Genomic DNA, 72,089 nt, shown 5'->3' with positions numbered 1-72,089 from the left:
TGTCAGAGAGGATATGGAGGGAGAGGAGCGCGCAGGCTTTGTGTACACAGGTGATTACCTAATCAGCATGTCCTCTCTAAGAGGGGCCAACGAGGGTTCATGTCACTCAGCCGCCACGGCTGAACCTCCCAAAGCCAAATACGGCCTCATTGCTATGATACTGACACAATAACACACGAGAGAGACACGAGGAGAGCTTTATTTCCAACAAATGTGCATCCTTCTTTACACTGGAAGCAACACATTAGGCTGCGTTCACTCTCATTACTGTGACTGAGTTGCTTTTTGTGCAAAATTTTCTCAAGGTAATTTGCTCTAACCACTCATAGACTATGAAAAGTGATAGCTCTATTTTGCAATGTAATTTTGAAATTGTTTTCTGATTGACTAAGAACAAAAGATAATTGCCCAGTTGTGAAACAAGTAATGGGATCCTTTACTCAAGAGAAAGTAGTAATACCACAATGTAAAAATACTGTGTTGTAAATAAAAGCATTACATTCAAAATGTACTCAACAGAAGTATTTTCTGAAAAATCATATGAATGAATGCATTACTATTTTGATGCATGAACAAGTTAGTAGCATTGTAAGATTAAAGTTTTTTTAACTACTGTACGACTGAGTCATTTCTTCTCTAAGAAAATTAGCATATTTTAGAAATTGATATGATTTATATGAAAAATTGTAACACAGAAATTTGCAATTGGCAAATAAATATAGCAAAGTTAGAATTACATTCTGTAATGTAATAGAGTAGAAGTATAGTATATTGTAGCATAAAATACTTAAGTAAACAATAAGTAGCTACGTGAGTAAAAGTATGTCCACCACTGGCCACAGCACACCTTCCTGTTTCTTCAGTTTTGTATTATCTTTGTCAGGTAACAATAATGTTACAATATGTTGTTAAGGTAAACATTACCATATATTTGATCATGGTCCTATTTTTTTTCAACCCCGGTCTCAAAGAAATGCGTGAACTGGACAAGTTTTGGTGTGCACAAAATGTGTTAAAATTACGTGCTGGCAACACAAGGACAGTGCCAATGCACTGAAGATCTTTTGTCATACTGACCACACAAATTCAGTATTAAGAGTAAGAAAGTCCTCATAGGGATGCTGGAAGTGGTGGTGGATGGGTCAAACAAACATGGGCTTTCACTCAGAAGATTTATGTTTGTGTCCTATGTGGAAACAATAGTTGAGTAGTTACGTGATTTTGCACATTTTATGTAATGACACAAAGTATTTTCTGTAGGTACTTTATGAAACTTCACAAACTTTACAGGTTTACCCCACTTGCATCCCGTGTGTAATCATTTTAACCAAAACCACTGCTGAACTTAAGAATTTTTTTGTTCTCTTACCCTAACCAAACTGTGACTGTTTCAAAACGTTATCCACGTTAACAATGTGTTTGAAACAGTGACTGTTCATCAGAAACTGCATTGGTATTGTGTTCGTGTCGCCGGCATGTAATTTCAACACATTTTGTGCCCACCGTCATGTAATGCCTTGTGTCCATTTCACATACCTCTGTGAGACTGTGCTGTTATTTTATTGTAACCACCCTGGTTGAGTCTCAAAGGGCACACTATATCAGAAATTGTGACATTTATTTTTGTCCCATGAGATCAGGGTGTTTCTAAACTACACATAGAATATTTTTTTTTATTACGTAATTGAACCACTTTTCACCTGTTGACGCATTTTGTATTTTAGCTTTTCCTGTTCAGAGGCAAAGGTGTAAACTAACATGAGCAGCCAAATTACAAACTTTTATCTTTTAAATATGTACAAGTGAGAAAATAATCAGCTATAGCTAGCTATGTCAGCTTGGATAACTCCCACTACTGGCTCATCTTGGAACCCATCCACTGTACATCTGACAGCCATAAAGCCTCTGGGGGCAACGGACAATATTTCGGGGGTTTCAGTGAAGCCAGCGAATGGGCCTATCTGGGCCAAGACTTCTTCTTCTGTGTGTCAGTCATTTCTCTTTGAACAATCATCTGCATATGAATACAGACGCATTTATAAAAGTTAATAGAAAGCTAAACAATTGCATCCCACCTCTTCATACGGAATTTACCTGCCACTCAAATGTGATTGGTCAATATTACTCATACTTTTAACGGAAACCAGAACACGTATGACACATACATACATAGATATTTGTTTAGAGAGATTAGCTCAAATGCAGCCTGAAGTGTAGGTAGACATAGCCTCCTTAGCTGTTAGCTACTTGCAAAAAAAATTACAAAATGAAAACTTTGTTTAAGATTTGAAAGCATTTTCTGTTTTGTTATGTCAAAGAATGAATAATGGCATATTTCAAAATAATATTTTGTTATAGCCATATTATACATTCCTCCTACTCAACCTCAGGGTCATGGGACACAACATTGTTTTTTAATTGCACTTTTTTCAGCATAAGCTTTTTTTATTTTATTTTTTTGTGATTTCTCAGTAGGATGTTATATAAGCTCTTTTACTTTTATGGCCACACACCAATAATTACATTCTTCAATCAGAAAAAAATGTGAGCAGAAATTAACTTCAGAGCTCCTGACCCATGTAGAAACACTTAGAAGTGCCAGTCTATTTATCTAGGTTGTCAATTCTGACTTCAAACCTTATGAGGCACATTCAAGTGAGTCACTGAGACGTGATAATAAAATGATCCCTTTTGCTGTAATCACTGCGTGTCACGACAGAACACATTCCTACTTATGTATTCAGGCTCAACTGGCGTGCCATGACATCAGCTAACAGTGCACATTAAGACAGGCCATTAACAAAGCTGGTGAGTTACAAACTGCTGCTGCTATCATCCCAGAGCTCTTAATGGATTGCATTTTGATTGTGTCAGCCAACACTTGAGCTCCCTTTTACATGGCGGTTGAAGCTTTGCTGTACACTTCCAGCAGCTGTTTCTTCCACAGTGTCTGTCAAAACAACATGGTTGAGTCAGGCGGAGGTGGGTGTTAGGATGGAGAAGCGGGGGGGATAAATTGTTGTGACTACCACAGGTGGGGACATGGAGAAGGAGAGGCGTGACAGGTCGAGCTGTCACTGAGGAATGCTACAGTATCTGTGTTCACAGCACAGGTGTACTGGACGCTCAGTTGGATTAATACAGTGTTAATGAAACAAAAACATGTCAAAATTAGCCCGCGCTCAATATACTGTTTTAACACCTGCGGTTTTCTCCGCTGTTTGCACTTGTATGTCAATTTATGCTGCTTTTCACAGGCCGAGGGCAGACCAGAGGAATTAGGCTATCATAACAGCACTGTGAAATATTACATTTCGTTCCTGATGACTGCAGAGCACACAATTACAATTGCAAAGAGATCACAGTGGTGATTAGTATGGAAGACAAAACACAAAGTATGCATCAGATCTGTGTGTGGCCTTTGGTTATTATAGCCTGGTGTTTATTCCATTACCTAAATCCCATTGTGATGAACATAATGACATTCTGCAGAAAATACTAAAGCATGAACACTGCTGTGATTACATCAAACTAAATTTAGAATCTTAAAGGAACAGTTCACCCCCAAATCAAAAGGACATATTTTTCCTCTTATCTGTAGTGCTGTTTATCACGGTAGATTGTTTCAGTGTGAGTTGCCGAGTGTCGGAGATATCGACCGTAGGGATGTCTGCCTTCTCTCCAATATAATGGAACTAACTGGAGCTAACTAAAATCACAGCTCAGCCAAGGAGGACGCCATTAGCTATGTTTCCATTCAAAAGTTATTTGAATCATTGGGAAATGCGTATTAAAAGAAATAGGAATCCTGTGTGTTTCCATTAAATGTACGGACTCTGGTGAAAACTACGAACTTGCGCAAGTTTTCCGCAGAACCAGAAACAAAACAAGTCTCGCTTTCTTCTTCTTCTATGTTTTCTGGCGGTGGGCAACCAGCTTGTAAATGCATTACCACCTTCCAGACCCAGAGTGTGGATATCACCATGGAGAGAGGTGCGCTACGTCAGACTTAATTTGAACATAACTGTTTCCATCCCCCGTTTTGCGAATCAACATTTTTTCGAATCAACCAAAACCCGGCTAAAGCGAGCGTATTTTAGTTTGTGCAAATCTGGGGATTTTAATTCAAATTTTGGCGTTTCCATCATAATTTTCAGATGCAATACTTCTAGATGCGTATCTAAACAGGCTTATGGAAACATGGCTAGTAATGTTTACATCTCAGGCTGTCACAAGCGTGAGCTTCTCATCTATGAGTAGATGCACACTTCCTTCTGTGCAGTGATACAGTTTGCAGGAGTAGTTCGATAGCAAGAAAATAGTTCCTACATGAAACTGCTTACAAAAAGGTCTGTGGGTTATCTTGAGTAACTGGGTCATGCTTTGTGGAGAGAGACATTGCTGTTAAGGTTTTCAAATGTATTTATTTATTTATTTATTTATTTATTTACTTATTTATTGCGCTTTGAGCACCACGAGCTGAGTGCCATATAGTTACATTATTTTTTTGAGAAGGCAGACATCTCTACCGCTGATATCTCCAACACTCGGCAACTCACACTAAAACCATCCAGATTGATGAATAGCACTACAGGTAAGAGGAAAAATAAGTATTTTTAATTTGGGGTTGAATTATCCCTTTAACACATACAGCAAGCATGCTTTCTTCCACAGTGCAATCAATTTAGTTTTTGAATTATTTTTACTTTAAAAATACAGTGTCATACTTGCAATGAAAAACTACAGTATTATTATATTATTATAAAAATCAGTGGTGAAGGAAGTATTTATGTACATACATAATGGTAATGTGTGATTACAACTGATGCATAACTCTCTGAGCAGCAAATGTCATGTTGTAGCTGGACTACATGACCATGTAACTACAGCTTTCAGATGAATGTAGTGGATTAGTAAATACAAGCACAGTACTTGAGTAGATAAACTAAGTTACATTCAGTCAATGTAATTAATTACATTTGACATATTGTTGAATACCCTCCTTTATTGGAGTGCAGTCGCTGTGATGCTAATCCCTCTGGTGATCAAGCTGAAGACGGAAAATGTCTCAGTTTATGACTTTGACAGATGGCGACAATGTCTTATTGAAAGGTATGAACTTCTGATGAATTACGTCCAAGATTCATTCAGTGAAACTTGATGACGCAGAGCCAAACCTGACTGGATTTATTACATGGAAATGCTGCTTTGCCATCTTGAATGACCATTAACAACTTTTAGCATTGTAGCAGGAATGGCCTCGTCTCTGGAAACATTAACAGGGTTAATGAAAAGTAAAAAATAGTGACACTAATGTCTCCTATTTTCCTTTCCACAACCTTTCGGTGAATTCCTTAACAGGATGCAATCTGTCACACTTTTGTGTGCTGTTTGGCAAAAATATGAACTTCAACTGTATCAGCAGGCCGTTACTCATGACAGCCAACCTGAACCGCTCTGTCTGATGTAATTGAGAAGCAACAGAGCATTACATACAAATCAGCGCTTATTAATTCCAGTACAACAGGAGGAAGTGGTTGCTTTGAGAGCCGTTACATTATGCTGATACTTTTTATTCCAAATCCAAACTGCTCTTTAAATGGCAATTGAAAATATAAAATTTGATCTGTGACGATCTGTTCAAATTTTGCATATCCATGCCCCTCCACGATGAGCGATGCTGAGCAGATAATCATGAAACCATCTGAGAGGTATGTGTGGAGGCAATTTAGCTCCAACAGCACACATGGAAAAATCAAGCATTTATGTAAAGCTGATGTAAAATGCTAATGTCTGTTTACGTTAGCTTGTCACTCAGTGAGACAGGAAAGGCACTGTGAATGAACAAAACAATTTCTGTTACGTCTGTGAACTTCTGTTAGGGTTGTAGTTGTAGATGGGGCTGCATGGGTTGCATTAATTTGCAAAAGTCGCGTGTGGGTTTGAATTTGCTCGAACTAGAGAAACCCTCAGAGAGGAGTTGCTCTGTACTATGCAGAAGAGTATTGGGGCCATGATTAAAGTTAGGTGCAGCCACCTCTACCAGATTTATGTAGTATGTCCCTCTGAACAGAAGCCAATTCCAGCACAATCTCTTGAAAGTCCCAATACTTATTACCACACTGTTTATGCACCAAAAGATAAATATTTAAGTGTTACTAAAACAGATTCTGTAATACAATATCATCTATACAAGGCATTTTGTGGAGGCAGCCATATAGTATGTGCTAGTAGTTTGATTTATTCTCAAAAGTTCGACTTTCATCTTGCATTGTCAAGTGTGTTCTGAAGATTTTGGCTTTATTCTCGAAATGCAAAAAAAAAAAAAAAAAAAAGGAAGAAAGAAAGAAAGAATATTATACATATATATATATATATTACTATACTATAATAGTAGTAATAGTATATACTATATTATTATTTTTTCTTACACTTGGACACATATGAAAAGTTTGACTTTATTCTCAACATTTCAACTACATTTTAAACACTTTGACATTATTGTCAACATTTTGACTTTATTTTCGACATTTCAGGGGTTTTTTTTCCCAAGAAACTGAACTTTATTTTTGACATTTCAACTTTAATATTTTGACTTTATTCTTGACATGTCAGCTTTATACTTAACATTTGGACTTTATTCTCAACTTTTCTAAACATTTCAATTTTATTTTCAACATTTCAACTTTATTTCTGACATTTCTACCTTTTTCTCAACATTTCGATTTTAGTCTCTACGTTTCAACTTTATTTTTGACATTTCAGCTTAATTGTCAACACCAACTTTTTTTGGACATTTCATCTGTATTTTCGACATTTTGACTTTATTGTTGTCATTTCTGCTTCATATTTGACACTGACTTTACTCTCAACATTTTCACTTTGTTCTTGTGATGCAAAATTTAAAAAAAAAATTCCTCCTTTCTTTTTCCCCCCCTTATGCCTGGCCCTAATACTCTTCCTTGGTAGTAAGAAGGCGAGAAGCAGCTGGGAAATTCTTACATACAAACATGCCACTAGAGCAATCTTCAGCCGCCATCCATCAGAGGCTTCCTTTGTAGGTGCAGGTAGTTTGGCAGGAGGGTCATCGGTCAGCGTCTGGTTTACACCTCTCTCTCTGTTCCAGGCCGGAGTAGGCTGACTGAGGGGGGGTCATGGTATTGATCGGGGCCTTGGATGGGAGCCCTTGACCTGCGCCTCCATTTAAAAGCTATAAAGGAAGCCCTGCTCCAATCTAATGCTTTCCACCGAGGTGCCAGGGGAGGCAGTGGACACCTGCACTATGTCATTGTGTTTAGATTGGGAGCTGAGGCTGATAGGGCCAGCTGGGCCTCTCTATCATTAGATCCAACAGCGCTTACAATAACAAAGAAGAAGGCAACACAGAAACACATTAGATTTTGCCTTATTTATGGCATTTGATGACAAGAGTACAGCTCACAATCCAACTTGGACATTAGCTGGCTAAATTGATGCAGAGCACTTACGGAGCTCATCCACCGGTCTAGTGTCTAGTGCGAAGATGCTTGTCTGCTGTAAATATTAGGTTTGAGGAACATTTTTAGCTTGTCAAAACAAAGCCCCGCAATGGCTTTTAACGTCCTTAATCTTTGGATGATTGTTCAAAACAGATTCTTGACTCACTCCGCCTTACATGTGTTCAAACACTTTCCTAAAACTGCACGGCTGTAGAGGACAACACTTGGGAAGTTCAGTTCAACTTTCTCTGGCTCAATTTATGGTATTTTTTTAATAGAAATAGAAAATATATTCTACACAGAGGAACTTACAGAAGCTATAAGATTCCTAGATACATTGGCAAGTTTATTAAAAAAAAGTATGAATACACTTTTCCATAAATGCATCTTAAAAATTTCACATACAAAGTATTAGTGAAGTCCAAGTGAGATTTCTCAAAGTGACAGGAACATTTTTCCTTCTTGTTATTTCCTTTAATACTTGGCCTAAAATAAATTAATTTGTGAAACTCATAAGCCTGATGAGTGATCCTAATGATGAACCTAATCATAGAGCTTTATATTCATGTTTCAGCTCATTAACAAACCTTGGAGCAGGGAATTTGTAGGCAATTATCTGTAAAGTCTACCACCATTTTGGCTCTAACATTAACGAGGGATATAATGTTCAAAGTAATGTATCAGTGATGAAGGGTCCAGAGTTTAACCAAACAATGCAGTCCTGAACGACCTGAACAACCATACCAGGGTTTTGCATGAACTATAAATCATGTAGATATTTTGAAATTGACTATTTTTTAAATGCAGCTTGTACAATTATAGATGCTTTTATGTTTTTTTGTACTGTCTCAAGCCTCCATTGATTTCCATTCTTTTTTGTGTGTGTGGTAAGAGGAATCAAATAGCAGACTGTTGAAATTTGCTGATGATGAGAATGGCTTTATTGTATATTTTTGTCATTATTAACAAATCCCATGAAAAGATCAAAACCAGCAATTAATTAGCTCATCTCTAAATTCTTTCTGACCTCTCTTCGATGTCTATGGTCTTCATTGGGCCATTGGTTCAAACTTCAGACATACATTTTCAATAATGGGTGACAAATTTGTAGTTAAGAATACCTTAAAAAATACAGTTATTCCCAAAAGCAGCCAGGCTGTGTCTTTTTAGTAAAAGTCACTCAAACAGGAGGAATTAAAGATACATGTCAGTCAGTGCAGCTGATATAATGACATCGAGTTAAATATGGAGAAATCACTGGACTTTTCCCTGAAGATGTATAGTCCAATACAGTGAACATGACGTCTGAATTAATTTCTGTAAATATTACTATTATTATTACTGTTGTGAGGTAAAGCAGTGGAGACATTTCAGATCAATCAGTGCTTAGATAGCATTACCATACAACAATGAATTTTCAATAACAAGAAACAATGAACTTGATATTAATTTTGCTGAATTAAGAAAGTCTCTTAATTGAGTTCTAGATTTAGATTCAGATATCATTATTATGCTCCATATACTAACAAAATAGTGTCTCACACATGTCACCAATCGATAAATATGCTTAGGTGCAATATATAAATATAAATAAAAGCAACAAATTGAATACATAAAAGCAATAATGATTGTATCGAAATTAAAGAAAATCATAGAAATTAATTATAAATGATAGGAAAAAGACATCCACATTTCTAAAACACAATAGTAAGGTTTGCTAAAATAGTGAACAATGTTGTAGAAGTGGTTAACTGGCAAAACTGACACAGTATGGTCCTTTGAGTAAAGGGCCAATTTTTTGTCTTTGTATTTTTTAGGCATGAATAAAACCTTTTGAGAAGTTTCCCTAATGCAGGCGAGGAAAGGAGCGCATATGATTGAGCTGCTGTATTTCACTCAGTGTGTGTGTGTGTGTGTGTGTGTGTGTGTGTGTGTGGTGGGTCCCATTACTAAATCTAAATTACAGTTAATTACTGGGTTGTTTTCTGTCAAAGTTTTCCTTCGCTGTTTCCATAAACATTAACACCTACGTGACTTTATAATAGGACGTCTGTGCTCGACAATTCTGCTGCTCGTAACTGTTATGTTGTCGCTTGCCCGCAGTTATCATGAGCGACATGCACCTTTTTTCATAGCCGGCACACGCTTTCATTTAAAAGGAAATTAGAGTCATGATAGTCAGTTTTTGACAGTGCTGGGGTTGCAGGAGGGAAACAGAAGGAGAGGTACAGGGGAAAGAGGAGAAAGATAGGGGGAAAGAAAGAAGTGCAGTGTGGCTGCGCAGCCTTGGGCAAGGTTAGCAGAAAGGCACCCATCTGGCAGTGGGAATTTTGACTGGCACATATTTAAACAGTGATGCAGTTTGACAAATTTCAAACAGAGCTTATGAAAAGATAACATAAACACAATAGTGAGTCCAGGCTCAGCGTCCACCTGTGTGTGTCACCCCGGAGTGTGAGCTAAAGGCCACTGCTAATGAGCAGAGCCGCTCCACACTCTTGGATTAAGGTCTTTGTAAAGTAAATCACTGTCAGATAAAGGCACAGTGTTTATAACGTACCATTAATATTTTGATCGGTATGTTTAAGAGAGCCAGCTCCTTAATGCACACTGTCCTGGGCTTTAATGGGATGCACTGGCATGTCTGCTTCTGCCCCCCAGTGTGTTAACAGGTCATGAATCTTTTGCCAATTTAAGCACCATACTGTTAGACAGGTTTTTTTTTTCTTCCTCGGAGAGACATGAGTCCGTGTATGGCTCGTTGAGATATTCTTGGCGGCTGCAGTGTTATTTGGTTAATCTTGTGGGTGGAGATGGGGGAGCAGTGGGTAAAATGGGAGGGATCAGGGACATTATTGGTTGAATACCCATCTTTGATTTGACTGCAGCAAAGTAACCCTAGAATAACATAAAATGTGTCATTGTGGCCTGGGTGGCCTTGGAACAAAACCGTTTTTTTCATGTCAGTGTCATGAGTTGAGAACTTTTGAGATGTGGTTTGGCCGCAGAACATTCAGCTTTCATTTATTCATTTTCTGCAGTATTATGCTCCTGCAGTGCCCCAGAGGTACTACATTAAAGAGCAGTTAGCATTATCACATGTGCTGCACTATAGCAGGAAGGCTTTTCTAAACTTCAAACCTGGCCATTTAATTCTTTGTGTCTATTAGAATAGTTCTGTAGCCATTAAAAAGCTATTAATCACTGACAGTGAGAGCAATACTTCAGTTTTTTTTTAAAACTTATAGTGAGTGGACCTAAAATGTTGCTACAAAGTTAGCCTGCAACTTGAAAATGAAAACTGTGTGCATCCACAACTATGGCAAATGTGCTTCAAAGTTGAATAATGATAATGACTGTTATGTTTATAATGATATTAGGCTATAAATAATCATCAAAAAGAGCTACATGTAGCATTTTAACAGTAGTATATCACAGTACCAAATATGGCTGCTGAATCAATGTATTCAAATCCAGCCAAATTTTGGAAATAACTCAGTACAATTTTTTCGATTTCAAGTTGACCAATGCTAACTGAGCTATAGCAAGCTAACGTAAGCTGTCTTGACAGTGCTGACCAAAGGGAATGGTGAGCTAGTGACTCCACACTGGAGGAAGCTAATGTAGCTTGTAAGTTGTGTTGCAGCAAACAGGTCCCATATTGCAGGGAATGCAAAGGCATAATGACAAAGGAAAAAGATGTGTCCATTGGGAATTTCAGCACTTTACTTATACACATTAATAGATTATGAAGAACAACTCTATACAACTTATATTAACTTACCTTCCACTGAAAAATGTACTTCCATTGCCTCTGCCATTTCTGAAACTGTCAGCCAACAACTAACAGCTAACAACTAACAGCTAGCAAATCGTTAGCTCTAGCTTTCAGAAAATTTCCACTAACTAGGTTTAGAATAACACAAGAGGAGGACATTCAGATGGACGACTTCATATGAAGGCAGAATTATTGTTAACTTATAGTCCCATTAGCAGCAGAGCTAATTCACAGTTAGCATGAGCATTAGTGGCAGGCTAGTGTGTTAGCGATTAGCTTGCCAGTTACAGTTGTTCACTAACTACCTTTACCAGTCGAGTAGCGTCATCAAGCCTCCAGCTCCGGCTGTTTCGCAAGGGTGTGCCACATGAACTGCGTTGGAGCACTTTCAGGTGTGACAGAACATTTTAAACAAGTGCCATGAGATCCAGCCATTACAAACAAGCTACATAAAATCACACAAGAGGAAATGGACATTGTCACTCAGCGTTATTAAGACAGATCTCTGTATGTTTTCTTCTGCAAAAAGAATGTTGCTTAATGTCTGCCAGCTTTACTAAACAGATAAACATGTTGGAAAGTCATTTTTTCATTAGCATCATGAATGCTTCCAGCAGCTGCTGATGACAGAAAGTCAAAGCTTTCTGTTTTGTCACATAAATCAATTACCACAGGCCATTTTCACAGCAGACCTTTTGACTTGTCATAGCATGGAAAGCATGAGTGTTATTGATAACATTAACAATGGCTCTGTTCTATTAAACTATCCCACTAAGTTGTGACAGTGTGACAGCGGGCTAATGCCAGGACCCTGAAACCGCAGCAGCTATATGGAGTCGAGCCATCAGTCATTCCAATGTTCACACCTGTGTTTTCCTAGTGTGACATGTCTGAAGTCGAGCTAAGTATACACACAGTATATGTGTATACAATATATACAATGTGTGTGTGTGTGTGTGTGTGTGTGTATTTTAGTCTGACACTGCTGTTGGCATGACATTGACGTTTCCAAAATAAATCTTTTCCTGATCTTGCACACTACGGTTAATTTTGGTTAGGTTTGTTACAAAAACAATGTGGTTAGAGAAAGATCGTGATTTGGATTAAAATAAGTATTTTGTCAACGTTACAAGACCTGTGTTGTCATGGTTACAATAACAGCAAGTTGGTTAAGGATAGGCGTGTTGGTTAAAAGAGTCGATGTTGGGTAGAAAATGGGAAACAAACAATGGTTATAACGTCAAACTGTTTGTTGACCCAGTCATCCACATCCATCTTCTCCCTATTTGGACTTTGTGGTTCTATAATAACGTCACCTGACTTCTTCCTTTGCTAATGTCATAATCTCAGCAGCCACTAGGTAGAATGGTCACTCGACCGTAAACATGTTATTTCTGTGCACTTGCTGAAACAACTGATGCTGTTGGGATCACAGCCTCACTAAATAAGATGTACTGAAGAATAGATCATAAAGCCTGAACAGATAGAAGGATGTATAGAAGGTTAGGTCCTCCAGTGTAGTCTAAGTCATGTCCAACATGTTTTCCATGCACATCTTTTACATCCATCCTTTTACATCCACATGTTAAGGAATCTCTTCCACATATCTTGCCACTAGTCATGGCTATACAACGGTGATTATAACTGTCACCTCTTGTTACTGTCTCCAAGGCCATCATAGAATTACTTACAGTTCCTGTGCCAGGAGTTTCTGATTGTTTTCACTGAAATCCACATAAGGCCTGTGAGGAAACTTCTCCAGTGATTCCAGAGCCATGTGAGGCACATCTGGGAGATTACTATGACCGTGTCTTTCAGTCGACAAACACCGAAGGCCTTCTGCTATTTTAATCCACACTGAATATTCCAACAGCCTGCAATCAAATCAAATGAGAGAGGATTGGAAATACAACAGAAGGTTGTAAAATTAAAAGCAATTGCCGGAAATTGAGCAGTATAATTGTGTTGTGCATGTCTTGTTCATATAAATATCCAGACAACATGTATCCTGAAACTGCTGTGATGCACATTCTTTGAAGATGTCATTGTCAAGACTTCATAACCCATTAAATCAGAAAACAGTTGTTGTGATATGTTGTAATACAAGAGCTAAAACAAAGCCTGAGAAGCTGTGATTGTGCCTTTTGAAATAGCCAAACCAGTTTTCTTCTTTATACTTTGTCTTTGATATTGGGTTAAAGTATTTAGAATTACTGATAATTGCAATAATATGATGCAGCTGCAGTCAAGCTGTCATAATATCATAAACACTGGAAACATTCCTGGTAATTGGTTGTAATTGGTCTAAGGGGAATGATTTGTCCATTCATGCACATTACTCCAATAATGTATTAATTATTACTGTCTTGCATTGTTAGAAAAAAAAACATAAAAGGGAAAAAAATATGATGTCAAGGGATCAATACAGGAAATAAGAGGCAGTCTTTCTCTGCATGATTCTGTAATGTAAAAAGACATTTAGATAACAAAAAAAACTGAAGAACACAAGGGCATGGGTTCCACTTTTCCGCTTTTCAGAATCTAATATTTTGCCCGGGCTGTGTATGAAATCACTTCCTATTTACTATGCAGTGCATTTTACCATCTGCCTTATTTATTTCTTTTTCTTTTTTTTTTTTATTTTGAGTGTCCCTTTTCTAAGCGTGAAAAGGTTTCCACTTCAGGATCAACATGACCAAGTGAATGAGGGAAGGAAAAGGTTCTTGGGAAAGAAATTACGCAGGGCTGAAAAGAGTTGATGCAGAAATACATCAGACAAGCCAGTCCATCATCCTTAGGTCATCAAATACCGACGCTTTGACGCACATCTCAACATGTGAAATTGCCCTTGGTGTCTGAGATGAGATGCACCGAGCTTTCAAGTCACTTACTGTACACCCATCCATAGCAATAATTGACGCTGAGAACACCTGACGTAAGAGAGGATGTGAAGGGATCAAACAATAGAGGACTTTCACCCAGGAGACCCAAGTTTGTGTCCTGTGTGAAAATAAAAATCAGTGTTGTTTTAACGTAACTTTACGTAATTAAAATGTTTCGCACTGACTTCAAACAGGTGACGTATTTATGTCATATGACAAACATATTTATGCTGACCTAAAACATGATCTTTTTTCTAAACGTAACCAACTAGTTTTGTTGCCTACACTTAACCACAGCATTTTCACAACATTAAGCACATGTTACAGTGTGTTGCAGCTGTGCATCACATGTCAGAGGGTGCCCTGTGGGTCGCTATGAGATGTCAAGGGGTGTGACAATGCATCCATATTTGACAACATAGGAATGAGAATGTGATGGACAGGCCAACAAGTTTAGCACCTAAAATATCATTAATAATTCCTCATTGCACACTGTGTGGCAAGTATGAGAAGCCAATGTCAAACCAGGAAGTCACTCTGTAAACTGTGACAGGCAGTTTTCTCCTCTAATAAATGTGACTAACCTGAGGTGTGTTTTAAATCTGTGTGATTTGTCTGCCTGCTCCTGCTTGTTGCCCGCTTGGACCTATCTCTAGTGATGACACCATGATCCCAGATCTCAACAGTTAATTTGGTGAGACAATATTATCATAACCAATGGAAGTATTGGATACCAAATAAAACCCAAGTTGTAGTTTTTCCTCAGTGATTGAGAGCTGTAACTCCTTCATACATCCAAGGCACGAAGTGTGTGGGATTTAGTGGCATCAAGTGGCGAGGCTGCAAAACTGAAACTTCTCCTGTGTGCTTACTTGCTTGGCACACAGGAGAAAACCCAAATGGCCCGACATGTGTTTTGGTTTGTCCATTCTGGGCTACCGTAGAAACATCATGGCAACTCTGTGGAAAAGGACCACCAGGTGATTGTAAGCTAATGAAAACACAGTTATGAATGTTATATTTCCTGCTAATAGATGGCCCAAAAACCTACACACTGATCCTTTAAGTAACCTGTCTCTTAACATTATGAAGAAAGACAACATCGTAAATCTTCATTTTAAGGACCTCACATGATATTTTGTGTGTTGCATCCAAGGAGTTAGAAATAACCAAAAGGGGCGTCGGTGGCTTAGTGGTAGAGCAGGCGCCCCATATACAAGGCTGTTGCTGCAGTGGCCCGGGTTCGAGTCCAGCCTGTGGCCTCCTGCTGCATGTCATCCCCCTCTCTCTCCCCCTTTCACACTTAGCTGTCCTATCCATTGAAGGCAAAAATGCCCAAAATATGTTAAAAAAGAAATAACCAAACTTAGAGTGTGCTTCCAGCTTTTTATTTTCTTATATCGTTGTACATTTTTTGGACAACAAAACGCAATTTGAAGATGATACTTAGGATCTTGCAGACTAGTTTAATCATTTAATATTCAACAGATGACTAATTAAAATAAGCTGCAGCCCCAACCCAAACTCTAACAGCTTTAATATTCATAATGTCAGAGTGACATAGACCATGACTGATTCTTTAACTACAAAACAACCCTTCAGAGGATCAAGTGGTGCTTCAAAGTAGCTTATTAAAGACCCTCTGCAGATTGTACTGAGCACACCAGCCTCAACTACTAATACTTAAGATAATAACATAACTTCAGATAATAACTTCTGAACTAAACATGTTCTGCTTGGGGAGCCACCTGAAGAGTTATGCTAAATGATAAGAATCAGGAGTCGGTAGCTCCAACGGCTGTTATGTTTTCTCACAGTGTTTCTGTGCTGTTCAAACGAAGTTTCCACTTCTTGGGTTTCATCTGTTTTCATAATCTGTATCACTTAAGACAGAGTGCTTTTGCACGGCTGCTGCGGAGCTGCTTTCAATCGTTTAGCCAGTACAGAAATGCTTAAGACTATCAGCTACATCTAAATAACAAGCACAATATGAACACAGGACACATCCACAACGAGTTAAAGAGGGCTTTAATGAGAAATGAAGTGATAAGATGTCTAGTGAAGGATCTGTCCAAACAGCTCTTGGGAGGCAATGTGAAGACGGCCTGACAAACTGTCATGACTTTGTATTTTGTTTAAAGAGTTGAAAAAAAGGCCTCAGTGTTTTAGGAAATATGTATAAGAGGTAATAGATTTGGCTGTGTTCTGAAGAGTAAACTAAAGAGGAATCTTTCACAAAAACAAATGAACGACTGGGTAAATCCTTTAGCTATGCACTATGGGTAACATAAGTCTTGAAGTTGTTACCAAAGATAGATGGCTGCCTTGTCATGTCTTACTTTTGAAAAGCCCTAGAAAGTGGGATTGACTTTCAAGTTGGATTTTGAAAGGGAAGGGGTTTTGTGCTGTAATTGCTATATAATGAGGGTTTCACTGACCTCCTGCCACATCTTGGCCATGTTTTTTTATTTACTCGTCGAGCTAAAGGCAACGACTCTGTTAAACAGATGGAAAAAATATGTCTCCCCAGCTCCTGCAGGAATTTGATTTCTCCCAACAGCTGTCTTGCTTTATACAAGCATGAAGTCAGGGAATCGGCCATCTCAAATCAATCACGTCGGCTGACGTTTCCTGCAAACTGTGCTCACAGAGCTGACTGGAGGGGCGGTGCACTGAGAGGGGAGCATCATGATGGGCTGATGTGCTCTTGTTTATGTCCTCTAATGCCTTCTCCCATTAGCTGCACGACTGAGAGCCGTGATCTGAGCCACAGGAAATCACCTGACACCTGCAGGAGGAAACTTTACTTTAACACAACTCCATTAGGTCTGAAAATGACTCTGAGAGCGCATTGTGATGATGATGATGATGGACCAGTTTGCTACTATTACAATTTCTTTGACTTGGATTTGGATTTGACTGTGAAAGGCAGCAACACCATAAAAGTAAAAACCCATGATATTGGCATATAAATAGATGTCTTTTTTGCTACTTACTACAGTCCAACCAGCTGAAAGTCGTTACATTACTGCTCATAAACACACTGATAAATAATAACCATCTTTGCAAGTCTTTAATTAACATATTTTTCTTTAACAAGGGAAATTCTGACAGTGCGTGCGCTGAAATGAGATCTTGAAAGACTAAGATTGTTGAAAATGGCAGTCCACTTCAAAATATACTTAAACTGTAAGTAGTTGATTTTTATTGCTTACAAGTGAAAGGGATTTGGAACACAACAATATGCTAAATGACTATAAAATTGGTCTATGTTGCTCTTTCCTGGGAACAATCTATCCAAGGCTTAAAGGAAGCAATGTGTTTGGAAATAACTCTGCATGTAATTATGAGTTGAAACCTTGGATTTCCTTCTTCTGACTAGGAAAATAAAAGAATAACATCCCCTTAATGCCATTATGTGTCGATATTTTAGCATCTTTCACGTGATCCTGATGTTCTTGGAATAAAACTGAAACAAAACTGGTAAAAACTGGAGCAGTCTATGCTTCATCTCAGTGTTCCAGGACAGATTCAGTTTCTTTTTCTGATACCACCACTTGCTGTCTAGTGGGACACCCCATGCAATCTGTGGTGTTTTTATTTGTCCACATCTTGAGTCATCAGTCTTATGGAAATGTTGTGCAAAGAAATGAATACAGAGTCCCCATTATTCTGGATAATCCATGCACTGCTGTGAGCAGTTTTCATTGGAACTACCTTCTCCTGAATGGATAGTTCCCCTAGAGGAACCACAAAATTCAGATGCTATGTGTTGTCTGGACACGGTTCCCAACATGGAGGTGGCTTTCCTGGTGGCTGGCTGTGCTAACTCCATACACAGCGCTAACTGACAATGTTAGCAGAGCTAAGCGGGGGGAGCCAAAGTTTGGGTGCTATGTTTCTGCGACAATGCTGTTAAAATATCAGTGATCAGTGACCACCTAATGAGCAAAGTGCAAAGGGGCGGCGATGAGCAAGCCAGTGGGATCTTACACATGGGGTGACATCCATGTGCAGCCAGACGGGTGAACTACAACAAATCACAGAGGAGTTTGGATAACAACACACACAATTTGAGCGTGACTCTGTTCTTCTCAGGACACCATTGCCACACTATATCTTTACATGGCAAATTGCTGTTTGCTTATCCTTTTAGATAAGTTTTCAGATAGCAAGAGAATAAGGTATCATGTAGCCTACCTATAGAGAATTGTGCACCAGTTACAGGAAACCAAAGGGTCAGAGCATCACTTAATTCTAATTTAGTCCATTGTACGTGGGTGAATATCTCAAAATCAAAACATATTAAACCCAAAAATATATTTTTTAGTAATTTGGTGAACTGACCTTTAATTTCCAAATCTTGTGGTGATCTTGTGATGTGTGTGGTGTATTGAGAAATACACAGTATACACAGTTTGTTCACTGGGCTCGGCCGTGTTTGATGTACCTTTAAAGGTTTGCCATGTGAGTCCCATTGTTGTATTTCCATCAGAAACATATTAAACAATGCTGCTAAGCTGCCCACTGGACTTTTCTTGTAAACAAACAAAAGTTAGGTTTACATTCAGCGTTACTCACCAAAACACAATGTGTGTATCTCAGAGGTTCAACAAACATGTTGAATGCATTTCCATCTGTTGGTGGCAGTGGAAAACTCTGGGCAGATAAAACCCCAAACTAAGTGCATGGCTAAACACATCTAAAGGTAAGTAAGTATATGTTTTTTCTGTAATTTTGGTGAACAGACCATTTAAATGTCATCTTTAGAAATGAAAAATAATGTCATAATACAGTGTGAGACAGAAAAGTGATTTATGGGAAATGTAGTGCTGTGGCCAGCTGAACACGAAATATACAGAAATTTAAAAACCATGAATTTCATAGATCATAGTGGTCACCATGGTGATCATAACAATAATAATATTACCAGTGTCATCACTTTAATATTACTTCTTAGCCAAACTTTGCATATCCAATAGTGTAGATACAACTGTTTGTTGGTTTTTTTTAACGAAAAAAAAAAAAAAACGTAAATAAATTACATCCTGAGAAAAATGATTTTCCTTGGATGGATAGAGCAACTAGAATGTTCATTCTGGTCATTCTGAATTATAAAACATGACTCTGAAGTCTGAGTACACATAGAAAATAGTATTTATTTAAACTGCAGCCCTGGGTGAGTGCCCACTCACTGGCACAAGTTGTTGTAGAGAGTGAAACAGTGAGGACTTTATTCTCCGTCACTTCAAACTGCAAATGTTGCTCTGCGGTTCACTTCATGTCCCCCGTCAGAGTGCTGAGAGTTCAGCCTCATAATGAATGGGAGTCACATGGAGCTATTTATAAAGCCGAGCCTCTGTGAACGTGTCATGTGTTAATGTGACTGCAGCTGATTTGCCAGGATAATTGATTATCATGCAAAATGGAGAATTACTTTGGAAATGAATCATCAAATGATTTTTTACAGTGCATATTTACACCAGAGAAGTGTTGGTAAATCATACCCAGCCGTGACTTATGAAGAATCTAATTGGTTGGCAGCTAGTCCACTATCCTTGATACTTTAAGGGTTTTCTAGTTGAAAAATCTCAGTTCACCCATCGTACAAAAATAGACATTCTGCCTTACCTGTTTTAGCCATGCGCATAGTTGTTTTTTTTTTTTTTTTTAACTTTCCACTGAAGATACAGTCGATGACACTATTCACAGTGAGGCTGGATAATTAAGGAAACTATACTAAAATTCAACAACAGCACAACAAATACTACAGTACAATAGCCTATATATAATATATAGTCTATATATGTGAGGGGTGGCCCAGGGCAAAAAAGAGCTGCTGTGCACCTCTTGACCCCCCATTCCTCATACATTCTTCGTAATAACATATACGTCAAATAAAAATGCAATGATGCAGGACCCACCTCAGTCTCTCTCTCTCTCTCTCTCTCTTTGTCTGCTTGTTAGCAGCAGAAGCTTATAACGTTGTTGTGGAGAACACACAAGGCCTGACAAGTAACTGCCATATCAACCTGGTCTTAGTCCGAACTCGTTAAGTGCCAGCACTCGGGCAGTGAGCTCTGTGTCAGACACTGACGAAAAATACCATCCTTTCATGCATGATACGGGAAAATGTGGATTGATAACAATGTAAGTTAAGGGGAGGAAAAGTTTGAGTAGGGTTGGTGGGAGAGGTGCAGGATGGGTCCAACAATCACGGACTTTCCCTCAGGAGGCTGGTGTTTGCTTCCCGTATGAATGTAAAGCCAAACTAAACATAATCATGTCGCTGATGGGGAAAAAAAGTCACTTCATGGTTTTGTGCTGATATAGTACATTAATGTGAAAGAGACTGTATGTAGACTGTACATTTCCTGTGTAAATGGAAGTGTATTTTGAAAAGACACAATGCATGTAACAGGCTGAAGTTGACCCAATGTCCCAGAGCATCAACAACAGATGAACTCAGGCTACCTTGCACGCCATATGTCGACGTTGAAAGTCCGTGACCAAGTGCCGATAGTTGGCTGGACAAACCACAGAGAAGCTCGGAGACTAACACACACAGAGATGACGTGACTTTATTCTCTGCTCAGGACACCGTTACTCCACTCCCTTTACATAGCAAATAGTGGTTTGCAGCTATATTAATTCTCTGAATGTTGCATACACAACCTTTAAAACAACTTTTGCTGCTGGTTGATAGCTAAAACAGTGAAGTTGTGGCCCATAAAACCAAAACAATGAGCAGATACCAAATAGTTTTGTAGAGCTGGGATTCATTACAACGAGCCAATTAGGCCATTGTTAATATAACAGTATTGTTTAGTGCAGCTTTATAGCCCTCGTCATGTCTTAGACGCTCCAAATTCTCAATAAAGTAGCATAAACCATTTGCCCCTTTTCCCAAATGGTAATCGAACCTTGGCACCACAAAACAGAATCACCTCAAGGTGGAGGCCAATTTTTTTTTTTTTTACAGCCAGATATCTTAACATTTGAATCTATTAAACTAAAAATATCTACATGGCTGAAAGGAAAGTGAGAAAAATATGTTTTTATAATTTGGACAAATTTGAACGTTAATTTTGAGATGATCTGGTGCCCTCAGTAAAACAGTGAGTGTCTGTAATACTGGTAGGCTTGTAATGACACACTCATTTTGTCCAGCAGTTGTCTCATGACTCAGCTGGCTCTATCTTTGTTGTTGTTCTGGCTACTTCAGAAATGTTTCTCCTCAGTTGTTTACCACCAAAGCCCCATGCTTGTGTTTCCATTACATTGAACAATAATAACACTGAATATGAATATCATTCAGTTAGAATTATCTCCTCAAACACAATCTAAGACAGCCCTATAAAACAGGCATGTTGTCAGGGAACGTCCAGTGAAAACAAAGAGAAGAATGGCAGAGCTAATGTGGAGCTGGGCCTGCACAGAGTTGGGTTTCAGTCTAATTGGGATCATACGCCGCATGTGCAGTTTTGGCACATACGTTAGATTAATCAGGGGCTCTTTAATCGTGGAGAAATTCTCCTGTGCGTGGCTGGGCGGACGCTGCCCCCCCCTCCAGACCCCCAGCCTGGGCTCTGTCTAAGCACAGACCTTTTGACTCCATAAACACCCGCTCTCAAAAATTGGGGTCAACCTCTCATTGCTCACACCGGAGCGCTATCATGCCACCACAAAGGGTCCCCTTAATGATTAAATTGCGTCGAGTATGGATGTTCCGAATCTGCAGATTCCTGGCGGCTGACTCTTCCTCCTGATTGTAATTTATGTCGGAAGTCATTGCTGTCCAACACTCGGCCCAGGAGAGAGGATGTGCACGTGGATAAAGCCTTCATCATCCAGCCTGCTGCAGCTTTAATCCGCACTGTGAAGCAAAGGCCACCTCACACACACACACACACACACCTTGTAGCAGTTACAAGCTGACAATAGTGAGAAAGGCATTTCTAAAAATGTGTTTGTCTTCTTTTTAGCTCTCAGCTCTGTTGTTAAGGTTAACTTGTCATTAATCTGCATATGATTAAGCCTTGACATAAATTTGACATTCTGGGCGAGGGATTGATTAGCCAAGATGATGATGATGATGATGATGATGACTGTGTGTGTGTGTGTGTGTGTGTGTGTGTGTGTGTGTGTGTGTGTGTCAGGGACTTGCAGATGTCCATGTGGCTCCTTAGGTGAAACTGAGAACTGTTATACAAGACCACCAAGTAAAAAAAGAGGTGCACTTTGAAAGAAGAGGAAGATGTTTGGGATGATTAGCAGGAATTTTAAGAATCTCCCTAATTTGTAAAGAGCAGCCAGTGAAAATGAATACAGAGAGTTTATTAAGCCTCAGAGGCATCACCACCCTTCAACTGGATGAAACCAATATAAATATTATGAACTCCTAATTTAAACTATAAGGTTATTTCGTCTGTGCAATAATTTGAAATATGCCACTTTTTCATCGTAATGTGAATTCCATACTTAACATTCTAAGCAAGAAAATTGGTTTTGTCTTTATGTAATTACGACACCTTGGTTGCTGGAATAAGTGCTGAACCTTACAGATGAAAGCAGGTCTTTGAAACTTAAGGTGCTGGTAATTTTATATTAAAGGGAGAATCCAAGAAAATGCCTCTGTATGATGGATTTAAGACAAATAAGCACAGTAAAAGTCTTTTAAGTATAGTGTGTGTGGGTGGGTACCTGAAATTCAGACCTTTAAATTCTGTATTTAAGACACATTTGCTTTGAAGTGAATGATCTGAGCACTCTTCTTCTGTTTACAGCACTTTAACACACACTGACATAAGCTGATGTTTGCCACGTTAAGATCCAGCTGCTTATTGATCCCACACACTGCCAGCTTCAAGGACAATATCTTAACCTCAAGGTCATCAGGCCCAAAATAAGACTGGTGGAAACCGCAAGGTCTGAGCAATTCTGTTTCATGTGCTTGTTTTTCACACAGCAGAGACTGTCAAGATTTAACAAAATGTGTTTTCATTCTGTCAAATTGCACTGAATTGTTTTCTGAGGCACATAACACACACACACACACATATATATATATATATATATATATATGTATATATATATATATATATATATATGTGTGTGTATATATATATATATATATATATATATACATATTCCACACTAATGTCATATTTTTTGCTTAAATTAAGCGTTTGGCATCAAGGAAAATTTAATAACATTTTGGAGAACATTTCATGCTATTAAAACAGATGTTTTTCAGATCAGCCATAACTGTCTCATGATTTTGTATAATTTGTGAAAATAGATATCATTATTTTGTTAACAAAAATTATTTTATTTGCAGGTTGATAAGTTTGAGCCCAAAGGGGTGCCCAGTTATTTTTTCTCTGTTTCTACATATTTTTGGCTAATGTGAGAGTGGCTTTAAAAATATAGCCCATATATTTTTGATTATCAATCTTTCTTTTTTTTTTTTTTTTTTTTTTTGGTTTATATTTTATACAAGCTTTAGCACTTGTGTTATGGTAGGTAACATGACCTGAAGGAAGACGGCGTTGCTGTTTTATCCCGTGCGCACTGACGCGTTATTACAACAGTCTTTGACTTTATTGTTTTATTTAAGTGTCGTTGTGAGGCAGATTTGAGAAAGACAGATGTTCACAACTTTTTTTTTATCCCTATGACGCCATAATTCAATTTAAAGAATTGGCTGATAAAGCAGAACCAACTCAAAATGTCTGCTCCGTTTAAATATTATCTGAGTGGTGAGGTGTGTGTCGTCACAGCTGCATCTGCTTTGTTCATTTACACATTCAGTTGGGTGTTTTATAGTTTAATGAAAAGGCGACTGAGCCTATTTAACTAAACGTGACTTTGTATTAACTAGCTTGGATTTCATGTTTTATTGCTCAGGCCTGTTTATACTGTTTTAGTTTGTCGATTTCCCTTTATTAAAAAGCTGAATAACAAACAAGCTATTACCCGTGCTTATCAATAATTACTGAGTTACAGACTGATGAAAAGAAAACAGCTAAACATACCTGTATAACGCGCTTAGAGGACTTTAACTTGCTTCAAGATATGCTGCACACACTGGGGGCTCTGCAGTGATCTCACACGGATTAAATGACTTGGGTTGTTTAGACTGTACTTTTACAAGTATTTGGCCCAGTAGGCTATATATGTTATTAATACATTCCAAGAAAAAAGAAAGTATAATAGTTTGCGTAAATTTGCGTAAAAACACAATTTAGCTTAGAAATGCCATTTTAAAATCACATCTCTGACCGTGATAGACTCATATGGGTTCCCAGTTAACTTAACAGTGATTCCGACACAAATCTTCCGATGGTATAACTTATAACTAATATTAGGCCTGTAATTGTACCGCTGTGTTCTGCCTTTGATCAGCGTCTAGAACTCATTCGGTGACTAAACCTTCAGCGCTTTGAGCTTTACGCACTCTGTTTGTCTCTCTCTCTCTCTCTCTCTCTCTCTCTCCCTCTCTCTCTCTCTCTCTCTCTCTCACACACACACACACACACACACACACACACACACACACACACTGTACCTAGTTGACATAAGAAGGTATGAAAGGTTATGAGAGGAGGCCTCGATGGAGTTCAGTCCACACGGTACGTTTGTGTGGAGTTCGCGGCCTGCGTGCTGTCTGGGGACGTTGCTGTTAGGGTGTTAATAATTCCCATTTGCATTCAAAAGCAGTCCGAGTAAGTTGTTTAAAAATGCAAAATGTTCTCCACTTCATTTGACTAAACCTGCTCAAAACTGATCTCCTGAACTTAATGGAATAACTAAAACCACGCGAAGGCTGCAGGTCAAACTGCACACAGCAACTGATTCACATAATAAATGTCTCTGCCACATGAATTAGACTAAACATTTACACATTCTTTGTAGGTTAAACGTAGATATTAATAAATATTGCTTTCATACCAAAGATAATTTGCCAAGAAATGCTTTTTTGTTTCACACGCGTTTTTACTGAACCTGAACGCCTCACAGCCGTTAAAGCTGTCCTCATTGGCATCTCTGGCATCTAAACTCAACTTAAGGTTTAATGTTAACTCCTAAAAAGAAAATGAAGTCCAAATAAAATTATATATGTCCGGATCAAGGTAAGATCCCACCAATGCTTCAAAAAATGCTGGGAACAAAAAGAAAGAAATGAAATATATAAATAACAAAATAAAAGACAGTTTCATGTCTCTGCTGAAGCACAGTCAGGAATATATTACAAGGCTGGAAATGTGTAAAATAATATTCGAAAACATGTCACGGGCCTTTGATAGAAATTAGAAAAATAAAAGTTTTTAAATCAAATTCAAGCAAAGCTGTGGGCACTGTGCTGTGAGGTCATAATAACACTTAAAAATAAAACTCTCTAAGTAAATAAGCCTAAAATAACCACATCTGGTGTAAATATGTCTCTCTCACCTGCAGCAGAACATTAAGATTTTTAAAAATATTTTAGAAAAAAACAAGTTTCTTTGCTCTGTTTTCCATTAGCCCCTGGGACGAGTCAGCATCTTTCACAATTTCATGAACAACAGCACAATGTGTGAATCCACATGTCTCCTGCTAGATCCTATTATGACAACATTAAACTGGTATCCACTTCTAGAGCTCTGTTCAAGTGGTAACATTTAATAATCCTGGCTGCATTTAGTCTTTCTCTCTCTCACGTTGTTATTTTTTTTAATGTGTGGTCAGCAATCAATGAAACATTTTTCTTGTTGTGAGGATATGTAACCATATTAGGCCCTGAGCTATGTGAAAACAAGTGTGTGAGACTGATGAGCTGTCACCACCACCATCACCATCACCATATTCACTTGTGCCGTACACACTGGATTAATAGTTTATCATGAGCCTGTGTCCCTTATAATAAACAGAAAACAGTATTAGTGAAAATATATTTAATAATTAAACATAGCATAGTTACACAAAGGGAATGCAACAACAGATGAGTGAGAGTGGATCCATAGAATATAAAGTTTAGACCTACTGCAAAGGTTTGAGCTCCCTCTTCAACAGCAGCAAGTTCATCATGAGGGAATGCATGGTAGGGCTACGACAAAAAAACACATGGCTGTTGGAGGATGTCGGCTTCTACAGTTCAGGCTCCTGCGGGGCCTGCAAGTCTTTGGAGTCTGCACAAAGACGGTCCGGCTTCGAGGAGCGTCAGAACATCCTCTCCGCTCCGTTTTACAGTCTGGCACCATCCTGAGCGTCCCAGAGGCTCTGTGTATAGAGTCAGATATCTGCCGGGTCATTCCTCCTGAGTGCTCTCTAAGTGGGAGCTCGAGCCTTCGGACTGGCGGTCAGTGTCGGCGGTGGATCGTTCTTGTTCAGACAGCTGCTCGCTGCTGGGGATGGAGTTCTTCTTTGGGCGGCCTTTTGGTTTCGTGGGTGACTCCAGGCCTCCTCCCTGCAACACCTGCAGGTTAAACATAGGCAGAAAAGTCAGCTCAACTACAGACTGTAATGCAACTTAAGATAAAAAAAGAGGTGACCTGTGTGACCTCTAGTCATCACACCAACACAAATGTTAAATAGCATATTTTCCGTTTATTTATGCTGCATATTCTCCATTATGAACTAAATGCAAAGATATAACACAGGCCTTTACTCTAAACTCATCTAATGTGGCCCTCGTGTATGCAGGGTTGAGTATACATTTCAGTCTGAGTCAGTGTCAACCCGTTCTACTGAGCTACGCTTTCCATCAACATCTGCTGAAATCACACAAAGCAAAACTGTTTCCTGTTCTTTGTTCTTGTTGTTTGCACTGTTGTTGTAGGCCTGACTTCATAAAATAACCACCACCACCACACCACCATCATCATCATCTTGGTTTTTATCATCATAATCATAATCATAATGAAGAATAACTTACAATTTTCTTCCATTTCATCCTTCTGTTCTGGTACCATGTTTTCACTTGCAGCTGACTGAGGCCCAACGACTCCGCCAGGTCTATTCTGTGAGGAACAAATACGATAAAATCAGTTATTCCCGATCAGGTTAAGCTTTTGCAAACATTTTTTTCTGTATGGGCAAATGGTTTTCTAAAAACAAAGCAAAATAAACTGTCATTTTAGTAGTAACTTAAAGGGATGCTATGAGATATTCATGGCTACCTCAAGGGGCATAGGTTTAGTTTCAAAATTGAGGGGAGGGACACTCTGTGCCAGAAAATTATGAGCATTAAACACTTAATTTCCTGTATTCTGGTGATTTTTTATGCACCAATTTGTGCCTTATCTGCATCACTTTATGGTGGAAATGTTTTTAATTTTGTCAAAATAAAAATTCTCTCCTGGTTTTGTATTTTTATCAGGTGGGGGATAAATGCACTTATGCTTTGAAACATAATGTAGCTACCACTGAAAATACTGAGGTCATGTCCTGTGTATTTTTTGTGAAATCGTGAGAATTAGCAACATGGGGAAGTTTCTCCCAGTATTTTTAGACCTCATATATTTACATTTAACCAACAAAATAAAAGTATAGCTATTTTATTAGCAGTGCAAAAAAAGATTTTACACACCACTGTTGGGGAATAGCATCTACAGAAAGTGCAGTTTAAACTGTTAAAGGGGAAAAAGTCCAAGTAATAATGAATATACAAATAAAAATAGCTACATGTTTTTGTCTAGTCAAATGTCGGCCTCAGTAAAACTGTCTGCAGCCCTGCTCAGCACACAGACTGTGGACCCACCTATCAGGCGTAGACAGATACTTCTGCTTCTCGAAGCGCTTCTCCAGCCCCATGAGCTGCAGCTCGGTGAACACAGTGCGGCTCCGGCGGCCCTTCTTGGTCTTGCTGCCTCCGTCGCCTCCGTGCTCCAGCTTCCCGCGGAGGTGCAGGTCCAGCGGCAGGTGGTGAGACGCAGCGCCGAGCTGCAGGCCCGAAGCGGCGGACAGCAGAGGGGAGCCGAGCGGGGAGCCGAGCGGGGAGCCGAGCGAGCAGGACAGCGGGGACATGGGGAACTTGAGGAGGCTGGTCTGGTCGGCTTTGAGGACTGGAGAGACCAGAGGAGGAACAAAGACACACAGACAGAGGGGTTGGTTTCAGAAACTGAACTCAGGTCACGGTTTACAGATAGTTTAGGTTAGTTTACGTTGGAACAGGACACACCAGGGATCAATGGGCATAATTTTACTGAATGTTATGATATGTGACTGTCTCTACAGTCGCCTACTGAAACATCTGAACTTTACAGACTTCTAAGGTCAGAGTTCAGGGCCGTGTTGCTTCCACACAAGAATCAACTCATCTCACAACTACAGCTGATGGATCAGGAGCATTATAACGCACTCATGATCAATATGAATATGAAGTTAGGCGAAACTCTGTAGTGATACGGGGCCTTGTTGTAAACTTGATTGGCCTGAGACGTTAAAATAAGACCTGTGTACTGTCTTGTTATATGTATTTATATATAGGCTGTCATCAGGTTCTATTAAAAACAGATTTGGATATATGATTGTGTCTTTAATTCAAATAAGGCACCTGATTTCATCATTAAACAAATAAAAGCATGTGATGGACAGCGCCACGCCTTTTCCACACAAACGGTAATTGATGTTAAATTATAATTTCAGGTGTTGACATGTAAATTAGATTTATAATCAGAGGGTGTTGTACCTCTGTGACTCCGGACATTTCAATTAAAAAAAGAAAGAAAAGAAAATTACGCACAGTAGGTTGCACTTTGATAGCCTGGACACATTTTGGCCAAATAAAGTATTGCATTTTTTTTCATTATTGTTATTATCTTAAATCATTGTTTCTATTATTTTATTTTTAAAACCAGGAACACGACTAAATATTGCAACATCTCCCCATCATGTTTTTTTCTTCGCTTGGGAAGACACCCGGCTATTATCCACATTTTACGCACGCAACTTAAAACTAATATTATTATCACAAAGGCTATTTATGCTTGCTTTTAACCGTTATGTATTTTTCTAAATACAAATAAAATCAGACATTTCCACTGCTTAACATTCCAATTGAATTTATCCCGGTTATTTCCTGTAACTGCGACATTTGCTCAATAATTTCGGTTATATCTGATTTTTGCTTTATTATTGCAAAACGCTAGTTATTACTGGATTCTTAAAAAACAGTCTTACATGCGTCAAAAGTTATTTGTTCGGAAATGATTTTCCTTGAAAAACACTTTTTAAAAAAATCAGGAATAAAATACGCACTCGCTTTATTTGTTCAGTTAAATATAGGCCTAATCCTAATTTTAAATCTATTTTATCATTAATAATCCCCTCAGAATTCATTCTGTTATTATTTTCTGTTCTTCCAGTTTTCCCAGCATGTAACCACGCTCATTGTCTCGATCTGTTACTCATTCATCCTCTCACAGCCGCGTCTCTTACCCAGTTGGTTATGGAAAGGCCGGGCGGACAGGAGAGCCTGTACACCGAATTTAAGGAGCTCCCCGGCCGGAGCCGACGCTTTGTGCTCCGGATGATCAGTCAGGATCTCCTCTATCATGAAACTCCTGTAGCGATGGGTTCTGTGGTCAGGGTGAACTTCCGGAGGATAGTAATGCGCCCCCATGTCCAAAGGATGCTGCATAATGTGGCCGTGCGGTCACCTCAAGAGACACCAAGCGCGTACACCGATTATCACTCCTTCAGTGGCCAGCTGTCATATTCCCTCTGAGGTGTAGTCCGGAGAGCAACACTGTGGATCAAAGTTATCCTCAGGTCAAGTTCAGGTAGCCGACTTCTCTGCCTCTCTGTCTGTGCGTCCTGTGAGAGTTTTACGCGTAACTTCTGCTCAGAGTTGATTGTTAGTAGAGAAGAAATGTGGAACCGAGAGCAAACCTTTGACCAAAAATTCCCGAGCCCGGCCCGTGTTCATGCCCACACTCGCTGTGTGTGCGCGCCGCGGAGGTCGGATCTATTCGTCAGCTGCTGAGCGCGTCACCTTGGCAGTGAGTTGAGGAATAAGCTTTGGGTTTTATGAGTCTCGTCATAGCTCCACCTCTTCTCCGGGTTTGTCTGCACGTTGCCTTCACTGACTGAGCCAAAGTTACATGCAAAGCCGCACTTGTCCTGCATGGATTTATATGCAAAAGGGAAGAAAATAAGGACGGAAATTTCAAATCCCCTGCAGGTGACTTTGTGAGATATAGGGCATGGGTTTGATGAAGATGATGATGAAGCTCAGGTTAAAAGGTAAAGTTAAAATTAAAACAGGCAGTGATCAAAGCGTTTATTACTATTATTATCATTATCATATTATTATTATTATTATTATTATTATTATTATTATTATTATTATGTGAAGATTTGTCTATATCAGGGCATTGCATGCTACATTCAGTATCCACTAGGTCATTGAATGTTTCATTACATGCCTTTAGCTTCACACAGGAGTTCTCAGGTTAAGTGTACATGTTTCTGCCAAAAAAATTATCAATATCTTTTTTCTTCTGCCGTTGTGTCTGATAACCCAGCCCTTGTGATGATGTAATATGACGTGATTATTGCCTAAATGATGTATAAATGATGCAAAGTCATTACAGACTAATCAGACCTCAGCTGATGGTATCAAGCTGTCAGGCCCAGTGAAGCCACTGAAGCAGCTCAAGGGAAAATATTTCATTCTAGAGGTCAAAAAACCCACGCCAGAGCACCTCTGGGATTCTTTCCTTTGCGGTTATTTGGCTCAAAAAATTGTGAAATATCTCCCACAGCATATTTTTAGCATGTCTCAGAGCTACTTTGAGAAAAAGCTCTGGCCGTCTAAAGTCAACCTCGGAGCTGAAAACCTTAAAGAACCTTTGGATGCTTCAAAGCTGGTGGTCTAATTAGATTTTTTACTTTATAAATCTCGTTGCGTTGAACCTTTTTATTAAAATATGACACAGAATACAACAGGGCTATAATACCCATAAACTGCTGGGTTCAAATACCACTTCTAACACATCACTGAATATATCTGGAACAAAAATAACTTAGATCTCAAAAATAGCATCCAATATAAGCAGCATAAAATAACATGTTGTGAGGGAGGAAGGCAATATATGTGCAACTGAGAAGCCTACTGCAGTTTAAGTGTAGAACAGTGCTGCCTAAATGATAAAGTACTAAACAGTAGACCCCTTTAGGGACAGGGGTGAAAGTCTGGAGAAAAGAAATTTCTAAAAATTTTATCACCATGTGTTATCCAATGGGTAAAGAGCATTATATGATATAAATTGGATATTTTACACTAACTATGTTTAACAAAGGCAATCTGAATCTACCAAAAGAATATGTATTATGCAAATGATAACACAAAGTCAGGAAAACAAAAACACTAATCTGAAGTTTAAAATAAATGCTGCCCTTGCCCTGTTCAAATGAGCTGTCACTGCTCTTATATTTGAAAATGATCAGTGAAATGGTTCATGGGAATCGTAGTCAGATTTGTATTTTAATACACCAGAAAATACCTGTCTTTTTAATTGCAACTTAAAACATGTTTCTTTCTTCTTTTTTTCCACTAAACAGTCTGAAAAGTTGAAAAAAATCCAAACTTAAAGTGTGAAAATCTTGTCCTCTGGAAGAACTAGTAATCTACAATAATGGATTTGCTAAGTTGCTAAGTTGTTAAAACATGTTGCCACAAGTGTATTTTTATCTTCTTTGTTTGAATATATCTTCCTCTGGTGGTCACTCCTGAGATTGCAAGGAGAGTTTCCAGGGGGTGTTCTCTTTCAGTGCTTTGGGAGCCATCTCCACAGCTCCTTTCTCTGGGCCAGAGCCCTTGCTATGATCATCTTCCACTTACAAACTGTTCCAACACTGCATTCAAATACTTGTGCACACTATAGTATGCATGTTTGCACACTACTTAAAAACCACCAACTGCATTTCTCACATCTTGTAACATTCCTGAAATGTTTGACATAATGTACAATAAACACATTTAACAGAAGCTTATTCTTCCTGTAAATTTGGTTGTATGTATTTGTTTTTGTATATTTGTATAATGTGATGTATTTATCCTGTTTCTTATGTATGAAATGTGTTTGAAGTTTGGGAATCACTTTGCAGAATGATGTACATGCAGAGTCTGATGTCTTTATATTCATCTGCTGAAGAGCAAACGTTTCTCTGTGCTCTCCTTACATTTCAGTTTAACACCTGGACGTACTTGCAGGACTCTGTGACATCACAACTAGTTTGGAGCCAATCAGGATTGGCCACAAAAGTAACGTGGAAACCATGAGCCTCCAGGGCACAAAGAGAACGGACTTTTCACTGGCACCTGGTCTCCAGCAGTTTGAAACGCTTGAAATAAACAATATTTGCACAGTCAAATATTCTGGATTGTTTTAATGAGGGAGAAGGCGTGTGTGTAATTCTATCATTTACTAAGGTCAAGATGCAAAGTGTTATTCAAAACGGTGTGTTAACATGTCTGGAGGGAATCTTGAAGTTACCTAAGGTATCTTGTTCATCTTCTTACTTTTATTTCATTATACTAACACTTGCAACAAAACCAGGTCCTATGAAGATGAACTTGGTGATGGTTTTCACCTTAACTCATGACTATTGATAAATTGGTGCCAATATACCCTAATCTTGCACATTCTTCCTGGTTTGTGATTCTGCCCACTAAATCTAAAATCCCAGTATGCATGTGGACATTGGCCCACAGTTTCTCTGTACTAAAAATGAATGATAGGCTTGCTTAGCTGTTTGTTCGCTGCACTCTCAGAAAGGTCACCCTTTTGTACCATAAGACCTGGGACTACATCAGAATATTATGGGATTGTGTTTGATCTAATTGAGATTCCAAATGTGAAGTATAAAGCACACCAACATAATGCATCTCTAACATGTCAGCATGTCAGTCTTCAACAGAATCCAGGCAGCATTCTTCTTCCCTTTCCTTCATTAGTTTGAAGGGTGTCAACACTGAGTGGAAACATCCTACAGACATGAGGTGCTTCCTTTGAAGGTCCAAAGTTTGCTTCTTTCAGTGACAAAGTCAGTGTATAACTTCAGCTCTCAGCTGGGTCTCATTTGAATGCTTAATTTTTATGACCAAAATCTAAGAGGAATTCTGTGAATAATAGATCCTTCTGATCCACACTGTGAATTAAAAGACTTGCACATTTCAACATTTATGTTAATAAATCCCAGCCTATGTTTTGTACCAAAAAAGAAGTAATAAATATAAGCAGTTTTCCAATTGTGTGTTTTATATTAATGTACAGTAACTATTCTTTACATCTCAACAACATTATTTTAATAAACTGCCACTAGGCTGCACCAGAGGACTTTAAAAAATGGTGCTCTGAGCCGTCATCTCTTTTATGCAGGGATCTTCATTGTTATAAGGAGCAGTCATATTAGCAGCCACACACTGGGCCCTGGTTATGTTAAATATTAGATATTAATGAATTGTTATTTGAAAAGCATTTACCTTCAAACATAGCCTACCCATAAACACACACAAAACCTCAATGCCAAGTAAACATCTGTTTCCTTATTTCTCAGGATGACCACTGGACAAGTCTGCATGAGAGCAAAGAACCAATGGTAAAAGATAAAATGAATAGCAACTGAGCACAAAATGTAGTCTAAGGTCATTTTGTAACTCAAGTGCCAGAGACTCAGTCCGCAAATATTGTTTTAATTATGATTTAAATAATAATAATAATAATAATTTAATCTAATTTTAAAACTCAATTATTATTATTATTCTTTTACAGAAGAACGGGAAAAAATCAGGGTAAGTGTCGACATACAGCTGTTTCAGAGCTGTGTGACAGAAACAGAATAGTGAATATAGAATTTCACCACCAAATAACTCACTTTATTGTGTAAGAAAAGCAAAAAAAAACCCACATTATTATTCATACAAAAACACTCAGTACTTTTCGATAAACAAATAAAACGATGCATCCAAACGATAATTACACAGTGTTAACGGAGCTCTCTCTGTGGTCACATGACGTAACTGCACCGCTCTACATGACAACATGTCAGGTTGCTAAGTTAGCTAGTTAGCTAGCTGCACTTAGCGGACCAAATGATGTGGCTCAAAGAAAACCCCGGTTTACTACGTGCCAGCGATAAGACGACAACGACTTCAGAGAGATGAACCTATTGTGCCAGATAGTGTGAAGACAGCCTCGGACTCAGACGACAGGAAAACGGTAAGTCGGGCCTTCTGGAGCTAGCATGCTAGCGGCGGTTAATACAGTACGGTAAGCTAATTAGCTAGCGTTAAGTGTTCAGCTTGCAGCATCAGCACCAGACACTGCTGCAGGGGTCAGCGTTACACAACACCCAACAAGTCGACTTAATGTCAGTCTTTATAAGTGTTGTGTCTTTAAAACTTGACACTTAAGCAATGTCCGTGAGCTTTATGCGAAGCTAATAAACATATAATCGGGTGTTAATAACAGAGCTAACGGTAATGTTAGTGCAGCCAGTAACGTTAACGTTCAGACAGACAGGTGGCTAAACGGTGAGTTGTATGCTGCTTATCAACAAGACCTCTGCTTCACTTCACACCTGTAACTTAGTAAGCGGAGGTGATAGGTGGTGTCACTATGAGGAGGGCCATTCGTGCTCTATATAACAGACATAACGTTAGCCTTGCGTACGCACCAGTGTGTTTTCCCTCACCATTATTTTACTTAAATGAGAATATGTAGTCTAACGTCAGTCCTGTGTCCAAGATTTGTAAACACCTTTGCTCCTGTGACAGACCTTTGTCACTGACACACTCTGAAAAACTCAGGTCTGACTAATAACACTAATGCTGGCTCTTTTCCAGTGAGTGTGCAGATGCGCCACGTCAGGAAGCCAGCCTGCTATTTTAATTAGGCTAACCTATATTTTATCAGGAATATTCACACTGATATTCAGCATTTCTTTTACAAGGGAGTCCTGGCCAGGACACCAACATAACAAGTCTCACATAAAAGAGACAAGCAAATTACATTAAACAGTGAATTAGCAGTGTTCAGTACCTGTGTATTCAGTGGTCAAATAGTCTTTTTGTCCAAACAGTCCTTTTTTATACTCTTCCATTCTTAGTAAATAATCTAGTTTAATGATGGTTTAAGGTGAGGGTGATGAGGGTGCAGACAAAAGACAGGTGGGTCTGAGGTGGCCCTTAGGCGATTAAAAACGAATGAGAGCATATGAACATTATATTCCATTTCTGCGAATAGATGCCCCTAAATCCAACACACTAGACCTTCAGAGGCAGTTTGTGTAACATGGCCTTATTATATGCATCCTGAGAAGGGAGACAAATCTATTATTCTAGGCCCTGGACCTGGCGCACTTTAATTCAGTGTAACAAGGAATAATGTCTGGGTCTGAATCCACTCCCTATACCGTGTATCATACTTACTGTCTGTGGTTTTATTTGGGAGTCTGAACTGTATACTGTTGTGCCCTTACAAATCAGTCTGTGATGATATAAAAGTCTCAATTTACTGCAAAATCTTGTCTGTTTTATAGGGAGTTTTACACACAGCACAAAATGTCTGTTATGAACAATTCCTATAGTTTGCCTAGCTATTGATGCAATGATTTGTTTATTGACTTGATTTGGTTTATTTGCTATTGAGAACACCAGTTAATGGCCTGTAACCAATATCTTCTGTGCAGCATTGCCTTCATTTACTGAGCAAAATCCACAAATGAAACAATTTTACTTAAGACTTTTTGCACAAATGTTCTGTAAACAGAAGATTAAGCCGTGTATTTCACATATTGAATTTTCTAGATATAACCAAATACCAGGGATGGGATTCGCCAGAGGCCCCCAATGTGATATTATCATAATACTTAGGTCATGATACAATATTATTGAAGTTTTTAATATTTACCAATATTCTCAGTATTGGAATAACATATATTGCAATTTATTACCTTTTTTTCAACTGCAGATTAAGAAGAAACTTTGTCAACATTTCTTTTATCTTAAAATTTTCAGTCTGTTTATCTCACTTCGGTCATTATTATTGCAGCAAAATGTATCTAGTGGACTGAAAAGCAATTAATTTTATTGTTCTAGTAGGCTACCAAAAATTTAATTTATATTTGCAATATCATTTACATAATTTACAAAAAGATACTTGGCATCCATGTATTTATACAACATTGCCACACAAAATATGCTACTATACTGTATTGATTTTTTCCCACTTACCCCTACCAAATGCTTCTTCTAAGTACATTTCTTTATATTTCATAGCCCCATTTTGCTCGGCTTGATCACCTTACGGGCCTATAAACAGGTTTTTAAAGGAACATTGTATGGCCCACTCACAGGCCTCATCACACCCTTTCCCTGGCTACCTGTGTGGTGGTAAAAGTTGGTGATGTGAAGTGACTTTGGGCATATGAAATGATTAGTATAGTATACTACTAAACTTTAAATGTTTTTTAGCTTTCTAGTAAGAGGCTGACACCTGGGATGCCAAGTGAGAACAGCTGACTAACTGCTAAGCCACACATAAATACCAAAGGCACTCCATGGTCCAGGTTTGGAGTGGGATTTCACTTGTGCCACTGTTACTCATAGTTTGAGGCGCACCATCTCGTCTGCCATATTTCTTTATTAGCACACTCAGTGGAAACAACTTGCACATCCCACACTCATAAGAAGCATCCCTGAAAGATATCTCTCAGCCTTCACACCATTTCCCTCATATCCACCAACACACTGGCATCCCAGTGGACATGAGCGTATGGATCCACCTCAAATGTGTTAAGTGTATTATTGGTTAAGTTGTTCTTGATTAGTGGTTGAGTGAAGAGATTTATTTGTAGTCGCTATATTAGCTCACTTTCATATAATTGTTAATATTTGATGCACATACGTCACATTTGTCATGAAGAACACCTTCTCACTCACCAGCTTGTTATCAAGAGCTTCCTATAAACAATGCCAAGTGGTGTCAGGCTCCAGCAGGACGGACTGCTCAACGGATTGGATAGGCTTCTTTCCGGCTGCAATGTTGGCAGCACTTCAGCCAGTATCATACTAGATTTTAGTGCCATATTAGTTTGTAACAAGACGTGTGGATTACAGTGTAAAAGAAGTCCAAAAACAGTTGTCAATGGAAAAAGACAGGCTCTAACTTTACACCATCAATTATTCATAGACTACAGAAGCCTCACACTTAAAAGGAGTGGCACAGTGACAAAAATGTGACCTGCCTCTGAAGTTATAACAGATGTTTTTCCATAACATTTTGTCACCTACTGTACATACAAAGTCTTTTTTTAGATTGAATAATAGAAAGTACTGTCCTGGCATTAACTAACCTATTCCTACTTTACGTACCAAAAATACTTTCAGGTGGTTTGACTGATTCTTAAATGCCTACATAAGAGCTCAAGGACAACATATAACATAGTATTTTTTTTACTTGTGGCTGATACTACAATATGTGACTTACCTTGTTAGTAAATATAGTAGCACTTTTAAATGATTTGGTGATTGATTTTCAGAATAAGTGTAAATGTGAGTATACCTATTTGTATGTTAAATTTAAGACACAGTAGATTAGTTTGTTGATTTTGAAGAAAAATTAAATCATTGGTTTGCTAATTTTCTCTGTATATTCCCAAGTAAACATTTAAAGTATAAATTGATAAAATGTTCAGACTCATTATTGTGAAAACAGGTACCCCTCTTAAGGTTTTTCCAAAATATTCTTTGTTCAGCAAAACAATATTTCAAGGCATACTGTAGATGTCACAGTAGCACAGGAGTATACAAAATAGAATTACTGGTGGCTGACTTTCCATTATCTGCCTTGGTTTCACGGTCCTGCTATTCTGTGTGTGCTGGCTCTCTGTCACACTGTCATGGCTCACTGGGACACTTGAGTAGAGCAGAGCTGTCATTAATGTTATTAGTAGCACCTGTGTTTTTCCTACTATGACATGTCAGCATGTCTGCTGTGAAAGAGGCCCATTTAAAATGAAGTTTTAAAAGTACTTGTATCAGTTGGTGTATGTAATATTTGGTGTTACATTAAGTGAATTGTTTAAAGTTTAAAAAACAAAATGATGTGTGCAACTAACTAAATACACATTTCTGTGATGTGTCACATAATTAACATTTAACATCAGATCCTGCTCAGAACTCATTTTCTGGTTACAGATTGAAACATGGTAAAATTTATTGTGTTGGATGAAATCAGATTCAAAGCACAGTGCAGAATATGGTAACACATGGATGGCTTTGGGGTGAATGTGACAACCATCATAGGACATTTTTTATGGGTGGCAGGGCCTCTGGTGTGCCACAAGGCATGACATGTTTTTGACCTACAAAGGCGGGCATGACAGAAATAGTTGGGGAACCATTGCTCTAAACAATATGAGGAAGGATAATAAAAGGTTTGAAAATTAAAAAATCCATTCAGCTTTTTGAAAAGTTGTGTCTATGCTGTCAGTTTAATGCCGGCCTTACACCAAACAATTTTTCAAGCGATTTAATTTTGGCAGACAAATTTCCAGTGGTGTGCACTCATGTTATCTCAATTGTTTGATGTAAGGTAGACATAAAACTCAGTCCGAGCTGTCTTAGATTAGTCTTTTTCCTGTCTGATTGTTCTGACAAAAATATGCATATTTTATGTTATCCCAAGTTTTCAGTCTTGGCTCATGGAAATAGTGAAGTTCAATGACGTGATCATTGTCAACAACCAATAGCTACACTCTCTCCAGCACCAAACAAGAAGCAGTAAACTAGGTAGACAGTAAACATAGAGGGTAGAGGCAATAATGTTAACAAGTCCCAGTTCTCTTGTGCTCTGGAGAATGAGGAAAAACTGTTGACTTATGGAGTGAACAAGGGTTGGTGTTTTAGCTGGTGTGTATCTGATTCACCTGCTGGCACTTATTTTAGTGAGAAATCTAAATTTTTACCTTTCATTCTAACGGTCTCTTCCTAACCAACAGAGGTTGGTGCGAGTTGAGGCGACAAAATCCAAAATGTAAATTTTTTATCTGTAGGGAATGTATTGATGCTGAATTGGCAAAAATACAGTCAACATATGACCTTTTATCCTGTGTTTCTACAGTTATGTGTTTTTGTGGACATGTCAGGAAATGTTAATATGTCATATTCCTTGAAAGGAGTTTGGAGTTATATTTTTCACCGGAAGCAGCCCAAGGAATAATCTCAAAAGGCTTTTCAAAGTTCTCTGGTGTATGGTAGGCATTAGAAGCATTTTATATTAAACAAGCCAAACTTTGCCTCTTATACACCCCTTACTCTTTGATTAAGCCGTCCTACTTGACTTTATCAAAGAGGAAGGAAAAACAAAAGGTCAAGGAATCAAAAAGTTAGCATGTGAGGTGCAGCGACCCTGCTCAATTGTTAATGAACCACAGTAAGGAGCTGTAAAGGTGCTGAGTTTCACTCCTGCAACACCAGTTAGCACAAGTGATGAGGCCCATTAGAGCTTTGGGTGTAACGTGAGAAACATTTGGTCCCAGGAGTTAAGCTGACACTCTGAGAGGTGTGTGTGACACAACTCTGATATCAGGCTACATAAATCAGATGTGCAAGTCAAGAAGTACTGCCCTGTAGTTGCACAGTAGCATGTGGATGTGTTAATTTGAATAATTGATATGTGTGGCATCAGCCCAATGAAATAGGAGTGATTTCGCCTAATCTCTTATATGCAGTTTAATATATTCTAAATGGTTAGTCAAAACCTATTGAATTGGAGATCTGTCTGCTTTGTGTGGGTGCTGCTGAAGTCAGTGTGGTTTGTAAGTCAGCACTTTGGATCGCGGATGTGCTCCTAGCTCCCACTGTTGTCTCCAGGCCCTGCCCACCTGCTCCCAGAGGTGCAGTGGTCAGACTGACACATGAGCTGCTGACATGGTGGCTCACTTTGCACATTTCCCTCTCTCCCCTGGGTTGTCTTGCCAGGCAACGCAGCTCCTCACGCTCCTCATATCTCATTTGTGTGCGCACCTTTTCACTGTTTGCGTTATCAGCACAACCAAAGCTTCTGCGAGCTGTTTTTCTTTTCAATTTTTTATTTTTTTCATCAGCCTTTGACACACAATGTTTATTCACACATTTCAGCCCGTGCCATGGCAGCTGGTGTCAGCATACTGAGTGACCTGCCTTACTCCATGAGTGGAGCTCGCAGTGGAGAGATCAGCACAGAAATGGAGACAGGTAGGAGAGCTCTGCCACACAAAAACAACACAAGAAAGCTGATTGATTTTTGTATTTTTTTTATTTTGCAAACAAAAGCACATGACTGTAGACTTGAAATGGTTTGATTCCATGTAGATAAATTGTCTTTTTATATCATGTTGAAGTGCTGAAGAAGATATGAATTATAAATCAGACAAGATTTTTTTTTAATGTTGGCTCACAGGGTGACAATTTGCAGGTCAGCTCTAGCATCGGGACAAAACTTTCAGATGAACAAAAGTGATTTATTTATCATTAGAAGATGTTTTTCATGTAGCTGGTTTACTGTAAATTGGAATGTAAGATGGTTATACAGTAGTATACTTCAGACTTGATCACGGGCACAGTAGATTAATTATCTGACAAGGATTGATACTAAAGTATGTTATGATATCCTTACAGGTCCATCCACGCTATTTACATCAGTGTTAGAAAACACCAGTATCTTTTTAGTAGTAATGCTGTTTATCAGTGTTTTGTTAATAAGCCATCTGTCATCAGGGATGTCACAGGTGTTGTGAAGCATTGTCAGGTCTCTTAAAAACACATAAACATGTCAGTATGGGCTACCCTGATAGGGATTCATGAAGCAAGTGTATTCTCTGCAATTTTTTTACATATGGCTTCAATAATTAATACCTATATGATATACTCTGAGCTGAAGTTATACTTTTGACAATGTGTCTCCTCTGGAGCGAATTTCTTGGTTTTGAAAAGCATTATGCAAAATAAATCTGTGCTTTTTTAAATTTACCAAATATTAACTCAATAAAGAAAAAGGGAAAAGAAAACTTGATCATAGTAAACTGTTTTATATAATTGAAAATCAATTAACAACCTAAACTACCAACTATGTAACAGTAAGTTATGTAAGTAATGAGTGTAAGTGATGAAAACAGTTGGTTACAACCTAAAATAAATGAACATTATAAATGACTTAGTTGTATGTTTTTATAATAATACTGTAGGCCACATAGAGAAAGCCGTTTTTGTGGGACTTGGTTACAGAACTGACACTTGGATTTAGCATTTTCCTTCTTCACCACACTTAATGGGATATTCTATAAATATAAATCTATTTGTCAGCTGTAGCTAAGTGATATTTCCCTTTTTGTCCAAATTTTGTCCACAATTTTTACATTTTTCCAGTCTTAATTTCAGAGGAAAAATAGTGTTCCTCGGGTCCTGATTATATGACTATAAGCCAAATTCAAGAAGAGAGGTAGAAACAGAAAAGAAACAAATGGCTGATTTTCAGTGGAATAGATTTTGTGTCCAGTCATCTAAAGGTTTCTGCTGCAGCCCTCTCTCATCTTTGCTGTTTGTTAGTCTGCCTGCTGCTCCCACACACTGAGAGCCAGCAGTATCATTTCACCTTTTGGCTTCAGTTTGATGGAGGACTGGCTGCTGAATGCTCGAGCAGACTTAAAGCACAATGTCAGTATTATAGTTAAATAGTATTGTCTTAAACCAGGTGATACAAGTTGGAACATTGTTACAGCACTTTTGTTATTAATGAAACAAAAGAAGTATACAAAAATATATGTATTTTTTAAATAAGGCTGTGATATTTTAAAATGTATGTGCCCCATGAAACAACCTAGTATATCCAGCTGGTTCCAGTTTTAAAACTGAATGCCATCAGACAAAATCAATAAGAATTTGTTGCTACATAGATTGTTGGTATTTTCTCTTTGTGATTTGCTAATAGAAAAAGGTGAACTCATTCTGAAAATAATCTACAAATGTATTTCTAGAAAAATGCTAGCATGTTTAAAAGGATGTGTCATATTAATATGGTGTTATTCAATCAAATGTCTGATCCCTGTGCGATTAGTGTTATGTAAACCACTTCGCTGTTGAGAGTTAAGTCGTACATGCTCTGTGTCTAGGGCTGTACACCACCAGATGCGTGGCCTTTTAAGTAAGCAAGTACAGCATTTTCCTCTTTCATTTACAAGCTGCCTGCCTCAGATCAATGTGGTGTGTGTGTGTGTGTGTGTGTATGTGTGTGTGCGCGCAACATTCGCCCCCATCTACCTCCCACTGACGACTTTGGAGATGGTTGTCATGGTGACACTTCAAATGCTGCTGATGAACTGATGGGTTGTATTTGCCTCTCTTTGCCAACGGGTCATTGTCATGTGATGATTCACCATAGGCACTGAGCTGTGGAGCTTTTGTTAGTAAAGAGACTCTCGCAGTGCAGGCAGCAGCACAGTCCGCACTCTGAGATGCAGCGGCACCGAGGACGCCACTCTGTAAGCGGGGAGATGATGGGCAGCATGAGGAGGCACAGCCGCAGGCACTCAGCCTCGGACGTCCTGCTGAAGGTCCTGCAGCGCAGACGCAACTCTGCCCTTGAGAGCCTCTCCTCCTCCTTCCACCGAGTCATGGTGGCTGTCAGCGTGAACCAGCCTCAGCCTCCCATCGAATACAGGATCAGGAGATGTAACGGCACTGGAGAAATATGACTTGACAAGGAAAGCATGCACTCAGCACTAATGAGTCTTGTCAAATTGTTCTTATGTTTCTTTTTTTTCCCTGTTTTTTCTGTAGCCAATACTAGGGTCCCCACAGCAAAGTACACCAAGATGGGGGAGACCTTGAGGCATGTCATCCCTGGTCACATGCAGTGCTCCATGGCCTGTGGAGGGAAAGCCTGTAAATATGAGAACCCCTCTCGCTGGAGTGATGAGGAGCAAGCCGTCAAAGGACTCTATTCGTCCTGGTACATTTGCCAGTCTTACCACTAGCTTTCACACAGACCTCAGTGTTAATGTACTTTACCTCTCAGTGCTGTGCTCGATCTGTGCGGGTCACTGAAGTCCACATCAATAATTACATAAAAAAGCCAATACATTTGTTCTTGTCTTGTTTTGCAGTATGATCTGGTGGTAAAATGGAATCATTGAACAAGGGAGAGCTTTAGTTTAACTGCATCAGTGTGTTTGCAGGGTCATTTAATATCTCTTTTTCTTAGGGTCTTTAAAGCTGTGTTTAACTTGCTAAACAGTCCTAATTCAATTTAATTTTTTATGATTTTGCTGTATATACCACACCTCCCCCTAACTTGTCATATTCTCCACTTACAGGATTACTGACAACTTGCTAGCTATGGCAAGGCCTTCCACTGAAATCATAGAGAAATATAATATAATTGAACAGTTTCAAAGGTACAGTAGTCTCCCTGTTTCATCCCTCATTTGGTTTATTTGATTCTTTATTAACATTTAGATTAACAGTGAAATGGAGGTTGGTTGTTGTCAGTGCTCACGTGCAGTGCTGTGATGTCATGTTGTGTTGATTTGTGGTGATCTGTACGCTGACACAGACCTGTTGCTGTGCTCAGGTGTGGTTTGAAGACCATTATTAACTTGCAGCGGCCTGGAGAACACGCCAGCTGTGGCAACCCACTGGAGCAGGAGAGCGGTTTCACGTATCGACCTGAAACCTTCATGGAGGCAGGCGGTGAGTCTCTATATCCACTCTCAGCAACACATACTGAAGAATCCCTTAACACAGGACACAAACCAATAAACATATCAAGTTGTAGTTCAGAAATACAGATCAGGTGATTTTGACTGTAATAAACATGAACTAAATGAAGGAATGTGTTCTGAAGATGAATGTGATGGGAATGATCTGATACAGTTATAGGGACATGCTCACAATACATTGTATTTCACAAGAAGCCTGAACATCTAAGAGTAATATTTAGACCTACATCCTGCTACATGTAACTGTTGTTTATGTAAGTGGTAACTGTCAAAACTCGAGGAAAAGAAGTTCTGCACTTTTGCAGCTTAATTACAACAATTAAAATGTAGCAAAAAGCGCTAGCTAGCTAACAACTATCCATAAACTAACACAGACACATGGATGCTTTACATTAATGAACTACAAGCAAGATTTTAGCATCTTCACCGTTCCCTCACCCAAACACAGCGTCAAGTGGTTGAATCAGTGAGAAGCTTGTTGTGCTGTATGATCCAGCTTCCACTGTTACAGGGGACAGCTTACTGACGTAGTCACACTGTGGGAGGAGTAGAGCTTATCTTTGCATTTTGGAGCAACAGATGCATTTACAACTTTCCAACATGTGGCTAAAGTGCGTTTTGATCATATTTCTGTCAGCTGTGAAGTGTAGTGGCCTGAGGGTGTTTACATTATTGATTGCTGTCTGAGTGGACGTTACTAGCGATGTTTCCTGGCAACCAGTTTTCATTGCTTCATTCATTCAAACCTGTATTTATGACTTGGGGAATCATTTGATGTAGACCTTCATTTTCACATTTGCCGAGCATGAACAAAGACATCAAACAAACAAACAATCAATAAGAAAAGCAATTAAAATAAGTTAAAACAGGGGTGACCTGTAGCTCACCTGGTAGAGTGTGCGCCTCAGATAGGCTGAGTCCTTGCAGCGGTCTGTGTGTCTTCTCCCTTCTTTCTGCCCCCCCCCAATCCTGTCATTCTCAAGTTGTCCTATAATAAAAAAGGCAAAAGCCTGGACAATAATCTTTAAAAAAAAAAAAAAGGTAAAACATTCAATCAATCAATAAGTAAACCAGTTAAAATGGAAATACAATCACACAAACAAAATCAGTTAAACAGTAACAAGCTGATAGTGGTTATTAAGTATAAGCCCAAAGCATCTAAGGGACATAATGATGTTCAGTGTTAGGTCATGTTGCAACAGATTACACGAGTCTGCTGCAGTAATTCTTAAAGCGGTCTTTCCATGATCCCTCATGGCATGAGGTACCTGACGAACCAGCCAGTCACTGGAGCTCTTTCCACATTATTTTGTACAAGACAGAGAGGTCACTGACTAGAGTATAGTGATAGAAAATGAGTCTCTATGGAAGACATTTCATTTGTATTTTATAATTGTACATCAGAATGTGCAGCAGTAAGCAGGTATTTGGTGAGGGATGAAGGTAGATTTAACATTTTCCCCAGACCATCAATGTTTATGTTTTGCCCCTCATCAAGAATGGATGTGACCCCTAGTAACCAAGTCATTAACAAGGGATTCCACATATGTTATGTCTTTGGAGGGTGACAGTCTTGATTCTCCTTCCTAACAAGCTCTCCTGAGATCTTTACCCAAGTAACCTCATCAAAGCATCAGCTGCATTTTCAGTGGTGCTTTCTGTCATTTGACACTCGGTAAAGACTGCAGTACGTAAACAATGGCTTGTTATTTTGCTGTACATCTTTATCATGCAGTCCCTCAGTGTAGACATTTCATCAAAAAAAAAAAAAAGAAATCCAGCTCTGTAGCCCCTTTCAGACATGATGCTCTTTATGTAAATATAATGGCAATTTAATATGACAGTTTCATGTCTGAATAAGCACTGAGTTAGAGCTATGATTTGGCCCCAGAAAAATCAGGCCTGACCCAACATGGACCCACGTAGTTTCTGTCCAAGCCTCTCCGAGCCCAAACCATAACAGTAATTTCTGGCCCAAGCCAGATTAAAAACCTCCATTTCCATTGTAAATGTGTTTAGTATAAAAACATTTATTACAGGCCAAGGTCAGCTTACGGTTTTTCAGTGCACTATAGACATTTTTGACACAAACTCCAGCATACTCCTTCTCCTGATGTTCAGCACTGCCCAAAAACTGTCAGATGCCATATATATTATATAGAGATTATATAAAATTTATCCTCATTAATGAGAGGCAGGAGTTGGGATGGGTTAATGCCAGCACAGTCCTTACATTACACAGACTTAAAGGTATGCACTTATCCATTAAAGTCTGTTTCCAGGTGTTGGAGAGCTCTACAGCATATGTGAAACAAGTAAAAGAAAGCCATTAGTGTGTCCAGAGGGAGCTGTGTGAAGTCTGATTATGTCACTTGAATTGGCATCAGTTGGGGCTGAAGACTACAAGTTTTAAAAGTAAAAAACAGAGGAACATTATAAAAGAAAAAAGACAGTATCTCTGCTTCTGTTGCATCAATTTTGATTCTTTTTACTGATCATCATGAGCCTGACCATGGTATAGGAAAGCAGCGCTACACTGGAGGGGTACTCTTTTAATGTCAAACCCACTTAATCTTTTAATAGATAGATTAACTCAACAGTGTTCCGTTTTATAATGTCTAAAAAAAGACTTAAGTAGATACTATGAGCTCTGAATTTTCTGGCTTTGTGTATTTCAGTTTATTACTACAACTTTGGGTGGAAGGATTATGGCGTGGCATCCCTGACTACAATCCTTGACATGGTGAAAGTCATGTCATTTGCTGTCCAGGAGGGGAAAATGGCGGTCCACTGCCATGCCGGTCTTGGAAGAACAGGTTTGTAACACTGGCAATTTGGCATTGCTTAAATCCGAATCGCTTATAAAATAATAGGTTTGTATTTTCTTTTATTTTTCATCATGTAGGTGTGTTGTTGGCTTGTTACTTGGTTTTCACGTCCCGGATGAGCGCTGACCAAGCCATCCTGTTTGTGCGAGCCAAGAGACCCAACTCCATCCAGACCCGAGGCCAGCTGCTGTGCGTCAGGGAGTTCGCCCAGTTCCTAGTTCCTCTCCGAAGCGTCTTCTCCTGTGCAGAACCCAAAGCAAGTGCTGTCACCTTGTCCCAGTATCTTACTCGGCAGCGCCACCTGCTGCACGGCTACGAGGCTCGACAGATGAAGAACGTGCCAAAGATCGTCCAGCTGGTGTGCAGGCTCCTCGTCAACATTGCCGCCAATAGACAGGTGATGATCGAGGAGGAGTGGTTGGAGATCCCTGACCTCACAGCTGAGGTGGAGAAGACCGTGTCCCAGCAGGCCCTTCAGCAGCTCGGAAAGGAGATGAGGGGGAAGGGGATTCCTATTCCACCTTGTTCATCTAATCCTCTCAGTCCAACTGCTCTGCAGTCCAGACCTCTTCATGATCAACCTCTTGTCAGTGATAATGAGCTGGACCCTCTATGGAGGCAGCAGAATGTAGAAAGCCCTCTGCCGTCCTCCCTGTCCAACAACAGGAGCCTCAGTTACAGTGACTCGGTCCTTGACAAACTTGGATCACAGCATTTAGGAGACCTGAAGAGCAACAAACCAATAAACTACCTGATCAAACATTCTTTGTCTCACAACAGCCTTACAGTCTCAGTCCCTCCCAGATTTTATGACCTCTCTCCTCAGGACATTATCCACAGGATTCAGGACCCCAATACAGACGCAAAGCAAAACAGGGGATCCCCCTCATCAAAAAAGCAACTATACAGGGGGCATCAGAGTTTGTCTTTAGATCTGTCAGAGCAGAGAAGAAGATCTCACTGTAACACCTCCCTGCCGGCCTTATCAAACAAGAGCAAACTGGTAACCAGTGAGGAGCAGCTCGGTGTGGATGTGTCAGCAGGTGATGCACCCAGAGAGATTCCCTTCATTACCCTCCAGTCTGAGCTCTCCCCAGAGAGCAGGCGCCTGCTGGTGGCCAGAGCTCTGGCCATGGATCTGACAGACAAGGATTCTACCTTGAAGGTCTCAATGTGGCAGGTAGCGTACCCCATCAAATACTCTCAAATATTCCATGTAGTAACATGCAGTGATACAAAAATACTCCTGTAAAACCATAACATGTTGTATAGACACTCCTATTTTTATATGAATTAGACACACATGATATAATGTGTTTAACAGTGAACTTTGGAAGTGCTGGCAGGTGAATTATTTTACTGTTGGACACGGCCGGGCGAGCAGTTTCCCCCTAAGCTAAGCAAACTGGCTGCTGTTTCTTGTTTCATATACATAACAGACAGACATAATAGTGTATCTATCCCCTCATGTAATTCTCAGAAAGAAAGCGAATAAGCATTTGTCCTAAAATTTTAAGCTATTCCTTTATTGCCAATAAATCATTTCTTCATATAGATATATTGATGAGACTACCAGCTTCTGTTTGTCATGTCTGCTGGTGTGCTACCATGTCAGATTTCATGGGGTACCTGTTGCATTCCTTTAAAGAAATACTTTACCCCTCAAATAATCATTTGTATATCAATTACTCACCCTGTGTTATGTTAAATTCATGAAGAAAACTGTTTGTCACTCATGCCTCTAGTGAATGAAGAGTCCAAAAACTGAATTTGATGAAATTATTGATGAAGTCATAGGCATCCGTGTTAAACAACAGCAAAACTATATAAAAACATCTGTTTACAACTCTCATACAACATGTGCACTATAATCAAAGTCTCATTGTTCAAACTGTATACTCAGTACTTCTCAAACAGACAGCCTTTTCTGTGGAATTTAAAAACTTCGGACAGTAATTTAAGCTTGCTGAACATGGGTGCTGTTGGTCTTCAACTACCTAGATCAGTTTGTTTGTTATTTTTTGACTTTGGTGTTTTAAAGGATTAGTTCAGATTCAGCAAAGTCACACAGTAACACGAACTGACTGACTGAGGCAGCGGTAGCCCAGCAGCTTTAAAGAGAGCATAAGCTCTCTTAGACATAAGCCCTATCCTATTCCTATTTTGGTTGCACAGTGGTTCATGCACTTCCTTTGTGCTGTAAATCGAGCCTTCCTTTTCCCAAGAGATCATATCCAGTGGCAGACTGAGTTGCAGGGAATGGTAGAGAACCAATCTAAACACCGATGGTGTCATTATTCTTAAGCTATCACATTGTGCAACCGACATGTACTTCATAATGATAAGTTAGAGCAAAAAATAATACTTTAATGACATCATAATTAACTCAGAGATGTTTTCCTACAATGACATCACTTACTGTTGCACACCAGGTTCCTTATATCATGCAAGCTGTCTTTAAGTGTCTGGTCATGTCTGAATAAAGCTGTAAGGAGCATTTAGGTAAGTCAACAGTATCTGAGTTCCAAAAGCTATTTTATTTCATGACAGGCAGCAGTGTTACATATCCCATGTCTGAAAAAGGCTAAAGTAAAACTGGTGATCACATCTGCCAGTCACAGGAGGTCACTTAATCTAGAGCTGCAAAAGAGGCACTCCCTCTTTTCACTGAGCCATGTGGCATGGCTCAGCTCTTCAGCTAATGTTCTGAGTAAAAAATATCTTTTCCACAGTTCAGTGTGTGTTATGTAAGTTCATGTAGTGCAGCATAAATTCAGAGCTACCATGTATCACATCCCCTTATAGACTGTGCTCATTGTTCATTAATGAACAGACAGATCCATAACTTGAGGACATTTTCAGTCCGTTGTTCTCCCTGATGTAAAGCTGCATTTCTTGCCTAGTGAAGCTTCATTTCAATCAGTGTATCGTCAGAGTGCTGTTTGTTGTGATGTGCAGACGGAGCTGAACTCCAGAGAGGGAGCGTGGGAGAGGCTGTGTATGGAGAGAGATCCTGTGGTCCTGTCCAGTCTGATGTGGTCGTGGCTGGAGCAGCTCAAGGATCCAGTCATCAGCAGTGAGGATGTAAAAGCACTCAGTGAGAAGAATGTAAACCCACAGAATGCCCTCGACTCACTGGAAAAGGTAGCTGGGTTACGTATCTGCCACACCATCCATCTCTGAAGCAAACAGTAATAACAGACACTGACACTGTGTAACAAAGAGTCCAGTAACACTGTAAAACTAATTATAATCCTGGTGATTTGTATATTTAAATGCTGTTTTAATTGTGGGTGGCACTTTTTTGATGAACAAGCCCATATTGATGCTTTTTAATGCACTGTGGCACCTTATTGACATGCAAAGTACAAAAAAATGTATCACTTTATTGTCATTGCGAATTAGAAAATGGTTGACAGCGACGTCACTACTAGTTATGACTCCTATATTTAAAGCAGTTTGAATCCAAGGCCATCACTTGACTTGTCATTGGACTGTCTTTTAATCATATGATGTGACACTGTCATTGCTTTTATAAGAAGTGTGAAAATGTTGCCATGTAATCTGATAGCATGGTACATCCTTCTCCTTCCTGCTGCCAGGACCACAGACTCACTTTGCTGTGTATCCTTGACTGTGCTGCTCATCTCCTGCCAACACCTGAAGAAGTGGAGACTAGTTTTCTCAACCAGTTAATAAAAGTGTTTACGAAGGTGAGTATTAACAAACAATTTATACTTAGTGTATTATAACGTGTTTTATGTGCAGGAATTATGTCAATCAGATGCTCCATCAGTTGATTGGCTGTTTGAGATCAACTGATATAGCTGGGATGTGAGCTCACCTTGACATTGTGTCCTGCCTGAAGCAACACTATGCTCAATTTTTCTTTTTTTCTTCAGATTGACCCTGCCGCGGAGAAGAACGAGTCTTTATACAAGACACTGAAAGCAATCCTGACTCCCATTCTCCATGAGCTGTGTGACAAAGCTGTGGAGGAGAATGAAGACTCCTGATGCAGCCTCAACAGGACCAGCCTGACAAGAGGAAGACTTACAAATGGGGTTCCACTCGCATTTTTTGGGCATTACTGTATTTAAAGCCAGTTCTTTGCATCAGATACTGCTGAGATCTGCCAATCTGTAGTCTTTCTAGATATTTGAAGACCATGTAAAGTGGTTTAGCATTTAATTTTTTCCTTTAAAGCTCTTAATAGACTCTAAGCACTGCCATTCTCTCTGTTAATGTGCCACTGTGCTCACTTTGAACGCATTTGTTTGTCATCCGTTGTATTGTAATATTTCCGAGGGACTAGATGTTGCTTTTATTACAGAACTGTTAGCTAGCAGGAAAATGACTGAGAAACGTTCTCATGATGTTGATGTAATGTTATTTAAATGTGTAACTCAGCTTTCAAAGCTGTTATTTCTTATTTAAACCAAAATATGTTTTTACACTGTGCAGATGCTACGATGTGTCTTATTTATTCCGATCTTTGAAATGCAGCAGTTAGTTTAATGACTATAGCCTGATGACAAGTTGTGAGGTTGCTTTGTTTATGTAGAATGTCAAGTGTTTTCCTAGAGTCAAAAGCAAACTGTGGCCACTGTTACGGCAATGCAAATTCGACAGGCCACAGTGCATTTGCTTTTTCAATCAATTTTTATCTTAATACTGTGTGTACCAAAAACCTCTCACTGCACTGTTCTGTTGTACATGCATTTGTCGAACATCAATCTGCCTCCACTGTTGCATCTAGCAAAATGCTGTCTGCCTCAACTCAAATGGCCTCTGCTTGGACTCTGTCATGCTGCTGTGTGTAACCTCGCCTTGCCTGTGTGTGTGTGCGCGTGTGTGTGTGTGTGTAGTCGTTGAGACGAGTCAGTGGCCACCTCTCACCTCATATATGGGTACAGTGTAATGTAGATCTGCTGACACTCATGAATGTGGAGCACTGATGATCATAATAATGATATGAAGGACGTGAGACGTCGTACTGTGGCGAATTTTCAATAAGCACTATTTTTTCATTGTTACAACGGCCTACTTCTTACAAAATTAAACACAACTTACTGCAAGCTATGTGAAGAGTGTGTGTGAGTCTTTATGGAGGTCTATCACTTACCACCTGCAGCTGAACGTACAACTCAGGCAGAAAGGAAAGTGTGCCCCCTGGTGTTGACACAGTAGTCAAACATCCAAACCCATTTCATTTCAAACAGGTATTGACTGTGTGAACATAATAAATAAAAAAATATTATTATTAACTATTATATAATATTAAAAATAAATAATAAAAGAAATCCAACATCCTTTAACAAATACTGTCAAGAGGAGGAGTTGAACACCTTATTATTAACTGCAGGAAATATCAAAGAAAGGGGATCTTGTATAAGAAAGCAAATCACAAATCAAGCTGGCGGCTTTTTCTGCACATGGATATATTTACACTGCTCAAAGAAATTAACGCAACTCTTAATGGTCACAGTGTAACAGGATAACAACTCAGTTAAACTTCAGGAATGGCAATCTGTCCATTCAGGAAGCACAAGTGATTGTGAATCAGTTTCACCTGCTTTGATGCAAATAAAAGTGACAGCAGGTGCAATGTAGAGGCAAAAGCAAGACAACTCCCATAAAGGGAATGGTTTTACATGTGGTGGCCACAGACAGTTGATCTCTCCTTATCCTTCCTTATCTATCCTTCCTTCTCTAGTTTTGTGTTCCGCTAGTGTCCTTGTCACTACTGGTAGCACATGGTGGTACCTGCAGCCCAATCAGGCTGCACAGGTAGTCCAGCTCCTCCAGGATGGCACATCCTGAGGTCACAAGGAGGTTTGCTGTGTCTCCCAGCACAGTCTCAAGAGCATGGAGGAGATGCCAGGAGACCAGCCATTACACAAGGAGAGCTGGACAGGGCTGTAGAAGGGCATCAACCCAGCAGCAGCAGGACCAATATCTGCTCCTTTGTGTGAGGAAGAACAGGGGGAGCATTGCCAGAGCCCTACAAAATGACCTTCAGCAGGCTACTGGTGTGCATGTGTCTGACCAAACTGTCAGAAACAGACTGCATGAGGGTGGCAGGAAGGCCCAACGTCCTCTAGTGGGACCTGTTCTCACAGCCCAGCACCATGCAGCTCACCTGGCATTTGCCAGAGAACACCAGGATTAGGCGCTGGTACCCCATTCTCGTCATAGATGAGAGCAGGTTGACACTGATGTGTGATTTAAGTGTTCCCTTAATTTTTTTGAGCAGTGTATTTATGATTCACAAATACACACATACATAGCCATTGCAGTTATTGCTGTAGTGTAGACTCCGAAACAGCAGGAGGAGTAATGCGCATTTAACGTCAGTGTAACCTACGCAACAAACCACGAAGAAGAAGCAGTCGGAGGGTGGAGGAGCATTTCGACATGGCAGACAGGTGGGTAGACTGTATTAATCATAATTTTTTTTAAAGAAATAACCTCAGTGCCCGGATATGTATTCTTTAAAACGCTTTATAATAACAATTGGTGTGATTTTGTAGCGAGAGAGCCAGCTGCTGTTCTTTTATCCGACGTTTGCTTTTCTGGACAACCATGCTGGAACGTGCTGCTAGCTAGCTGTTAGCTCGATATGGTTAGCTAGCAAGTTGTAAGGAGTGGTTAACTGACGTAGCTGGCAGAGTGCGGTGCTGCGATTAAAGCACATTAGATATTATGCTTTAATTACCACATTTAGCAGCACTTTCCCAAAGGTGAAAATATCCATATAAAATGTTGTGCTGCTTAAATGCCCAGTCACGTTGGCTAATTATTAGTACTAGCTAGCTCGTTAGCTTCCATTGCCTGTTGAAGGAGTGTCGGTGCTGGTCTCAGTAACTTCTGATGTTATACGGTTATTGAATTTTGTCAACCTTCCCTGAACTACAGGCATGTCAAACAAGCAAAATACCAGAACACGCCCTATGGAAATAATATTTTCTATCATTATGATGTTGTGGGGCAGTACTGGGCACATGCTAGTGTCATGAATTGAAGGGTTGCTTCCCTTCATGTGGACAATGACTAACATCCGTGTTTGCTTAGAGGTTAAAGGAGATTTGGGTGTTAACATTGGGTAAGGTAGGCAGCTGGCCTTCCTGCTGGCAGCTGGAAATAACCCTCCCCTGTCTGGTGCAGACATGTCTGCATTGTAATGGTACTGGCTGATTATTGCACTCTCATGGTATAATTTCACATCCTCATTATAAAGTTACTCACTCCTCCAGCAAACAGAATGTTGTTTAGTGGCCAAACATTCTAAAATTGAATTGCTTGTGGTTTAAGATAATTTTCAGACAAAAACCAGCCATTTGAAGAAGTCATCCTGGGCTCTGGGAGATTTAAAATGTCCTAGTCCAAAAAATACATCCGCAAATTTCATAATCATTTGTTTGATTTGTTCACTTCATTGTCAAGCAATATTCTAAAATTTATTTTATGTCCCTGGATGTCAGCTAAATACAAAAATGCAAAACATTTAACCAGGCAAGAAAACAATACTACAAAGCACATCAGACATTATAAAAATGAATGCAGTGCAACAGATCAATCATTCCTCATATGTTCAGTGTTAGACCCACATACACTGAGGCTACTTGGAAGCAATACTCTGATTTAATAGGTTGACAGACTGAGGAACAAAAGAGCCCCACAACCTGTTCAATCAAGCCTTCAGGACCTCAGTGTGTGAAAGGGATTGGATGTGATATTACCTGCCAGAGACAACATTCTTGTAGTATACACAGCTTAATAACGTGACGCATTTGAATCAAGTTTCCTTGAACTTTAATGATAGATGGAAAAAAATGCTATGTAGATCAACAGTGTTGGTGCTCAAAGTAATTACCTGCTCAGTTGAATCAAATTTGATCCAGACACATCACATCTCGTTTTCAGTGTAGTTACTGGATGATGGTTTAAACATCCCCTTGCTCATTTAATGTGTGACCCCTGCTGTAGCACCACTGCTTGATTTCCTCTGAAGCTTAATCAGCATAATATATTTCATAAAAATGTAATATTGTCTTCTAATGTCAGCAGAGGCCCTGTTTATTTGAGGGAAGGTGGGGCGTCCCCAAACCGGTGCAGGATACCCTGGTCTGCTTTAGTCAAATAAAATTTACAGCTAAAACTTTAAAGAAAATGAAGGCAAAATGAAACACTAAAATTCATCAAATGTTCAAATCAGTTGTGGCAAACCGTACTCTTGGCACACATTTGAATATATTTGAATTTTTTAATAATGTCTGTCCGAATTGATGTGGATAACTGAAGTAAACAGAACGTTTTATCCGGATGTTCGGCGTGCATTTTGCAGCACAATAGTTGATACTCTGCCAGCTGCTATCCATGGTCCTGAACTTCAAATATACATCCAGACTTGTTGGGTGTGTTTTAGTTTGTATCTACGTAGACTGGCATGGAGCAGTTTGCGGTTGATCGTCCCTAAATTAGTCGTTTTTCCAGACGGGGCGCTGGATGAAATTGTGCAGAGGTGCCCAAAGAGCAACCACATGAGTCATGGGGAGCAACTCATTTTCTATTGTATTGTATTGTGAGTATCTGCCACATACTAGAGGTTATCATTCCTTCCCTTAAAACTGTAGATGTTGGGGTCAGTTCTTGTTGGCTCTGATTGCAGTCGCTTGTTTCGTCTAACAAACTGCATCGTGGTTCTCTTGGAAGAGGCCTGAGACTAGGGATGTTCCCACTGTATTAATTGGCCTTAAAGTAAGTTTATAAAGACTCAAGAGTTGAAATACCCTGCTTTGTTCATACATGTTAAAAACCTGCCTTGGGTGTGAATATCATTGATGTAGAACCTAACTTCTCATGACCAATGTGACTCTCTCTCCACAGCTCAAGGTCCCAGCTGTCCATGTCAGGAGTCTCTTCTTCATTAAATCTGCCCTGGTCTTCACTTTCACTGCAGTAAAGAGCTCTGTTTGCACCGTGGGATGAGGTAGTAGGTTGTATAGTTTTAGGGTCACACCCGCACTGGGAGATAACTATTCAACCTACTGTCTTTCTCAACGTGTCAAACACACATCTCGGACAACGCTCCATGTCCTCTGAAGGCCAGCTCTCAGTCGGTGCTCACATGGATCAAGATGTTTTTGTTTGCTCTAAAGCAGATTTATCCCAGTTGCTCACACAGTGTGAGGTAGTAGATTGTATAGTTGTAGGGTAGTGATTTTGCCCTGTTTGGAGATAACTATACAATCTATTGCCTTCCCTGAGGAGTGGCATATCTTCAGTTTTGTCCATATTGAATTATATTCATATGTTAATCTTGAAAGAGAGCTTCAGGGACCACGAGACCCTCTGAGGGTGTTCAAGACGTCCCAAAAGATACTGTATGCTTCCTCTGTAAACTGTCCTTTTGCAGTATCTGATTTTTGGTTGTTTTTACATAGTTTTGTCTGTTTTTGATTTGATGTTATGTTAACTTTAAATTATGTTCAGCTGCCTTACTCAGAGAGTTAGTTCAGTATTTCCACAGTGCAAAACACAAGATTGTTTTTGGTTTGCTTTTGGTTTTACTGTGATTTGTGATGTATTTTTGGCTGTCACATAGAATCCACTTTGATACAAAATTATTTGAACATTTTTTTTGCCGAAATGTTGTCAATGTGAACAAACCTATAACTAAAATAAAATCTGAATCAATGAGTAATTCTGGACCAACAGTTAATCAGCATGGTACTAAATATGGATGTTCATTACTGGTAAGTATCCTATCTCTAAAAACAAGGGGTACAGTAGCTGTCCAGACTCTTTCAAGTAAATGACAAGGTTTATTTATTGTCACTGTACAACACAGGGTTGGACAACAAAATGTACATCTAGTCTCTCTGCTTCACAAAAACAGCAGTGATTCCCTGTAGTGCATTTTTTAACAACCACAAAGAATGTGAACAGCAAAACACTGGTGAATTCTCTGGGCAGATCATTGCAAACTTTAAATATGATCACCCCATGCAGCTGGTGCCTCCTCTTTAAGCCTGAGTCTGGCACTGTGTAAATGTTATCTGCCTCCAGCCAGTTTTGCGAAGATGGATTCCCAACCAGGCGAAGCAGGGAAATTCCCCGAAGCTTCATGTTCACTGTGTGTCAGCTGCTTTATGCTTTGATTAAAACAGGCCAGGGTACAGTATCTACTGTCTTGCATTATTCTTGTGGCCCTGTGTCAGAATTGAGCTCTAACAACCTTATTTTATTACTTTATATTGTACACACAGTGCATTATCCCGAATGAAGTTGTGTTTCATCACATTAACACAACTGACAGACCTGTGCCAGGTCATAGTGCCTCAGCATAGGAGCACTGGCTGGTTCCTGTGCCTCTGTGTGTGCTGCACCTAATGGGAACTGAGTGCATTTTTCTTTTAACCCCCGCCCCTCTGACAGGTTCATTTGTCCATACACTTGTGAACACGCTGATGGTAGTTACACAGTTGTGTCAATAGATGGTGTTACAGTCCTTTAACTTAAACCATCTTCCCCACACTGAAGACCACCATGAAGGTTGAGTCATTGGAGAAATGCTAGTCATAAATAATCAGAAAATTTGATGTCATTGAGACTAATAGTTTATATCAATTGCAGTACATATTATTCCTGTTATTGTAGATTTCCAGAGCATTTGATGCATTTCAATAAAGTATTTAAAGGCTTAAATTCTGTTTCTATGTTTAATTTTCCCTGTTTTTCAATATTTTATGTCCATGAAGTTGTTTTTTCCATTCTAATAGACACTGAATGGTTTAAGTCTTTAAGCTGATGGTGTTTGGCAGACTACCTGTACACCAGCTTGTTCAAAACAAACATGGAAAATAATGATGTGGATCTGTGTGATGTGGAAGAAGTACTCAGATCCATTACTAAAGTAAAACTAGCAATACCACAAATAAAAATACAATTTATACAGTGTATTACAACGACTCAAATGTTCAATCAAATATTAACTTAAGTAGAAGTATGTAAGTATTACAAACAAAATGTACTGATAGTATCAAAAGTAAAAGTACTCTGGTAGAGCTGACTTTATTTTGAATTTTACTTAAGTGTTTATATCATATTACTTATTACATCATATTACAAATTTCTTGCACTTGATTGAATTTATTTCATCCAACTTTATACTCCCACTACATAACAGAGGCAAACATTATACTGTCTACTCCATTTATCTGACAGCTTTAGTTACTTTTAGATGACATTTTTTATTCTCGTCCTGTCCACAGCTCAGCCACGTTATTAACATGATGATCTTATAGACTATGATGCATTGCTGCAGATTTAACCACCCAACAGTATATAAAGGAGTTAAAATAAACCCAAACCTAATCATCTACAGCAGCAAAATGCAACAGTCACATTTATGCAGTAATCCAGGAACATCGTATATAATAGTGAAACACTGACAGGGAACACTTTGCAACAGAATGAGGACTTTTCATACTTTACATTTTTCTGATAATATATAAGTGAGGTTTTGGATGCAGGACTTTTACTTGTAGTGGAGTATTTTCAGTGTGACGTTAATTTTATATAAGTAAAGTACCCGAATACTTCTTTCACTGCTGGCTGTTAAAGATGTTCAGATAAATGTAGTGGAGCAACATGTACAATATTTCCCTCTGAAATTTAGTAGAGGCATAAAGTAGCATAAAATGGAAATACTCAAGTCAAGTACAAATACCTCCTGACAGTACCTGAGTACAGCACCTGTAGTGGCCACTGTCCGCTGGTGTTACTGAATAGGTTTAGAAAAGAAGCTCACATCTCATGACGTGATGTGGAGATGGTTCAAAACGTGCCAGGATGACAGTGGGCCGGTGGGAGGGGCTTCACTGCTGGGAAATCAATAAAAAGTGCCGGTAGTCTGTCGACTGTCAGACATGAAGTGATCGCGGATGATCCGGTGTCCGTCCGGGAGAGCGCGTGATATCTAACTGGCTCCTTGTCTCGGCTGAGGTCAGTCAGGTGTGCAGCTGTGTCAGACACAGGGACAGATGAGCTGAGCGTGTACCTGCAGGCTGCTCAGAGGCAGATCCTCTGCAGAACACGCCCTGATAGAAAAGGTAGACTCTCTCTCTCACACACATACACACAGACACACACATACACACAGACACACACATACACACACTGAGCCTGATCACTGAGGAGCCGAGCTGCTTACCTGAAAACAACAGCCCCAATGCTCCACCGCAGGCTCGCACCACCGGACACCTACCAAATGAAATCAGGACGAGTTGGGTTTGTCCCGAGGAGCTTTGTTGGACACCTGGACAGCCCGCGGGACTCGGGGGAGGAGTAAGGCTGGTTGTTGTGAGAGCAGAGCACTAACCCACCGGCTGGGCTCAGCACCATGAGTAGGAAGACACGGCGCTGGATTTTCCATTTTTTCCTGTGCCTTGGAGTATTGTATCTGAAAATCGGGTGAGTTACTGGGATGTCCTGCAGGTACCTGGGCATTTTTCTCACCATTTTAAAACTAGTGCGTTAAAATGTTGCAGATTGTAAGAACATTTGATTTGAGTAGAGCTTCCCACCAGTGACAGACAAAATAAGGGGCCCCCACAGTGAGGTGTAGGGTCCTGTCTGGCTGTGCATTTCCTGCAAGTGTATAGTTAAATTCATTATTGCATTCATTTGAGGAGGTGTAGGAAATGGCATCAGACCACATGCAGTTGATAAATCAGAGATCAGTATCTGTTTCCTCAGAATAACCCCCTCACACACAGGATGCATTAAGACACCTGCAGAACTTCCACAGAAAAAGCGCCACATTTTAACCTCTCGCCTTCTCCAGGGGTCTGTCATCGGTGGTTGCGCTGGGAGCCAGCATCATCTGCAATAAAATCCCCGGCTTGGCCCCCCGTCAGAGGACTATCTGTCAGAGCCGGCCCGACGCGATCATAGTGATCGGAGAGGGAGTTCAGATGGGGATCAATGAGTGTCAGTTTCAGTTCAGACACGGACGCTGGAACTGCTCGGCCCTGGCAGAGAGGACCGTGTTCGGGAAAGAGCTCAAAGTGGGTATGTTGCACTTTGATTTGTTTCTAACAAGCTGTGCACCAAGGAAAAAATGCATATTTGTGAATTAAATTTATTGGTGCTATGTGCAAACCCAGATATTTTTATTTCACATTAAATTAGTTATTAAATTCCCACATTATTCTGTGGGGTTCTGATATGGATTTAAAGTAATTATAATGCTTTGTATTTATATGACATAGGAGTCTATACAATTACAATGCATTAGAGTATCAGGATTTAGAATTTTTATTTTTTAAGCAGCTAAATGTTAATTACACTGAGAGATCCACTTCATCATTGAGCTCTTCTGCCACAGTGCCATAAAAGACACTGTTGAAACATGTCAGCGTGCCTTAATCTCCATAGTTAGAGTGCTCACAGGATTGTTTTCAACTAATAAAGTACATATTAGTGAGAAATAAGCTGCTTCATTTATAAACTGCTGCAAAACTTTACACCAGCAGCTTGATAACTGCGTGTTGTTTCCACACAGTTATCAACACATGCATGTTTTCTTGAGTTGTACTGTTTACTGTCTACAAAAGTTTTTGGGAAGTCGTAAAAAAATATCAGAAATTTGCTATAATTTGTCCATAAATAGTCCAAGAAGGCATTCCTCTGAGGCGCTCGACCTCTGACACTTTGACAAATGTCTGTAAGACTGAAGCTCAGACTCAGTGCATCTGCTCTCGGTGGGAAAATAAGCTGCAGATTTTATCCTGTGTGTGGAACAAGGCTCCAGGCGATGCTTGCTCCAAAGACAGGACTGCGGAAATAAGTGGGGAATCGTGTTTAACGTGCTGCTTTTCCACTGTCTTGTCCTTTTGAGTGCACCCTGTCATCTCAGAGACAGAGATGCAGAGCTGGGGTGTCATTTTTCACTTCAAGTGTCGTGAAGGATTGCGGCTCAATTGAGTCTTTAACGTGTGCTGATTGTTGCTTTATACATGACGGCCTTATATTATATTGGCTGAAATGGTTGTAGTATTAGCTGCAACAAATATGAGTACAGACTGGATGACTCCTCTAACCCAGCTTGCCTTACCGGTCTGATGCACCCAGTTAAACACTGCATACAGCTTGATGTTTGAACACATGGGCCTTTGCCTCACTGGTCAAACAGTGTTAAAGCTTCCTATGAGTACAGTTCATTAAGTGCAAAACTTACAGTGATACATTGGCATACTTTAGCGATACTTTTGTCTTATCATCTCAGTGTGTTTCATCATGACTGCATACTGTAACTGTACTGTGCTTGTTGCTATTCTGCAGCTTGTAACATGCAGACCTACACGCTCTTTATCTACTCTCAGCTAAACCACCGTCATGTATGTTCATAAAATACTTTTCCCCCAAAAGCTTCAAGTTCAGACAAGTACTGTCTTCTAGGTTTACAATTTTACCTCCAGGTCCTGCAGCTTTGGCAGAGGAATGATTTTAGACCACTGCTTCAGAAGAGAACCACACTCTTTATGCGTATCATCCTCACATTTGAACAAAACTCAGCTCAGAATCCATATTTTACCCAAATTTAGCTGAGGATCAGGCTGAGTTCCAGGAGAGAGCAGGTCAGCTCGTGCCCTGCTCAGGTCTAGCTGCCCGGCGCAGATACTGTCTGAATCCATTGTTTCCTTTCAGCGGACTGGAACACTGATAGCTGACAGAATACATAAATTTAGGATTTTTGCTGGCAGAGATGCAGCAATGTACAGTATTTTGGCATTAGGATCAAGTATCATCCCCACCCACCAAGCTGGCTACTTGAAGTAACTCACTGTGGGTGCTGACTGCTTCTTTACTGGCTGTGAAGGCTGTTTAATATCCCAGGTTTACACATTTGATGCCAGGATGCTTCTGTGTTTGACACTCCTTTTAATTTGCATTTGAAGCTTGTGAATGTGAGCGTGGTACTCGAAGAATCACATCCACTTGTTCCAGTTAAGCACAACAGTTGCACATAAACTTCATTGTTTGAAAGAGAACTGTGACCTGAAATGTCTAAAAAGCAGTTTAATTGATAAAGATGATGATTTTATCGGCTTACTGTCATTTTTGGATGCTTTTCTCATGTGCTCCAACAGGAATTTTCTCCATTTTAATTAAAAAACGCAGCTGACCTGAAGCACTCAGATTTATGGAGTGGAAATCCATCCATGTAGGGAGGCTCTGCATGCCTCTCAGATTCATCTCCACAGGGTGGATCCCAGTGTGACGGCAGTTCGGACCAGGGCCAAAAATGATGCCTAAATATTTAATGATTTATCTCCCACTGGATGGTCTAAAAGAATCATCTTTACTGATCACACATGCTCAGCAGATTGACTTTTAATTGGTGAAATAAATTAATTATCCTCTCAGATTTAGAGACTAGTTAGAGTCCTGTCGCTTCTTCGATCATAACTCACTATAGAGACAATGAAACTGTCCTGTTTTCCCCTTTTCCTCTCCAAACTGCTCCATTATATTTTCTGCAAGATTCAGAGCTTCCTCCTGAAGTTTATCTGTTTAAGAGAGCTTGATTAATGAATTGGACTTGGCCTGGCTCATGTATTTTATGATTTGGTTGGAGGCAGCTATGCCAGGTATGTAAGGAGTCTTGACAGAACCTGAAATAGTGAATTCTGTTGTCGGCAATTGTGATTAAAAATGTACTTCCTCTTTATCACAGGCAGTAAGGAGGCTGCGTTCACCTATGCTATTATTGCTGCCGGGGTCGCCCATGCAGTCACTGCGGCCTGCACCCAGGGGAGTCTGAGCGGCTGCGGCTGCGACAAGGAGAAGCAGGGTTTCTACAACCAGGAGGAGGGCTGGAAGTGGGGCGGCTGCTCTGCAGACATCCACTACGGCCTGAGTTTCTCTAAGGTGTTTGTGGACGCGCGGGAGATCAAGCAGAATGCCAGGACTCTCATGAATTTACATAACAATGAAGTGGGACGCAAGGTATGCTTGTGTTATTCTGTCATCTAACTTTTTATTTATTGTAACAGATCCAAGAAGACACTTTATTTCATATTTCATCATAATGACCTGACAATAAGTCATTTACAGTGGATGCTTTTAACGTGAAGACTTCAGCATGAAGTGACAAAATATAAAGTATGTGTGAATAACTGAATTGATAATGATTCAGCACGTACAATAAACCCATGCATCGATCTACTGCCTCCAAAACATCTGACTTCCATGACCACTGCACTGATTCTCTCTTGTGCATGCCTGGAAGCAGTACAACTCAAAAAGCATGATGCACAAAGTACAAGCAGTTACAGATGTGCTTCCAAAAGTCTAATAATAAACATGCAAACTGTGCATTATCATCTGCAAGTGTTAAAAAATCTAGACCAGTCAGAGAATATCTGATGCAAACATTGTCTATAGGCACTACTTTACTTGCTGTTAATGGTTGCAAGAGCTATGCTAGCACGCCTTGGCTGAGAGGAAGGATACCACAAGGACATGGCAGCAGTCTGTCAGGTTTGACACTAGGGGTGCTCCAATCGAATTTTTCCCAACCCCAGTACTTCAACTCGGGATATCTGCTGGTACTGATTACCATTCTGATACCAGAGAGCTCTTTTTTCCAAGTTTAAAATCTGTCTACCGCACCACATGGAGCTCATGGGATCAGTTAAATGTAATATGAGAGCTGAGTCAGCAGCCTGCTGACTGGTAGTGGAAAGGCTGAATTTTATAACGACATGGACAAAGAGAGTGTTCTTAAAGTGGATTGGTCACGTCATGGCCAATACCAGATCCAGCCTATTGGATGGGTGCATCCATAGTTGACACATGTAGTCAGGCAAACTCAGTCGCACTTACGGCCGAGTCAGAGTCTTGAGTTCAAGGCTGATGACTGAGCCACAAGTCAGGTGACAGTGAATGCTGTTTAGAAATGAAAGGCTGACATTTAAGCGGTGATATTAAGAACTTCTTTGAAGGTATTAAGGACATTAAACTGTCTGACGCTCCAGGGAAACTGAGGTGCAACAGAGATACGGTAGTCTTCTAAACTGCAGCTTAGCTGAGGAGTCAGGGATCAGTTGATCTAAAGCTGCAGAAAATAATCATCTGTAAGGAATCTGTCACAGTTACAAAAAAGAACAGAACAGTAAACGCAAAGCAGCTTACTGGTAGGGGATACACAAAAAGGAACACTGGCAGAGAGTGGAAACAACATTGTTTTAAAACGTACAGTAAAAAGTTTATGTATGCAGTATTTACTTACACTGCACGGTATTGTTTTTTAATTATAGTTGCGACGTCAACTTGCATTATAAACACATTGCAAAAGAATGCAATATTGCACTTATGGATTTTCTAGTTAAAAGAGCTAATAAATGTCTGTAAACTGGATATTGCTACAACAGTAGTGGCATCTAACCAGAAGTTCAACCAACCAATCAGCCAACAGCCCAGTATATTTAACTGGTAATAGAGTGATTTAACAGATCAAACATATTTGATCAGATATGCATGCAAAGATGTATGGAAAAGAATTATTGTTACATTTACTGTAAATTAATCAAGGTAAATCTGGTAAAAAAAAAAAATTATAGTTTAGATCGTATCATTCAGCCCTGTTTTAGCCTATGTATGTTGGGATATATTATTTTCTCACTCTGGTGCATTTACAATTTTTGCTTCATAAGCATATGCAAACTTTACACATAGTTTGTTGATTAGCTGATTGGTATGATTTCGGTATGGGCCTGAGATTGACTGCTCACTTGTTACAATGACACAGTGAAAGCGTACATCACCAAGACGAGGGAGAGTTTACACAGGAATAAAGTAAAATCAGGATCCCCTGAGTACAAAGTGTGTTCAAATCCTACTGTTATTTAGAAAACAAAAATAGTGTAGAGTCATGAGGTAACAGAGTATGACAAGACGTGCAGTGAGGTGAACCCAGGAGGACCATGACCATATGAGAGTGCATTAGCCAGACTCTGACAGGGAGCTAAGTGACAGATCAATAGAAACTGCAGGACTGTCCACAAAATGGCCCCACAAGAAAGCAATTCACCGGAAAAGCCACAGCAGGCACATGATCGATCAGTGGAAGTCTGAAGTAAACTTCTAAGAATACTGTACTAATCCTTATTAACCCAAAGCGTTTCGATTTACTAGTTAAGGTCTGTAAAGACATCAGATTTTGAAGGTTAAAGTAACGTGTGCAGTTCATGTGTCCTAAAAATTCAGTAAAGGTTGGCATCAAAGGAATAAGGAGACTTGTGGCATTCCATCTAACTGTATGGTAAATATGAAGATACAGCCAGTAGTCTGTTAGCTTAGTTTAGCACAATGACTGGAAATAGTGATCACCGCTCTGAACCATTTGCTTCCATTTTAACCTTCTAACTAGAAAACAACCGTTTAGAATTAGTAGGCTGACGGAGAGGCTAGCTTAACAGGCAATGCAGTCAAATTGTATCTAACAGCCAAATCACAATTGCGCTCCATCTCCATTTCATTGTCTTTTAATTCTTATTATATTGCATGTATGAGAACATCTGTTGACCCCATCATGGTTTTAGAATATACTGTGCCAATGCTGAAGCTTTGATGTGCATGCTGTAAAAAGAGAATGATTAGCAGCTGCAATGTACAGAAGCTGACAGTGGCCATGCTTGAAATGACTTATTTTAATGCTGTTATCTTGAGATCTCAAGTTAATTATTTTATTATTTCATGAATGAGCTGTTATAACGAGAAAAAAAGCTGATTTCAAGTTCACATGACAATTACAGAAAATTAAAAAATGAGTGTCTTGTTCATCCGATCACACCTGCTTTCAGCCTTCCTCCAGCAAGTCTTCTTCTTAAATGATGAGGACTAATCTAAATGTGAGCAGAAAGACCCAATGCAAGTTCTGCCTTTGTTAGACGTTGATAGAAGCCTACAGTCTAATGCTTTGATCAATAATGGCTACTGCTTGATTTGACATTTAAATCAGTTACTACAGCTATTTATGCATGCTGGCATGGCACTCCTGATCTCTGATAAACATTACAAGTAGCCTAATAAAAGGAAACAGCAGGATAACAGGTTGATTATCCCGTTATCTTGAGATAACAAAGCTTGTTTTCTCGAGATAACAGCATTAAAAAACACTTATTGAATGCATGGTCATCCTTGGCTTCTGTAGCAATAAACATTATCTCAAATGTTTTCTATTTGAGAGTGCAAAAATATCTTCTGTTGTTTCTGTTTGTGGAAATTCCTCAATATGCACTTCTTTCCATCAAAGGATTATACATGAAAATATATTTTTAGAAGACTTTGTGTAAAAATCGAAAAACTGAGAAGTGAACTTGTTTCGAGAGACCTTGTGTCAGTGCCATAGTGACAGGTTGTGGTCCCATTCAGGAGGACTTTCATCTCTCTGGACTCGGCTTTGAGGGGAGGCAACTTCATATTTGAGGTCTGGCATCAGTCAGAATGTGATACAGTGTGAGAATCTCTTAATATACACTTACTAAACTGATACCTCTGTAATTATTGTAGTAAGGCTTTCATGTTTACTCGGAGATGAGAATGTGTGTGTGTCAGTGTTTGTTTTGAGTGCCAACCTTCAAATTTCTGGAGAAGAATAAACAATAGTGTAAAAGGTGCCACGGGAGGCTTACATGGGTTCTGTTAGACAAACAATGGCAGCTTGGTTGGCATTTCACTTCACTGAACTCCATGAATTAAATGTTTGTCAGGTCTTGAGGGCATGACCACACTAAGCTGTATGCATCCAGGGCTTTTGACAATTACTCCACGAGACTCCAGAAAGTCTGAGGCCACATCACAGTGGAATAATTAAAAAGCAGGGTGAGGCTTCTCTAATGCCAGCGAGGGTTCCCACTCAGTACGGAAGAAGGAGGGTAGGCTGATGTCATTCAACTCGAGGCACACAGAGAATACCCCGGCTGCTTTGCCAAATACACCAAAAGGTTCCACTCTAACCCTGAAAAGGCCTTTCACCGCTGCCAGCCTGCTCGCTGTAAATGCCTCCATGTCTTCACGAGAAGAACTCATAAATTAATCCGGCTTCCGCTGAATTAATTGCCTCATACAGATTCATCTTATTCTAACTACACACCAAGAAGAAGTTTTGTGGTCACATTACCTGTTTGTCTACAGCAAAGCAGTTTGTCAAGATAGTAGACCTGTGAAGTAGTGTTGTGGTACTTGAGATCGATCTTGGTGTCAAGACTCTTTGAAGGTCTCAGATTCGTCTTGGACTTTTCTACTCAGTCTTGTCTCAGTCTCGGACAATACGGAGTTGGGTTTTTAATTCAATACTGGTCAAGACTGTGTGGGGTTATCACTGAATTGCATGTGCAAAAAGAAGTTTTGAATAAAGGTGGTGAAGTTGATTTCTGATCCTTTGTGTTTGTTTGTATGTTTGCTGACAAAAGAGGTAAATGAAGAGGAATCTTCATTTGTTTTCTGTGTTTTCTATGTTTGAGGAGTGCATATGGTTTGCAAGTCCCACATTTAAACATGAGTGTGTCGTCCATTGTCCATGGTCTTGGTCTTGTCTCGGTTTTGCCCTGCCTAGGTCTTGGTCTTGACTTGGTCTCAACTCCTCAAAGTCTTGGTTTTGGTACAGTCTGTCGTGGTCATGACTTGGTCTTGGTTTAGGTGGTCTTCACCACAACACTGGTGTGAAGTAAAACCAGATTGCTTTGCATAGGCATGAGACAAAATATGCATGGTCTCTGAGGTGTTTGCAGAGATGCACAATATTTAGGGCTCCTATTTATTTTCATGAAAACCAGGTTTTAAAAACCACAATAATGCAAAATATGATGTGCAGCGCAAATCAATTACTGATTTTCTAACTGACTGAAATGAACAATATCACTTATTTGTCTCTATTTTGCATCTAATGGATACATTTCTCAGGCTGTTCACATAAAAGTGATAATTCAATTTTTGCAGCAGGATATAGAGAAACCTTATAGGGCATTAGTTTGTTAAATTTGGGTGAAAATCTATCTGCTCCTATGAAAAGTATAGTGTGTATAAATGTATATAACTTTCTAATATTTGTGCTGTAGTAACTTTATATTATTACACTGTTGTTAAATGCCTGAAATGTGAATATAGGGTATGTCCCAAATTGTACCTTCCACTCTCAGAGTGGTTAAAGATGTTTACCATTCATAACACTGAATAACAGGACAAACATGAACTCAGAGACTTTCTGTGCTTCTGTGTGAGTGTGTTTCTTCCATGAATGTGCTTTGAGGCTCATTCTGTCTTGTAAAAGAATGGCACATACATAGCTACTGGCCATAGGGTGACATACTGTAGCAGCTCTGAGATCTCTGGAATGCTTACATTCATTTGGAATGCTAGAAAACTTTTGTCTCAACCTGTTGAAGTATTCGTGCAATATGTAAGACTGAGTATTTCTCCAAACTCGGATGTTTCTTACTTGCTAATTATGGAAAGACAGCAACAAACAAACAGTAAGAAATGTGTGCAATGTTAGAGCTTCTTAACTTTGATCTGTTGATAGTGTAAAACATCATAGATTGGCACAGTTTATTCGGGAAAGCTCTGATGATGGTGCAGTAGAAACAAATAAATCAAAACAAATTAAATAAGTTAATGTGACTGGATTCAGTCAAGCAATTGTAACTCAGCACACTTTTCAGGTTGAAACTTTGTAACCTTGCTTCATCTCAGCTTTTCCTCTTTGTTGTAGGTCCTGGAGAAGGGCATGCATCTGGAGTGCAAGTGTCACGGTGTGTCGGGATCCTGCACCACCAAGACATGCTGGACAACGCTCCCCAAGTTCCGTCAGCTGGGATACCTCCTCAAGGACAAGTACAACCAGGCTGTACACGTGGAACCGGTACGAGCCAGCCGCAACAAGCGCCCCACCTTCCTAAAGATCAAGAAACCCCATTCCTACCGCAAGCCCATGGACACAGATCTGGTCTACATCGAGAGGTCGCCCAACTACTGCGAGGCCGACCCTCTGACCGGCAGCATGGGAACACAGGGCCGCCTGTGCAACAAAACGGCCCTGCAGCCCAACAGCTGCGACCTGATGTGTTGTGGTCGAGGATATAACACACACCAGTACTCACGCGTTTGGCAGTGCAACTGCAAGTTCCTGTGGTGCTGCTATGTGAAATGCAACACCTGCAGCGAGAGGACAGAGGTGTATACCTGTAAATAGAAATATTTATTGGACGTGTATTCAGATGCACAGCTAGACTGGACTTTTTAAGAATAAGGATTCTCTGTGGCTGATACACGTATGTGGAGTGATGCCTTGCAGTGTTGGCATTACAACAATTACAACAACCGGTTCCTCCAATGTGTGTTGATTATACTGATGCCAATGGACATCTGCCATGACACTGGACTAAACTTATGGACTCATAAATTCCTTTTTTACATTTTGATTTGAATGCCATGTCCTGCCCCAGGCTTGACTTATCTCAGGCCACATATTGGCATAACTCACCTCAAACAGTCATAGTTTTATAGACTAATAATTTATTAAATGAGAAAACTACTGATGATTTTTAAATTCACTGTTAACTATATCTGGTAAGGTTTTAAGTTGGTGCAGATGCCTTCAAGTGCACATAAAAACAAAAAGATTTTTTTTTTTTTGTTGATAGACAACTTACACACTGGAGCTGAAAACTGACACGGTCAGAGCTGAACTCGACTGAAAGACATATTTGAGTGTCTGCAGCCTATTTGCGTTAAGCCTAGCAGAAGAACATTAAACTACTGATCCTGGGCTCGGTATGATAGTATTGTTTTCTACATGTTTCTGTCCCCTCCCCCACAGTTTGCTGCTAGTTGTCTGGAATGTTCTGGAGTTTGTGACTGAGCAGCCATATTGACTCTTTAAGCTAAGTTGACACCACCAGGAGCAAACGAATGCTTCCAGACATAAATTTCCCTTAATGTCAGTTGATAGAATATATTTTGTAAGAGATTATTTTTATATATTTTTTTATTTATTTTCTATCTTTATGTAAGATATTTTCCCTTAGCATTTCTAACTGTTCAGTTACTGAGTTTACCACTGAAACACTGTTTTAAAAATGTGCCTTGTTCCTCAGCAGTAGAAGATAATAATGTTATATTGAAATGTGCCACATTGTAACTTGTAACCCATTTCAGGAAACTTTACTCACCTGCTTTGTTACTTATAGAGAGCCAAAGTCCTGATGTCACCTCCACGCTAGCTACTGTACCAACGTTAGCTTAAATGACTCAGCTATCTGTTGTGCCTTTTATCTGTCTTTCTAAAAAAGTCAACTGTGTTTTTGTGGTTCCATACTCTAAGTTAAATTGGTATCTACTACAGCACTTGCCATGAAAATTTGAACCCCTCTGAATTTTAATAAAGTTAAACAAATAAATCTGTTAGCATTCCAAAACTACAGCTAGTTTACTATGATTTTTTTTAACAGCGTAATACACCTGTAGTAAGTATTACCAGTCAACCTGTTCTCATTCCGAAGTCATCAAATACCGCAGCTTGGTCACTGATTTTGGCACCAGACAAAACAAAAAAGGCATCCATTCACAGTGGTATGATACCCCATCATATAGTGTCAGTGCATAATGCCACTGGGCAGCGTCTGTTTGAAACACCGCCAGACAACAACATAATTTAAGGAGCTGGAAAGTCTGTATAGGGCAGACAGGCGGGGCAGCAAATTGGTCCAACAAACACCAGATTTCCACCCGGTGTTTGCTTCCTGTATGAATGTTGAGCCAAACCATGATGTTTCCTTTAAACCTAACCATGTGCTTTTGTTGCACAAGGAAATAAACATAAATTCAAGGTGTTTTACTGATGTTGCAGGTTTATTTTTAAAAAGACAATGCATCTAGCGAGCAGAAACTGTACATTTCCCGTGAAAACAGAAGTGTACCATCAAAAGACACAATGCATGTAACAGGCGTAAACTGACACGGCATCCCAGAATGTCAACAACCCAGGATACCTAGCGTGTCAAATGTTAACATAAAAGTCCACTGACTAAATAGCGATATTTGACGAGCTGGGAGTGAGAATGTGTTGTACAAGTAATACGTCATTCTAACTGTTGGTTTCTCCCCTATCTACGATATCCACTCTCAGTCTTTTTGTCATCTTTCCATCTTTTAGCTGTAATCTCTGGCGTTTGTGTTACTCTGTCATGACTAGCTGGTAAAATGTAACCCACAAAGGTCTTCAGTGGTGTTTGTTAAACATGATGTTAAAAAAAACATAAATATTAAACATAAATAAATGTTAGATTATCCAGACATAGAGATTGAACCACATGTCATACTGTTTCAAGGTTATGTTCCAAGATTGGATCTTTAGCATCTGTGTTCCCACATATGTGATGTGAATGAGGTTACAATACTTCAGGGACAGAATCTGAGAGTAACAGTGTCACTTTGGCTCTCTATAGGGTTTGCAAGTGATCCACAACTGTGCTTTTGTGTCAAGTCTCTCACCAACATCGACTGGGGCTGGGTATCAGTTCATACAGCCTAGGCCTAAATATTTTTTGGCCTTTTATTAGACAGTGAAACGTAGAGAGATTGGGGGAGATGGATGGGGAATGATATTTAACAAATGTCCCTGAGTGGATATGACCTTGGGATTTATGATTGGTGCCTTACCTCTGCGCCACTAAGAGATCCCAGCTGTGTATTGTTGGCCATTATATTGCTGGAAAAATTTAGCATATCCTCATCAAGTGGCTGAAAAATTAAGCCAACACGGAAGTGCCAAAACTGCAGTTCTTTGAATGGCCACTTGAGGCTGACTCGGGAAGCGAGTCAATCTCCATAGACACCCACGATAAAATGCCCAACTTTACAGAAGGAATAAACATGTTTATTGCCTGAAACAAAAAACAGTTTTCATCTCTAAAGCTAATTTCACCCCTCATGACAACTTTATGGGGGTGAATTTTTATATAGTTTATATGTCCTTAGCTTCTCAATCAGATCCACCCCTCGCTCATCCTCCCTCTTGCCCAAATAGGGTCATTTCCGGCCCAAGATGGCCCTGGCCGTCATGCCAAATTGAAGGCTTCAGTTTGGGAGTCCGCAAACCAATCGGTGACATCACAGTAGCTACATCCATTATTTTTACTGTTAATGACCTCACACAGTGTTCGTATGAATATTGGACTATGGAGGAGGACAGAATGCAGTGCATAGGTCACATCCTGGCTCACAATTACGTGGGTTGTATATGAATAACTGCATTATTTTTTGTAGATATAAGTACAAACACTGACAATACATAAAATAAATA

The 72,089-nt window shown here is 39.5% G+C and overlaps 3 protein-coding genes across 3 annotated transcripts in view; 2 read left to right on the top strand and 1 right to left on the bottom strand.

Moving 5' to 3' along the window:
• Positions 1–26,059: 26,059 nt before the first annotated feature.
• barx1 (BARX homeobox 1) lies at positions 26,060–30,104 on the bottom strand. Its single transcript, XM_049579456.1, has 4 exons — positions 29,559–30,104; positions 27,880–28,183; positions 27,055–27,139; positions 26,060–26,595 (listed from the first exon to the last, which is right to left on the bottom strand). The coding sequence occupies exons 1-4, from the start codon at positions 29,758–29,760 to the stop codon at positions 26,428–26,430; spliced, it is 759 nt and encodes a 252-aa protein (XP_049435413.1). The 5' UTR covers positions 29,761–30,104; the 3' UTR covers positions 26,060–26,427.
• A 4,018-nt stretch (positions 30,105–34,122) lies between these two features.
• ptpdc1a (protein tyrosine phosphatase domain containing 1a) lies at positions 34,123–51,788 on the top strand. The gene is made up of 10 exons (XM_049584152.1): positions 34,123–34,345; positions 40,270–40,365; positions 42,946–43,117; positions 43,482–43,562; positions 43,739–43,857; positions 46,565–46,702; positions 46,792–47,894; positions 49,673–49,858; positions 50,317–50,427; positions 50,617–51,788. The coding sequence occupies exons 2-10, from the start codon at positions 40,278–40,280 to the stop codon at positions 50,728–50,730; spliced, it is 2,112 nt and encodes a 703-aa protein (XP_049440109.1). The 5' UTR covers positions 34,123–34,345; positions 40,270–40,277; the 3' UTR covers positions 50,731–51,788.
• Positions 51,789–58,652: 6,864 nt separating this feature from the next.
• Positions 58,653–72,089, top strand: part of wnt7aa (wingless-type MMTV integration site family, member 7Aa) — a 13,898-nt gene continuing 461 nt past the window's right edge. Inside the window, exons 1-4 of the mRNA XM_049582561.1 lie at positions 58,653–59,191; positions 59,565–59,791; positions 62,460–62,731; positions 68,499–72,089. The exon at positions 68,499–72,089 is cut by the window's right edge and continues 461 nt beyond it. Of these exons, the coding sequence (XP_049438518.1) occupies positions 59,121–59,191; positions 59,565–59,791; positions 62,460–62,731; positions 68,499–68,978 (1,050 nt within the window). The 5' untranslated portion in view covers positions 58,653–59,120 and the 3' untranslated portion in view covers positions 68,979–72,089. The remainder of the gene's footprint in view (positions 59,192–59,564; positions 59,792–62,459; positions 62,732–68,498) is intronic.

This window comes from Epinephelus fuscoguttatus, linkage group LG1 (assembly GCF_011397635.1).
Source record: "Epinephelus fuscoguttatus linkage group LG1, E.fuscoguttatus.final_Chr_v1".
Taxonomy (NCBI): Eukaryota; Metazoa; Chordata; class Actinopteri; order Perciformes; family Serranidae; genus Epinephelus; species Epinephelus fuscoguttatus.
The sequence above is the reverse complement of the archived record's forward strand: the minus strand, read 5'-3'. Positions and strand labels throughout refer to the sequence as shown.

Bases quoted from the DNA above. Each gene is read 5' to 3' on its own strand.
- barx1 (XM_049579456.1), bottom strand. From the start codon at position 29,760: ATGCAGCATCCTTTGGACATGGGGGCGCATTACTATCCTCCGGAAGTT. The intron at 27,140-27,879 runs GTGGGTCCACAG...TGTTCCTCACAG, and splicing joins TATCTGTCTACGCCTGATAG to AATAGACCTGGCGGAGTCGT. The intron at 26,596-27,054 runs GTAAGTTATTCT...TTTAACCTGCAG, and splicing joins GGATGAAATGGAAGAAAATT to GTGTTGCAGGGAGGAGGCCT.
- ptpdc1a (XM_049584152.1), top strand. From the start codon at position 40,278: ATGGCAGCTGGTGTCAGCATACTGAGTGACCTGCCTTACTCCATGAGT. The intron at 43,858-46,564 runs GTGAGTCTCTAT...TGTGTATTTCAG, and splicing joins AACCTTCATGGAGGCAGGCG to TTTATTACTACAACTTTGGG. The intron at 47,895-49,672 runs GTAGCGTACCCC...TGTGATGTGCAG, and splicing joins TGAAGGTCTCAATGTGGCAG to ACGGAGCTGAACTCCAGAGA.